At 32.9% G+C, this 60,560-nt stretch overlaps 5 protein-coding genes across 13 annotated transcripts; 1 reads left to right on the top strand and 4 right to left on the bottom strand.

The window, feature by feature from the left end:
- Positions 1-3,674: 3,674 nt before the first annotated feature.
- On the bottom strand, positions 3,675-10,024 carry LOC6646065. The gene is made up of 4 exons (XM_002068714.4): positions 9,903-10,024; positions 5,792-5,984; positions 5,556-5,723; positions 3,675-3,999 (listed from the first exon to the last, which is right to left on the bottom strand). The coding sequence occupies exons 2-4, from the start codon at positions 5,847-5,849 to the stop codon at positions 3,773-3,775; spliced, it is 453 nt and encodes a 150-aa protein (XP_002068750.1). The 5' UTR covers positions 5,850-5,984; positions 9,903-10,024; the 3' UTR covers positions 3,675-3,772.
- Positions 10,025-11,102: 1,078 nt separating this feature from the next.
- LOC6646066 lies at positions 11,103-11,859 on the bottom strand. Its single transcript, XM_002068715.3, has 2 exons — positions 11,585-11,859; positions 11,103-11,521 (listed from the first exon to the last, which is right to left on the bottom strand). Exons 1-2 carry the CDS (start codon positions 11,844-11,846, stop codon positions 11,277-11,279), a joined length of 507 nt encoding a protein of 168 aa, XP_002068751.1. The 5' UTR covers positions 11,847-11,859; the 3' UTR covers positions 11,103-11,276.
- Positions 11,860-12,195: 336 nt separating this feature from the next.
- LOC6646067 (pre-mRNA-splicing regulator female-lethal(2)D) lies at positions 12,196-17,172 on the top strand. 2 transcript variants are annotated; one of them, XM_023177982.2, is made up of 4 exons: positions 12,196-12,903; positions 14,998-15,122; positions 15,186-15,519; positions 15,597-17,172. In XM_023177982.2, exons 1-4 carry the CDS (start codon positions 12,597-12,599, stop codon positions 16,529-16,531), a joined length of 1,701 nt encoding a protein of 566 aa, XP_023033750.1. In that variant the 5' UTR covers positions 12,196-12,596; the 3' UTR covers positions 16,532-17,172. The 2 variants fall into 2 exon arrangements, with proteins under 2 accessions (XP_023033750.1, XP_023033751.1); XM_023177983.2 differs by lacking the exon at positions 12,196-12,903 and adding an exon at positions 14,486-14,650.
- A 1,304-nt stretch (positions 17,173-18,476) lies between these two features.
- On the bottom strand, positions 18,477-37,408 carry LOC6646109 (voltage-dependent calcium channel subunit alpha-2/delta-3). Of its 8 annotated transcripts, none has more exons than XM_023177977.2 (24): positions 36,862-37,408; positions 36,708-36,789; positions 35,349-35,453; positions 35,011-35,287; positions 32,658-33,052; positions 31,959-32,408; positions 31,677-31,817; positions 29,996-30,079; positions 27,628-27,681; positions 25,340-25,420; positions 25,197-25,271; positions 25,035-25,142; positions 24,902-24,973; positions 24,563-24,765; positions 24,355-24,497; positions 24,089-24,145; positions 22,522-22,615; positions 21,981-22,028; positions 21,727-21,837; positions 21,546-21,664; positions 21,344-21,483; positions 21,065-21,289; positions 20,487-20,996; positions 18,477-19,270 (listed from the first exon to the last, which is right to left on the bottom strand). In XM_023177977.2, the coding sequence occupies exons 1-24, from the start codon at positions 36,978-36,980 to the stop codon at positions 19,178-19,180; spliced, it is 3,786 nt and encodes a 1,261-aa protein (XP_023033745.1). In that variant the 5' UTR covers positions 36,981-37,408; the 3' UTR covers positions 18,477-19,177. The 8 variants fall into 8 exon arrangements, with proteins under 8 accessions (XP_023033745.1, XP_023033744.1, XP_023033746.1 ...); XM_023177976.2 differs by lacking the exon at positions 27,628-27,681 and adding an exon at positions 29,456-29,512 and having other exon boundaries at positions 36,862-37,407; XM_023177978.2 differs by lacking the exons at positions 21,981-22,028; positions 27,628-27,681 and adding an exon at positions 29,456-29,512 and having other exon boundaries at positions 36,862-37,405.
- A 258-nt stretch (positions 37,409-37,666) lies between these two features.
- LOC6646110 (pro-resilin) lies at positions 37,667-51,552 on the bottom strand. The gene is made up of 4 exons (XM_002068718.4): positions 51,496-51,552; positions 39,528-39,644; positions 38,079-38,171; positions 37,667-38,014 (listed from the first exon to the last, which is right to left on the bottom strand). Exons 1-4 carry the CDS (start codon positions 51,550-51,552, stop codon positions 37,724-37,726), a joined length of 558 nt encoding a protein of 185 aa, XP_002068754.2. The 3' UTR covers positions 37,667-37,723.
- Between the last annotated feature and the right edge of the window lie 9,008 nt (positions 51,553-60,560).

Raw genomic sequence — 60,560 nt, 5'->3', positions numbered from 1 at the left:
AAGTATAAATTCTTCTATAAAATATCTAATTTTAAACATGCTCCAAATTATAGTATGTTACAAAATCAAGCCGAATCAGATGACATTCACATTTATAAAATACTAAGCAGAGGCGATTTATTTCTGTATATAAAATTTATATTCATATATACATATGTACATATAATGCATATAAGCACATGCATTTCTCCACGATACGCCGACTCCTACAGAACAAGTAGAACCATGCCCTGCACCCCGACCAACTATGATGCAGCAAGACGAGAATCAATACCAGAAACTGCTGAATGAATCTCATTAAAAGTCACGTTGACAACTCACATATGCCATAACCCTAGGAAGTACATTGTGACCCATATTAATCCACACTATCCACTTGTTCCATTAATGACTTCCTATACCTAGAGTAAGCACTTTAACGCTTGACCCAATATAAACTTTCTATCACATAGCATAAGCACTTTTCTATTCACCTTTGTAACCAATCCATTTCTGCCGACTTCACCGGAAGAGTGATATACACCTAGACCTCGCTTTGCGTCGTTTCGTTTTGCATTTTTTCGAAGTTGCGTCGCTGCTTTATTAGTACTAATTTTCACTGTGCGTCGTTATATTCTCGTTGTTGCGTTGTTTTGAGTTCGAGTGTTTAACTTTTTTTTTCTTAATCAGCTATTGTGGCAACGCCAATATCAACTTTTACCAACATTGGCTTTGAATTGTTGGCAGTTTTACGTTTTTCAACATTGACATCTAGCTTACCTATGTACTTCTGTTGATAATTGCGTCATGCTATCAAAACTCGGGGTTTAGTAGAAATGTTCGTAGAACAGTGTTTAACCTCCAAACAAATTTCAAAAGCGATGGGCTTGATTGACGAAGCAATGGAGAATTTTCATAAAAAACGATCAACGACAATGACAGAAGTTTTAAGGTATCCCAGGCGGTAGCTGCAAACATCAACTGCTACCAAGAAATTTATTTAAATTTACAAAAAAAAAGCTATTCACCAAACTCTGGACAAACTTTTGGTGAACGAAGCCACTAAAAACTCATAAAGATAAATAATTGAATAGGTTATTTTGATTTAATGGAAACAGTTTTTTTTTTTTATGAATGAATGCAATAACATTTTTGTTTTTAAATGTTTACTTTGTTAAATTTTTCTTTCTAAAAAGTAGTATTTTCATGGCCCGGGAACCTATGTATCTTTGATCTTTCCATTGTTGCCTATAGAAAATCTTAATTCACTTTGCGTCGTTTCAGTTTGCGTCGTGTTTTTTTGGAACGTATCCCCAACGCAAAGCGAGGTCTAGGTGTACTCTCAACATCGGCCACAGTACGATCAATAGACGTTGATCAGCCCTCATGAGGTATATTTAAGGCCCTGATCTCTGGAGTAGGCTTTAGTCTTAGTTTTCGGAACCAGAAGTACATGCAAGTGATTAATAAATAAATTATAACTTTAAATCGAAGTTTCTGTGTAATTAGTTTCAACTAGTGGTTATTAGGTAAACTAGTGGTTAAAGAACTACTCTTGTGTGTCATCTCCCATGCGTATCCGAAGGATCATGGTAACCACACCCTGTCATGGAGACACGTATGATAGACTCGTAGCTCGCTTCCGACTAGGGACCAGACTCGCATCCATGGACCAGGCTCGTACTTAAGAGTCGTAACTTATATATATATAACTATATACTTATTATGTTCTGTTTATTCGATGTTTCTGAAATTTGGTAATTTGTTGATTTAGATTGAAAAACTATCTTACTGCCTCGACATCCTTGCTATAACTGAATTTTTCTTCAATTCGAAATGCTATTCTCTCACTTTATTATTTATTTTATTTGATTTTTCGTTTGTTTTGTTTAGTTTTATTTATTGATTTTTCATCTACAAGCGGAGCTTTACAGACTTAAATGCTAAAAATTAACAAGTTCACATAATTTTTTCGTTTTGGTTTTTTGGTTTTGCTTTTTGGGTTTTATGTTGTTCAATAAATTTTATTTGTTATATTTTTATTTCGTTTTTTTTCTCATTTTTTTGCTTCGGTTTCAAATTTTCTTTATTTTTTGTTTTTCTTGTTTTTGCATACATATAATAAATATTGTTTCATTAGCTGTTTTTTCATATGTTTCAACTTGAGATGAACTGAAATAGAAATAACTTTTCAATGAAAATTTTAAACAAGAGATACAAATTCACATATGATATATACATATATAAATATATATATATATATATATACCATATATACGACTCAGCCAGCGCAGACGAAGCAGTTTTTCTTAAGTTTTCCTTTTCATTTTTCAAGTGTTTTGTAGGTGAAACATTTTCTTTTTTGGTTTTTTTAGTTTTAGGTTAGATTATTTTTTGTTTTCTTCTTTTTTTTGTGGTATGTGAGTGGATTTTTTGGGTTTGTTTCAGTAACATTTGTTTTTTTGTTTTTTATATATATCTTTTGGTATATGTATGTTTTGTTTCTGTTTTATATAAGTATATTTATTTATTTGTAGATTTTACTTTAGAATCTCATTTGGTTTTTGTTCTTTTTTTTTTGTATTTTGTTAATGCCAAAGCTCAATGATATGGATTCACGCTGGGCAAATTTTCGGCGTGATTTTTCATGTGTTTGTGTGTGTGTTGTGATTGGTTTATCCAGGATTTTTCCAATTTCAGGTGATTTTTTGTTGTTTTGTATGTATCAATTATTTTTATTTGTTTATTATCATTTTCCTCATTTATTTATTTTTTATTATTATTATATTGTTAATTTCTTTATTTTATCAACGGCTAGTGTTTTGTTACTTACTTTTTCTTTAAATAAAAATTAGTTAAGTTTATCTACACATTTTCAAAATTATTTTCGTCTCATTTCATTTTATTTGAATTGAGCTCTCTTTTTTATAATTCTTAATAATATTGTTTTTCTTTTTTTAATTTTTAACTAAATAAATATCATTGTATCATTTGAATGTATATACTCGAATATTGTATATATATATAATTAATTTTCCATATGTGTTGGCTAGTGTTTCATTTTTTGTGGTGACTGTACTTGAAAGCTGAAGTGATGTCTTCGTTTTTGTTTCAGGGTGCCAAATTTGTATATATATATTTTTTTTTCTTTATTAGTTTTCTTGACTTTTTGGTGTATTTCTTTCAGTTTTTCATTTTTGTTTTATTTAGGAAGAATTAATATTTTTATGAAGCTTAAAATGGACAAAATATGATTTCAATTTGTTTAATTTTTTGTTTTGTTTTTGTTACAATTTTTATTTTTAATATTTTTTTATTGAGTTCAAATGGGTTTTTCATCTGTAAATAGTTTTCATTTCTTTTTACTTTCTGTACTTTATTCCTTTGCTCTATGAATTGTTTTTTTTTTTAATTTATTTATTAAATTTTAATATCTTTTTTCTTTTTTTTGTTATTATTGAATCCTAATTATTGCAAATACTAGGCTCTATAGATGTATTCATTCCATAGGTAATAACTTTTCATTTCTGTTTAAAAAAATAAAAAGAAAAAAAATAGAAAAACATTTTCAAAAAAAAATCATTTGGGGTCTTGTGGTATTTTGTTTTTAGGCGGAGACATTTACTGGCAGTTTATCATTTTTGTTTTTCTATTTTTCCAAAACTAAAAAAAAAAAAATAATCATACAAAATTTGTTATGTATTTTTAAAAAATACTGCCCCCAAGATAAAATAGGAAAACCAAAAGGAAATTAAACGTCACGAACAAAAGTGAACTTCAATTTAACGCAAATTTATGAGCTTATGCTGTGCCTTGTCAGTAGCATTAACAGCAGCGTAAGTCCGGAAATTAGGACATATTGCGATGACATCATGGAGTTGGCTCCGTTGCACAATTCACCAGTGCAGGCACAATAAATGGCGGCCACGTCGTGGGTGCCCGAACGCTTTATACACTCGCCATCGGTGCGTTCATCAGGTATATAACCGCAGCCGCGAACAATTCGGGTTTTGCCATAGACTAAAAGGAGTAAAAAAAGAGAGAGAGAGACAAAAAGAGGTAGTTTAGAAAGAGAGGGTATTTAGTGCTTAGCGAACCGTATTTAGAGTGCACTTGTTGACCAACACTGGGATATAGTGTGACCGTATATTGCAGTAGCTTTAAATTTGCAGACAATTGCAATTGTGGTCAAGAAAGCTTTAATTAGTGAACAAAGTTCTAATATATTCTTGTTAAAAAAGATAAAATGAATCGATTTAGATATAGTTAAACAAACTCTAGTCACTTACACCAAAAAAAAAAGATATCTAATAAAAAGGCTAAAGGCTTAATTTAACATTATGATTTTTTTTACTTTGGTCTATTTGAATAACATAGGAAATTGTATTTATTTTACAACTTGTCTAACTATAAAAGACGAATTGAAATAATCTTTAATAATATTGAGTCCTATTTGCGACAATAAACTATGCGCCAAAACGCAACTTTACAGGAGAGCGTTTTTATAAACCAAAAAATTTTCAATTCGTTAAGTAGATTTTATTTTATAATATTATATTTTTCTCCATAAATATATAAAATAAAAATTGAATATTTTAGGTGCAGATGCGGGTGGTGTTTATAAACATATTGGCATAAAAAAGTTATTGTTGCAAATAGAGCTCTATATAAAAAAAATGTCCATCACAAGAAATTATATACAGTGAAAATATATCCGACGACATATCTCTGAAAAACTTATTTTGAATAACAAAAGAATAAAGTTACTATCGATCAAAAGTTCATAAGAATCTTAGACGTTAACAAAAGAGCAACCATATACAGTGGCGAGCAAATTTGGTCAAAATTGTAAAGGAATGGCTCGAAAATCAAAGTTTTCTGAAGCTGCAGTGGCCGACTCAAAGCCCAGATCTAAATCCGATCGAAAATCATGGGCTTTGCTAAAGACGCAACTTTGGCGCTACGATAATCCGCCGACGACAATGCACGAGCTTTGGAGTCGAGTCCAAGCGGAATGGAGCACTCTATCGCACGGATTGATAAACAAATTGGTGGAAAGTATGCCCAGGCGCATTAAAAGTGTGATTACAGCCAAACCTTTGGACTGAATATTGAAAAAATTCCTTACTCTGGATACTTGCTCATTTTAAAGTTTTTTATGGATAATTCGAGGAGGGGATAATTCTTTGTTTTTCGTTTTATATTTTATTAGTGGTTTTTTGTTAAAAATGTGGAATCGATTAATGCATTTTTGTGGGTTTTACAGCCACCCAAAGTCACAGTATCAAAAATTATATCCACATGTGCTCGCCACTGTAGGTAAACCTATTTAGTTGAAACGCAGTGTAAACATAGTGTATGTAAGAACTTGAAGAAGAGTTTATATATGAATTACTGTTCAAAATGTTTAAATGAATAATGGTTTTATCAAGTAATATATTCAAGAATATATTATTTTTTTTTAAACAGTCCACACAATTATTTCACTAGCTTTTCTGATCCCAAATTTGATGGTACAACTTGAGAATCCCAATTTTTAAAAGATTAAACGTTTTTTTAGATCACTTTGAACTCACTTTTCTGCACAGTTTTGCGGCACAACATGGGCTGATATTTATCCTTAAGATGCTCCAGTGGTTCCTGTTTACTGCAATTCACTTCACCAATGGAATAGGGCTCGAATGGATCGCCACAACGTGGATCGTACTCACTATTGCAGTCATAGCACATCAGGGCAGTGGATACTATGAATAGAGAATGCAACTCACATTGAAAGTAATATATTTTGGGATTGAAAGTGAGTTAAACTCACCTTGTATGCAGCATAGAATGCCTAGCAATAGTAATGATTTTTCCACAAATGGTGACATTTTTTGTATTTGCAATTACTTTGTCTCTTTCTCTATGGAAAATTAAACTTAGTTCGTCGTTTAGGAAAAACTTATGTTTTTATAACGTTTACACTTTTGGTTTTATGCTTTGTTTGTTAAATTATCATGTTAAACCTAAAAAAGAGAAAATTGTTTTGCAAATTTATTAATATTTCTTTTGAAAAGTGAAAATTTTGTTGGCCGTATTCGATGTAAATAGAACTATGCGGAAAATGACAAAACGTAAAGTGGGCCGCAACAAGAAAAAAAAAAGAAGGAAGAGAAAAATAGACGAAAAAAAATAACACGGAAAAGATGCAAAATGCAGCAGCGACGGCGCAGTGAGGGAAGAGCTCATTCTCTTCTTTTGCCCCATACTCTCTTTTGGCCAGAAACTCTTGCAACACTCTCTTACATATATATAGATTGCTTTCTCTGGTTGGATGAGCTTTTCTTTCTTTTTTTTTTTTTTTTGATGCAGCAACTGTCCCTTTAATTGGATTGCAATGATTGCACCCAGTTGTCACCTCACTCAATAAGCACCCAAGCATGTAGGATCTAACTGGCCCTCTTTCGCTTAATGGCCATCTCAATCTCATTTTAACTAACTTGTCCATAACTGGCATAAATTCAGTCAGTCAATTGCTTGAAATTGATTTTCCCAGTGTGGCTAATGCCATAGGTAAGGGTAGGTATCCTGAGGCCCTTCCACCCACCAATTGGTAGCTAGGTAACGAGCCTCCTTGTTGCTGCTTATGGCATTTGCTTTTAATAGTTTTGTCAGGCTAAGCACTTTGATTCTGATTAGTAAGCAGCACAGGGAGGGTGGGCGGAGGGGGTGAAGGTGGGCTACCAAGTCGTGGCTTATTTTACAGAGCTTTTATTACTGTTAATCTAATAGGCAGCAAAAGCTTGACTTTAATACGATACCAATTATAGATTCAAGTAGAAAAAATATATTTTATAAGTATATTTTATAAAGTCAGTTTTTAAATAAGATTTGGAATTGGGTCAGTACTTAAAAACTTGACCAGAAAATGTACACCAAAACCATTAAAAGTCAAACCGTATTAAACTTAGAAAAGCCCTTTAAAAGATTTAAAATATTTCGTAAAGATTTGCCTAAATCTATATTACATAATAGACTGTTAACTGAGAAGTTTGAATTGGGAAACCTTTAAGTGAAACTGTGTTTAATCATACTGTGAAACTTTGTTATAATGAACCACAAGTTTTTTCGTTATATCGATTGATTGGCCATAGCAATTAAAAAGTACCCAATTTTTTTTTATTTTTTAAGTGTCTTAAAGAATAATACCTTATAAAGATTGATTTTTTCATTAAAAATAGTTTTCCTATATCTAGATCTTGCTGTATTTTACACATAAGACGATAATACTTGATAAGGCATAAAAATGCAGTGGTTGAGTCAGTAGCAAATTCATGGGAAGTGAAACTCCCCCACCTAAAAGTGACTGGTCTTTAGCGGATTTCACATCCCAAAAGTTATATCTATATATATTTGCCTTTGGATTACACACTATAAGAAAATGTTTTGCCATGAAAGTTTTGCCTAAGAATACATTAAAATGTATAATAGTATTAAATTTGAAAACAAACTATTAGAAAAATCCAGATTTTCTGCATATCCTAATACTAGTAGTTCTATGTAGTTCGTAAATACAAAATTTTAAAGTTTGTAACTTCTATACAAAAATATTTAGTATTGAAGTTGAAGTGTAAAATTCAGAAGAGTTTCATATTAAGAACCTTTTGGTTAAAGATAGGAATCTTCAATGCGATTTAAGAGAGACTGGATCCTAATCTTTAGACTAATAGATTTACATAAAATTTCTCGTTTGGTGTAAATACTCTTACGATGAATATATTTATCTAAAATAATCTATTAACTTTTAAAATTTTCGATAGAGTGGTCAATTCTGCTATAGGATAGACCAATTTTAGTTAAGCTCAGTCTTTCTCCTCCTTTGTAATAGCGGAGAAATTAACTTTTAAAAGAAAACAAAACCACTCAAGTAGTTTATATTTGAAAAATTTGCAGTTGTTAAGTATTTGAACTGCGCCTCAATTACTTTGCCTACTGTGTGATCAATGTAAAACTAATTGACCACATTTAGTACATAATGAGAGCAACGCACCCCATGGGACAGATAAGGGGGGACCCGCAAATTATAGACGTAATCAACAGAAAAGTGCAATGCACTGGAAGCCCCAGAAAAGCAAAACCCCTACCATCTTCCTCCTCTCTCTCTCTCTCTCTCTATCTATAGCTGTCTATCTTTTTCATAGTCCACACCTCTAGCCACTTTTAAGTAAGCCCACTGCCAACTTCTTACAGTATATATGGACATCGATATGATCTAAGCAAATATTACGCATACGACTAGTTTTACAACAGTCAAGAAAATTTGGGTTTTTGGCACACACACAGCAATGAGACACACACACACACACACTTGTATGTGGTGAAAAGGAAGTGGAAATGGAAGTAGAAGCAGAAAAGTGGCCAATCAATATGGTAGTCAACCAGTCAGCCAGCCATCCAACCATCCATCTATCCATAGGACCCTCTTATGTGGTTGTCATGCGACAGAAGAGAAAGAACAAGCAAGTCAATCAAAAAAAATAGAAACCAACAACAACAAAAAGTTGTTCATTTCCCCCATTTACTCCCTTTCTTGACATGCTACTGACATTTAATGTTGTTATAAATATTTGCTATATGGAAAATTCAATAACTGACCTAGTTCACCTACAAACATACACACATACATAGGAATATATGTACATACATATGTGTATACCCTGTTCAGTGTTGGACTTTCGTTGGCATTTCCTGTGGGGAAATGGGTTTTTTTTTTTGTTGTAGTTGCCTTTTGAGCCCTTTCAAGCCGTCAGCTGCTTATGTAATAGTCAGACAATTAGCAAAAAAAAAAAAAAAAGAAAAGAAAAAAAAACAGAAAAATGACGAGCAAAGAGTCGGAAAATCAAGGGAAAACCAAAAAGGTTTGTTTTTTTCTTTTCATATCGATTTAGCCATTAAAAAAATAAAAAGAGACGAGAGAAATGCAGGTGGAAAAATGTTGGCAAGCAGTTCAAGGGGGATAAGGGAAGTCTCCCCTCCCATTTTTCTTATGTAGTTAATGGCTTTGGGAGTTTGTGGATTGTATAATAATTTATCGTTTATAGTCTGAACTTTGCACTCCATTAGTTACAACACTTTTTTGGTTAATTAACAATTTCTTAAGAGCACTTTTTAAAAGGTTTTTCATTGTTTCCATTTATTCTGTATTTTATTTTTTATTTTTACTTTTGTTTTGAAGTCACAAAAAGTTCTTCACTTGTTCACTTAAAATTATATAATAGTTTTTTCTTCAACCAGCAAGGAATTTTCTCTTCGTTACACAAATTTTCTTCTTTACAAATTAAACTTTTCAACCAATAGAATTTAACGTAAAAGGCTAACAAAATTAAATCTTTTAATTTTTTTATATAAGTTGAATTTTGTATTCCCTTTCTAAATTGCTATCTCTCTCTCTCTCTTTCTGGCTTTCTTTCCTTTCTTTGGACGTACGAATTTCAGGCTGCAATGACACCAAAAATGGAAATGAAAGCGAAAATGCCTGGCCAGATGGAAGGCATGACAAAAAAAAGGGCTCAGTGGGTGGGCCATTGAATGGGGTAGTTGGCTCAGTGGATTGGGTGGTTGGGTGGGTGGGTTTTGGAGTGAGTGCAATTTATGTTTTCGTTTTGAGCGCAAATTCTCTCACAAGGACGTAGCACCAAATGAGACGTGAGGAACCAGAACGAATGTTGAAGGAGGGTGAATAGAGTGAAATTCACCCTTCAGAGCTCAGAGAGACAGAGAAATAAAGAGAGACAGGCAGAGAGAGTGCAAAAAAATAGTTAAATCGATAGCAAAACGCGGGATTATCTAATCTAGCCTCAAAATTCCAAGCAATTCTCCTGGTCCTTTATTTTATAATTTTCTAAATAGTTTCAACGTTTTTCAACTTCACTTCTTGCGACTACCTTTTATTATTTTGCGATTTCCTATATTGTTCAGTTTTACTTTTTAGAATTTTATATATATGTATTTCTTAATATTTATTTGCGTTAAAGCGCGTCCACACAACGTTACAACCCCAAACACGTTCGAGTTCTGTCTGAGCTGAAGCAAAAATTTCATCAAGTTATTTCTTCCGATTCCCTGAGATTTTTTTTATTTTTTTTTTTGCAGCGGCCGGCTCTGGTCTGGGAGAGCAGAGTTTGCGCAGTAATAAATCAGGCCGGGAGTACAATTTAAGCCACAATTTTCATACACTTCTAATTATTATTCCATTAAGACAGCTTTTCAAAACAGGTTTTTTCTAGTAATGTAGTAATACTTATGTTATCTATTGAATCAGAAAATGTAATGCTATTAAGATGTTCAAAAGATGCACAACAAAGGATCGTTAAAATAATGATTTTGAATCGAAAATATAGAGTATTTATTGGAATTATTCACTTATTGACATCAGCTTTATTTTATGTTCCAAAAAGACATAAATGTAAGTGTTAATCATATAAAGATGAAAATAAATTCGTAAATTCGTTCCAAAAATTGAAAATTAATGGTTTTTTTTTTATATATTAATAAAAAATATGTTGCTTCTAGGTGGGGAAATTCGCCTAATTTCTACTTTACAGATTTACTCTACAAGTATTACAAACAAAACGAATTGTTTTTTGTTTTCTATTGTTAAATTTTTGCTATTAATTGGATGAACCATATTGTTCCATGTGACATTTTTATCTGACCAAGTGGCGCAGTCGCAAATTGCACGCAATATTGCATGAACAACTATAATTAAGACAAACTGACACTAATATAGAGCTCAATATTTACTAATGACGAGTTAAACAAGATAATTAAATGAAATGCTTTTGATTTGTGTGGGATTCGTTGTTATTTATATGAAGGATGCTTGTTTAAGCAAAGAATATATAATAGAAAGATCTACTTAGTAATATAAATTACACCACTCATAAGATGAAACACAAAAATTACATTTGGTGATTAAAAAGATTACAATATTTTTTTAAATGGACTAATTTTTGAATCAGAAATAAACTTGTTTTCCTTAGGATTGATTGATCCATGAAAGAATAAATTTAAAGTGACTTCAAAATTAGTTTAAAAAAGTGAGAAACTAAAGAATTGCATCATTATCTATATAAAAAAACTAATAATATTTACAAGTTTTTATTATAAGAGTAGTGTAAATATACAAAACCTTATCTGGAGCCACATGAACCACAAAACAGATTTTACTACAGGCCCCCTTCGCAGGTACTTATAAAACTAAATGATTAAATTATTTAACAAAGAAAATACTATTTCTATCTTAACATATAAGCAAATCACTTTCCAAGAGCCTGCATAATATTTGTCCAAAATTTTTGAACTTCTGGATTTTGGAGTAGGGCGCGCTTTTTAACGCTTAAAACCATGTTCAATATATCAGCATTCTTATGACGATCTCTGTTAGTATTACTTCGTCCTGCTGCTTCTGGTGAACCGCCGCCTGCTCCTCCAGCTCCCAGCTCTAGATCCGCCTCATCCAGCATGGGTTCCAATTCAGCAGCTGGACTGGCAATTTGTGCAGCTAATCATGGCAAGTAATACGCATTAGATGTCATATTTCTAGTCCTTTATTAACCATATTTACCCTTTTTGCCTTTGCCTGTCGTTGACGTTGTGCTGGTCACCACTGCTTCTGTTTTAATCTTGTCCACTCGCTTTTGGTAGGGCTTTCGTGGTTTTGGCTCCTTTTCCTTCTCTTTGCTTTTGGCCCGTTTGGTCTCTGGAACGATCGGTGGCGTGGCGTTGTCCGGATCATGCTGAAGTCGTCGCTTAACATGGAGATTCAAGCGCTCCTTTATATTGGGCGATTCCAATTTGATTTGAAGATTTTCAGGTAAATCACTCATGGCTTGTTTACAAAATATTTATATCCCAGTCAGAGATGGGAGTTCCATCGATAGCGCTATCATTAGCGTGATAGTGAGAGATTTTAGTGCTGAAAAGTGAAAAACGGCTTGATAAGAAATATGATTGACCTGAGCACACTCGGCCCTAATAGCATACTGTGCATAAGTAAACGTTTTTTATGAGCCAAAGTCATATACAAATAAAGGTTTTGTTTAGTTCAGGCCGACTTAGAGTTAGATGAGATTATGTGTAAAACATTAAAAAAACATCACTGTCAGAAAGTCATGCCTATATGACATTACTTCTTCGTGTAATCACCCAACATGTGGCAACGCTGCATTTTGTCTATCGACATTCGCGAGTTGGTACTGAAGCGCCATATTGGTTTCTCCGCAGAGTGAAAAGTTGAAAAAAAGTTGGTAAAAAATTGTTAAAAATTGTCAAAAAAGTGGTAATAAATAAACAATTAAGTAATTAATCAATAATACAAGAGTTTGCAATACAAAAGAGATCGTGAATATTGTGCGCCAAGTTCCCCCCACACTCGAGAAAAGTATTTGTGTGGTGAGAGAAAAAAAAAGAAGCAAGAGGAAGAAGCAAACAGCGTTGTCGTCGTCGTCGCTATTCTGCCTCCGCCTCTGTTTCAGCCGCTGTCGCCGCCGACGCCGCAGTCGTCGTCGTTTGTTTCGTGTGTGAGCGTGTAAATGTAATAAGGACCAACAAGAATACAACAACTACAACAAGACGTTATGAGTGTCGCTGCAATGACTTTGGACGATCAGAGACCCTTGATGCACAGTTACGATAAAATGCCAACAGCAACAACAAAATATGAACAAAATTTAAGTGGTGGAGGTGTTACAGGAGTTGGGGGAGGCGGTGGCGTTGGGGTAACTGGAACTGGTACTGGTTCTGGTCCAGCGTCGCCAACTCCTTCGGCTTTTGAGGAGCAGCAACAGCAACAACAACAGCAGCAACAACAACAACAGCAGCAGCAGCAGCAACAACAACAACAACAACAGCAAGAACAACAACAACGCCAACGTCTGCTAGAAGGTATTACAAAAACAAACACTGACAAAAACAAAAAACCGAACAACAAATTACTTTGGTCCCCCCCACTCTCCTGAGATGAAGTGTATATTTATTTGTGTATAAATTGTATAAAACAAGAAAAAAGAAAACTAAAGTTGTTTAATTTAGTTTATAATATATACATATTTGCATATATTTTTTTTTCGTTTATCTACATTCTCTCAATATTCCATAAGATATTTTACCCCTCTCACCACTCACCCTCAACACAGTTTGGATTTTTTTGGTGCAAAAACAAAAAGACTACAAAAATGTTTCTGAAAAACACTCGAAAAAAACAATGAAGCGAACACTCCATGAAAGACTTTCAAAGAAATAATCAAAAAAAAAAAAATAATTTAGCATTTAGTCGTCAATTTTTTCCAGTGCGGCGGTAAAAAAAAGTGTTTTCAGTGCGAGTGGTGCAAAAAGAACAATACAACGCAAAAAAAGAAGAAAAATAAAAGAAAATGCGAAATTAATAAGAAAGAAAAAATGCAAATGTTTAAATCTCGCAGTGTGTGTGTACAGTTATTATTATTTTTTTTTCGGTCCAACTTTTTTGTTGTTTGCCTACGTGCCCAAAAGAGATGAGCAGCCAATTGTCCCTCTCGCTCGCTCGCTCTCTCTCTATCACACATGCACACGATACAATCGTACAAAGTTACCTACACCTACGCATAGCAACTACCCTTGTCTCTGTCGCTCTCTCCATTTGAATTGAGCTATCGATATCGATATATTTTGCCCCTCTCACTCTCTCGTTCTCTCACAGCGTCGACGTAAATAAAGAAAATAAATAAATAATAATAAATATATAAATCAATGAAATTAAAAGAAAAAAAGTGCTAAAAAGTATATACATATATTATTTTTCTGTTTAAATTTCCGATTTTATTGTGTTATCGACGAGTGTAAAATGAACTTGGTCATAAGTGAACTTTTCAGAAAATATATAAAATATTAATAAATATAAAATTATATAAAGCATAAGATTTGTGTGCTTCTCTTCTGTACGTGTATGTGTGCGCTTTGTAGAAATTACATCAATTTATTTTTTATTATTATTTATTATTTGTGCTTGTGTGAGTGTGTGTGTGTATTTAGGCCACACACATGCACGCGCACACCCACGCACAAGCTGCACTCGAAATTTACGGCATATAAATGTGTGTTTCTGTGTGAAAGTCAATGAACTTTTTGAGAGTGTTCGAAAAAAAAAATCAAAAGCAACCAATGCAAAAAAGGCAACAAAAAATATAATCAAATGAAAAGCTTATCAAAAGCTTTTTTGCTTTTACTCGAGATGTTGTTCTTACCCTTTCCCCCCCTTCCCAACAACAACAACAAGAGAAAAGCAAAATGAAATCAAAATAAATGTGCGAGAGTTTTTTACAAGTGTTTTTCAAAAATATTTTTCAGTTTTATACATATATATATATATCTTTATATATATGTATTGCAAGCAAAAGAAAGCAAAAATATTCCAAAGTGTTTCAATCAATTCAATAAAGTGAAAATAAAATTATAAAAAATATGAAGATGCAAAAATTATTGTGTTATATGCATATAAAATAAGCAAAATCAAGCAATCGAATTCCAATCAGAGTTTTGTTCAGCCAGAGAAGAGCCTGTCTACTACTACTACTACTACCTACTATCTACTACTACTACTACTACAACAACAACAACCATGTCACGAACTTACACGAATGATTGCAACGCATTGGTATGATTTCGTATTAAGTTCCAATTACAAACCAATAAAAAAACAAAAAAAAAAAAACAAGAAAATTTACAATTCTTAAATAAAAAAAAAAAAAAAATATATTGCAAAAACTAGCAATTTTTCTTGTATACCTTAAGAACATGTAAATTATTGTAAAAAAAATAGAAAAAAAAATATGATCTTTTTTTTTTGTATTGAGATATTCTGCCAAAGCTCTTGTTGCTGCTTTTTGTCGATACGATGGTTTTTTTCTCACTGTCCTAAATGTTAAATATATTACAAAACTTTACTAACACTAACCCCCTCTCTGTCTCTTCTACCCCTTGACCCTGGTTTCCCAAATGCAGATGAAATTGAATCCCTTAAGTTGGACCAAACTCGTTTGGGCCAACAGTGTGCCGATGCTCAGCGACGGGAGAAAATTCTCATGCGACGTCTGGCCAACAAAGAACAAGAGTTTCAGGATTATGTGGTAAGTATTGGTATAAGTCTAGATTAGCTTTCACTTATATGAATTTCCATTTATCCTAAACAGAGTCAAATTGCCGAATACAAAGCTCAACAGGCACCAACTGCCTTGGCCCTGCGAACTGCATTGCTTGATCCTGCCGTCAATTTACTATTCGAACGTCTCAAAAAGGAATTGAAGGCCACCAAGGCCAAATTGGAGGAAACACAGAATGAACTATCGGCTTGGAAATTCACACCGGACTCAAATACGGGCAAACGTTTAATGGCCAAATGTCGTTTGCTTTATCAAGAGAATGAGGAGCTGGGTAAAATGACCTCAAATGGTCGTTTAGCCAAACTGGAAACGGAATTGGCCATGCAAAAGAGCTTCAGTGAGGAGGTCAAGAAATCACAATCGGGTGCGTTAAGAAAAACGAACGAATTATTTTGTGATCATTAATGTAACTTGTTCTTTAATCCTTTTTCTGTTTTGTAGAATTGGATGACTTCCTGCAAGAGTTGGATGAGGATGTTGAAGGCATGCAAAGTACCATATTATTTTTACAACAAGAACTGAAAACCACACGCGATCGCATTCAAACCTTGGAGAAGGAGAATTTACAACTTAAGCAAGCCAATACAAAGGACGAACAGCAAAATGTGGTAACAACGCCGCCGGCAGCTACAAATGGTACCGCTAAATCTAAACTGGAGACAATAAGTGAGGAAATGACAACTACAACAACAACAACAACAACGTCGGCAGCAACAACAACAATACTCTCCAATCCAAATCCTCCGCCCACTAATCCTGACTATTTCAATGGTGCCTGTAATAACAACGAACAGATTGCTGAACACATAATCCAAGATAATGATAGTAATAGCAATAGCAACAGTAATAGCAATGGCAATGGCAACGGCAACGCTGCAAGATTGGCACGCAAAAGGAACTATGAAGAGCCGCCAATTGGCAATGCAAATCCACATTCAGTTGCTCTCAGTTATAGTGTCGAGGAGACGACAACGACGACGGCGACAATTACTGCCATGAGGGAAGTAAGTGCACCGAGAACATTGCCACCGAAAAAGTCCAAACTGCGAGGTCTAACCACAAGACGAAGCTCACAAATTGAGGATGAGCTGCAACAGCAGCAGCAGCAGCTCCACCAGGCCATGACTCTAATATTGGACAATGCAGCTGTGAAAGTAGGAATTCCCACTGAAGATCCAAATGCCGCAACTATCACGCCAATGACAACAACAACAACAACAGCCACATCCGAACCGGTTGCTGCAACAACTTTAGTTGATGCAGCTGCCACATCATCTGTAATACCACCAACAGGTGCAGCTGCACGAATTCTAACCCGACGACGTTCAGTACGCATGGAACAAAATGGAGCGGGGGTTGTTGATTATTCAACCTAAAACGGAGAAGAGAAAAGAAATAAAAAACAAACGTTGATAAAAACTGGAAAACTTTTTTAAAAAAAGTCTTTGCTAACACAAAAAAATTTGATTTTGACGGTTTTCTTTCTAAGCCAATTCATTTGTTGAGATTTTTCTTTGAAAATACCGAAAAGAGACTTTATATTTGATTTAATTTTCATTTTCTATACATATATATATATATGTTTTATATATATATATATATATCTTATATGTTTTTTTTTGTCTTGTAAAATACGTTTACCATTTGATTAGCAAGCGAAAATGCTTGCACACACTTACATATATATACGCTAAAATGTAAAAGTCACCGATATATATACACATATATATAACAATATTTACAAATCAAAAAAAAAAAACACAAAAAAAAACAAACAATATTTTAATTGAACTTAGCTGAAGAAAAACAGTTCTTAAAAACAAATATCATTATATAGCTAAATTAGTTTTAAAATTAATTAATGAATTAAGCCATTTTTTTGTAATGCAAAAAAAAAAAAAACAAAAACTAAACATTTACAAAACAAAAAACGAAAAAGAAAACCAGAAAAAGTTGTGTAAAATAATCTAAATTATGTTAAAATAAACATTGTTAAGCATCAACAGTAAAATTGAAATTTACTAAAGTTGTTTTTATTCACAATCTATGGAACAAAAGAAACAAAGGATCGCTTTTCTTTTGAAATGTATTTCAATATTAAAATTAAGGTTTAAAATTTCAGAGTATCTCGATTGGCCCATTTAAATGGAAATTCCTTGGGAAACCCTTAAACTTTTCATTCAAACGATTCACAACCTAATTTTTTTAATGTATTGATTTTCTTTATTATCTTTTTCTTCTTTTAGCACATTAGACAAATGGTTTATTTTTTTGTTTTGTTTTGTTTTTCATTTAAGATTAATATTATAAATGTTAGTATTATGTGTGTGTGTTTTTTATTTATTTTAATCAAAAATTTGTTGCTTTAGCGCTGTGGAAAATGTTTTTTTTTTTGTTTTCTGTTAGCAGACATAATATGAAAACTAAATGATATAAAAATAACAAAAAAACATAATGAGAATTGTTCTAAATATTATTAATTTTCTTTGGATTATTAGAACAAGAACAACCTGTGAGAGGATTTTTGTTTTTGTTTATTGAAATGATTTAACATATTGTTCTATATGTTGATTTTGTTTTGTTTTTGCATTGATTAAAATTTTGCTAAGAGGTGAGGTGAAAAAAAATCTGTGTTAATAAATAGTAAATTTATAACAAATTCTAGGCAGTTTGAATGGCACAAGTTAACATTAACCCTTATAAGTACTATCAATATGGATTGAAGTATTGAATTGAGAGATGATTGGATTAGATGTCAATAGAGAAAGCCTGATAACAAGAAAGTTGAGGAAAGAGAAAGGGCGGGAGAGATGGAGAGTTAGAATCGGGCCAGAAAAGCTTTCAGTGGCTATGTTTGTTTTTGTTTTTGCATGAATTTCAACTAGAATTATTTAGTACTTGTTTTTTTTTTTGTTTTGTTTCGGTTCTTCGTTATAGGTTTTTAAATCTGCGGCTCAGTTCTGTGGCTCATATCAAGTTAATGTAATAAAAAGTTTCATATATGTATATAAGTGTATAGGTACTTGTGGGTTATGCTAGGTATCAATCAATCAGCATTAAGTTTTCTTTTTTATATTATAATTTCTTGATCTGTTTTGGTTTTGTTTGTCTCTAGATTTTGTTTTGGTTTTTTGTAACGAGTTTTGTTATAAAAGTAATTTATCTTTAAGTTGTGTTTTGTTTTTTTCTTGGGCTAAGCTAAGCATATAATACAAAAGCTACTTAATAATATTGCCTGGTTGTTGTTGTTGTTTTTGGTATTTTTTTTTTTTTTTTTTGGTTTTGCAAATGTTTTTTTTTTTCATATATAGGTTACTTGATCCGTATTTGTTTTTATCTTATTAAACATAAACTTAATAATTTTTACAAATGTGGCCATACTTAAATTAAGATTTTATACACATGCACTCACACACACTCATCACACACACAATCAAATCATACACACTTGGGCAGTAGTCGGCATTTTATTTTTTAATTTACTTATATATTTTAAACAGTGTGTGCTTTTAAAAAATTTGCTAGTAGCCTAAAATATATTTTAAGGCCCTGATTTGAATTTAGTAGTTAATAAACAGATGTTATATACGTTATAATAATTTATATATATATTTATGTATATGGTTGCTTGGAAGGTCTACTTTTTTTTTCGTCATTAATAGTAAGAGCACACACTGTTTGTATACATATATAATATACTATATAATTATATATTATTTAATCATTCAACACTCGAAACATTGTCCTCGTTTTTTTTAGCTACTTAGAAACTAATTTGGAAAAGATTCTCATTTTGGGTATTTGGTTTTATATTTGTTTTGTGGAAAATATTAAACTGCGCTCAAGCATTATTGAGATGTAAAAAACTGTATTCATGTTTTACTTTGAGGTTTGCTTTTTCTTTTTTAACTCTTTACTTTCCCTTTTCTACTAAATATAGTATAATATAATACATAAATAAAAAAAATAACATATAGCCTAGTTATTCTTTTTTTGTTTTGTTTGTTAAATTAAGCTAAACGTTAGAGCCAGCGACTTAATATATGACAAAGTAATATCAAAGTGAGATTCGCATAGATCGAGCAAGATCTGCCACACAGTTTAATGCCGCTTTCCTGTGAAACAAAAGAATGGAATATATATTTAGTATATAGTATAGTGTCAGATAGTCTTATCCCTGAAGTTCTTATGGCCTTTGTGGCGAGGACCACTACAAGAATCCTTCAATCAAATCTCCTTAAATAAGTTCCGTATTCGAAATATTTTGATAATGCATTTTCTATACAATTTCTCACTTAAAGTAGGTTTATTTTAATAAGATTTTAAAGTATTTCTACTGAGATATGGCTGCTATATGTATATCTTAGTGTTGCAATCCGACTTTATTGTTAAATTGTTGAACCTAATCTCAATTAGGTAATAAAAAGCTTTAAGACCGATTTTTATTCCACCAGCTCTCTAATTGAGAGTGTGAGGTTCATTTGGATCGAAAGATGGAAATTCGGACATGGCTAAATCAACTCGGCGTGTCATAATGTTCAAGCATTTATATACTTTATAGAATCGGAAAAATTTCCTTTTCTGCTTTACAAACATTTGAGCAATTTTATAATACCCTCTTCTACATGGATATAAAAGTAAATTGTGATAGAAGTTTCTTTCGTAAGTTTTGAAATGTAAAATTTTAGGCAGTCCTCGGTAGATGAGTTGTCTAAGTGGTCCAGTCATTTAGTCAACTGAACAACGAGGATCCGTGTTCGAGTCCCAGGCTAGTGTTGTTGTATGGATGTAGTTTTCGTCTAATAATAAGCCGAAGGCCTTAGTTGCCAGTGCTTGTAACATATAGTTAGGTTAGGTTCCACTCCTTTTTGTCAACTTGTATATTCATAAAGTGGATCACTATAACATGGAGTAAATCCGATTTTAAGTTAATATTAGAAGAAGTTTTTGTAAAAACTTTTAATTGTAGGCCAGGAACAAATGTTGCCCATATTGGTTTCGCTTATTTTTAAGTAAATACTTTGTGAAAACTTTGCTTGGTTTGACTGGGTACCAAGAGGGAAATCGTTTCGACATAGGTACATATATGTATCTACATATATCCATATATAAGTATATATTCCGCTAAGTACAAATTATCATTTTTCACAGATAATTATTAGCATTATAGCTTTATAGCATTACAAAACTATTATGGGTAATAAAAATCATGTCAATTTGGTATTAGGTTTGCCAGGGAGTTTTAGCTTAAAACTTTTCAACACTTTTACTGTTAGATCTAAAACTTTGCTAACCTGTAGCCAAATAATAATTTTTGTTGGTTCTACTTACATTCGCATGCCGACTGATGCAGCTCTGTGGACGTACTCGATTAAATTCTCGGGCATGCTTATAGCATGCCAGCGATTCATTTACCGCAAAATGATAGTTAATCTTTTGGGGATTAACTGTTAGCACCAGGTTGGGATCCCTGGGGCATAGCTGATCGATGACCAGCAGTATGAGATTACTAAATGGTATCGGCAGGACCACAAATGGCCGCTCACATGCATGCGCTGTCATATTGTAGACAACATTATCCTTCTCATTGTACAATGTGTACAACTCCCTCTGCATATCGCACGACTTGAGACGCGTCCGATGCAGTGTTAAGTAACGCAACCAAGCTGTATTCTTCACTTGGCTATTATCATCATGCTCTGGCTCCGGTTCGGTGCCATTCATATCAAGATACATTTCACTATAGGCCGACACTCCGGGTGTCCAATGCACTAGTTGCACAATATACCACAGCGCTGTATGCAGCAGCCATTTGCCCAAACGCATCACATGGTAAAGAGGCTGCCAAAATCAAAAAGAAAGAGTATTAACCATAAGATCAATGAAAAGTTTTATAAGATTTAACTTACAGAGAGCAGTGTATTGGATGCATTGTTATCGTTCTTGGAGTCAAAACACACTGCCTGATAGTCATAGACAATCACTCGCTTATAGACCTTCTCCTCCACCAGACGCTTCATGATGGCTCCATTCACTTCACCAAAGAAGCGACCAGTTTCATGTTGTCGCGATGAGATGATCACATAGCCATTATTGTCCAGTATATAGCAGTCTTTGTCATCCACAGCACAGGCCTACAAGATAAGAAATTGGAGAAACTGCATATTATCGTAGATGATTTTACTTACATTTCCTGTGATATTATGGAAGAGTTTATAAAGTGCCGAATGCTGAAACTGGAAGCCTACAACAGCGGCTGGAGCCGATTTGCCGCCTTCGTTATGAAATATGGCATGACTGGCAGTGACTAAAATTTCCGAGTTGCTTTCTGAAAATAAAAGATAAGAACTTTAGTTTGCACTTAAAATGGCTTAGTTAGATCATATTTACCGCCAGCATCAAAGGGTACAGAGTAGACAAAACTTTCCTCCCTTATAAAATGCTGATCTACAGCACGTTTATACCATATCTCATCAATGGCACGCTTATTATGCTGGCTAAATGTTTCTCTATAAAACAAAAGAGTATGCAAATTAAATCATTTTGAGTTTAGCTTACAAAAAAAACTTACCCAACTCCCGGTTCTTCGGGCATATTTGAATGAAACTCATGCCATCTGGTCAGTCCACTGTGTGTGGCCAAAAAGGCAACAGTCACACCGAAACGCTGCTTGAATTCATTTCTACATATATGAATATATATAGGGCAAAATAAATACAAATTTATCAGTTTATTTTCTTAGATAGTAGTTTATATAGTAGTTTCTATAGATATATATAATGATAGTTCATGATAGATAGAGAGATTGAGAGAGAAAGAGTTTACCTTGGCAGCAAACCCATTAGAACGGCTATTGGGCTTGATGCGCTTGTGCTAGATATAAGTATTTTGTATTTGTTGTTGTTGTTGTTGTAGTTGTTACATATATATCACAAAAATATATATATATAAATATACACATATATATGGGAAGGCATTATGTTTTGTGATTAAAAGTTTGATTTTGGTTTATTTTTGTTTGTTTTGTGGGGAAAAGTTACAAAGATTTTGCAGTTTATATTGTTGTTGTTGTTGTTTATTTTGGGGGGTGCAAAAAAGACATTACGATATATTACGATATATCAGATAAAAAACATTGCAAATAAATGTGAGAAAAAGAAAGGCGTACATAGAAATGATAATATTGAGATTAATATGTGCTGTTACGACTGACTTTCCTAATTATTTTTTAAAGTCAGCAAATTTGGCCATACATTTACTATATAATAGATACTACATAGATGTATTGTATTGGCGTTGACTGTACTTTTGAGTTGATTTTGGTGCTAAAAAAAACATTTTTCTCTCAGCTTTGTAGTGAACTTACCCTTTATCGTCCTTCGAATTGAAACTTGTATTCTTGGAAAACCATTCCGTGACACGGGCATCGAAAACTAAGGCTTGCATTAACTGGCGATCGCCTGGAACATAAATTCAAATCGAATTAGTTTATGAAAGAAATCAAACTATATTTTACATTTTAAAACTACATTTAGTTGTACTTAAGGTGAAATAATTATTTATACATAAGCTGGACTACTCATTTAGATAAATTATAGACAAAACACAGGAGGCCAGGAACAGGATCATAGTATCTTTATATAGGTATTTTAATATGTCGTCATACCTTACTTAAAAATTTTTATATTGCCAAGGGTTTACGCTTGATTTGGTTAAATATGATTTACCTCGGACACTGGATAATATAAGTAAGTGTACTTGGGAAATCGAAAATCGTGTTTAAAATTCTAGTATCCAAAAAGCTAAAAACTGCCTTGGGGTAGGTTCATAACCCTATTATTACCCCCTGGATCCACCACAAAACTCCTGTCTATTCGTGTAATAGAAGTTATTGCAGAACTTTGATATTAGACTTTTACGAAATTTTATTTTACTCCTTTACATATGTTTCAAATGGCATAAAAACTTTTGAAAAAATTTCAAAAATATTGTTAATAAAGGTTTTAAAACAAACATTATGTAATTTATACAAATTTCATCCATCAGATCCATTCCAGCAGGAATCTTATGAAGTGTTTCAAAAATTCGGTAACATTTAGACAGACAATTTAGTTTGATTCATAAAACTGGGTTAGTTTTTAATCGGAATGAATCAGAATCTCTATAAAGCTAAATCAACACTATTTGAATAAAGACAGTTTGCTTTCAAAAGTAATGCATACTTTTAGGATTTATCTTTTAAGAATTATGCGAACAGTTGGAAAACTGAGAGGATACGATAAGACGAAACGAAGACAAGCCAAAGGCAAACAATTTTATTGTTGAGTGAGTGATATATATATAAAACATATATATTAATTAATGGACCATCATGAAAATTCAGGAATTTTAAGCACATAAACTTGATAATAAACTAGTTTATGTAATTATTTTCTGAAAAGTTAGAGACCTTTGAGAAAAATGAGAAAAAGTAAGCCTATTTAATTTAGATATTGAAACACACTTATAATTATTTAATAGAAACAGCCTTACTTAAGAAATAAAAATAAAAAATCATTGTGAAACATGCAGAAAACTTGTTGGGTTCATTTTTTTTACAGTGCAAATTCCTCAGCTAATACAAAAAATGGGCAAAATAGAATTTAATTAAATATTTTTTGTCTTATATTTAATTAAATTTGTGTTTTTAAATTTGCCTTTAAATAAGAGAAATAAAACCTAAGTAGTTTTCCATTTTCAACTACATTTAACAGGCATATCCAATTAAGATTTTTAGTCTTTTAAGATTTAGATTTTGTTTTTTTTTTTTTTTTATTTTTAATTTTAAGTGCAAGTGCAATAAATTTGAGAAACGATTAAATTTGGTGCTATTTGTGGTGGATGAGTTGTTTTTGTATTCTGTTTTTTTTTTCTTTCGATCTTTTGTTACTCACAATAATAGCTTTCTTTATCATTGATTGATGGATAGCGGCCAGTTGATGAGTTGTTAGCTGTGAATTTGCATGAGATTCGGTTTTTGTTTTTGATTTTTTTGGTTTTTTTTTGTCGGTTTTCAAACACAAAATGCATAACAAAGTTTTCGAAAAAGCAGTAGAGATTGATAGAAAAATAGAACTCAAAGCGTAAATTTCGTTGATGGAGAATCTAATGGGAATGGGTCGGAATGGGGTGTAAAGGGGGACGAGGGGGGTATACTTACAAAACATGGCCGCCGCATGCTCTGGGGGCATAGCGCTTCGACTCGCTGGCCAATGCCAGCCAGGCTCAGACATACGCTCCAGAAAAAACATTAATTCTGTTTCGGGCGTTCTGAATGTCCTGTTGCTGTGCTTGCAAAATAGCCTACAATAAGAAGATAATACTTTGATTAATTCAAATAATTGGAGAGTATTGGATAATCAACTGACCAATCGGGATGGATTTTCCAACGTTTGCCATCGAAGAAGCTGCGTATATTTGTGCCCTTGATATTAATACGATGAATTTCCTGTTCGGCTCGTATATCCATGCGACTAACACCATATTGCTCTGGATATGAAATGACCAAAGTGAATGGAGTGTTCTTTATGGCTGTCCAATAATATTGACGCTTAATGCGAGCCACACGTTTCTAAAGGAGAAATAATTTAAGTAAGTTAACCTCACGAAGTTTATCACGTCAGAAATGTATTTACACACTTCCAATAGATAAAGAATATATACAAATCCATCAGTTCAAAAATTTGGTTTCTGATAAAGCAACTTACCATTTCATCGAAATGATTTTTCACCAACATCCATTTGCTGCCAGTCGATTGATTTATTATGGAATCTCGTATCTGCATATATTAAAATGCTCATTAATTATCATTTTAATATATTAATTAAAACAATGCTTACCGTCATTAGCACTGGATTAAAATCTCTAGGGGGTCGATCATCATCCAATAGCTCGACTTCAATCATATCAACGCTATTGTAAGCTGGTTTTAGTATATAACCTTGAAACTATATAAAAAACTTTAATGCAAATACGTCTAATTTTTAAATATTTATACTTACAATTGGACGAAAATCTGGATGGAATAGTACATAACCATTATTGGTTACTATAAACGCATAGCCATTTACGCCAAGCTAAAGAAAAATGATATGATTAGAATTAAAATTAAGGAACTTTCGTGTTATGTCCCATTTACACTTACCATAAATGGCGATAGCAATTTTTTAATCTCATTAATGGGCACATCGGTACCAGCCACGCCCAATATATTGGCAATTCTTGTCTGTGTATGTTACGAAAGGTTTGGTTTTTTGGTTTGTTTAATTTTTTTTTTTTTTTTTTTGCGAAAAGTTTTTAACAAAAAGATAATGCAAAGAAGTTATTTGATCAAATATCGTATTAAGACATTAAGTTTTTGGGGGAAAAAGGACATTATCAAAATGTTTTACAAGTACAGAGAATTTTTATGTTTATCTTGTTATATGTTTTGTTATGTTTTTTAATTTTTGCAAATACTGAAAAATGAATGCTAGTTAATAAAACAGAAATTTTTGTTTTTTTTTTCAGCTTACACTTCAAAAAGGCATTTCACAAAGACAAAATTAATAAACCAAAAGAAAAAATTGAATAAGAATTGGAAACAATGTTTATATGCAAATATATGAAGAAGCAGCTTATTTTTGTTATTTTTTTTACTTTCAATTTCAGTTGTTCTACAAAAATTTTAATTGATGTTTGAAATTACAATTACAAAAGAATTTAAAAAAAATTTTAGTTTTGCAAATTTTTTCTTTGATTTTTGTTTGTTTTTTTTTTATTAAGTTTTTATTTCAAATTGCGGCTAATTTACATGGCTAGCAGAAGAGTAGTACTAAGAGCGTATGTATATGCGAGAAATGATGTACAGAATGTATGTAAGTATGTACGAATGTATGTACGAGTATGTATGTATGTATTAGTATGCGGCTTGTACGAAATATGTATATAGAGATTTGAGAAAAAAAAAAACAAAACTTAGGAATAAAGAAAAAAAAAAGATTCAGAAAGGACTGGGATAATATCGGCACTGCCGAAGTTTTAATAGCCTTGCAAGCTTTATGTTTGATCCATCAACTGTGGAAATTCTGCTATATAGTGTAAATCGTTGAAATGCAAGTTTAAAAAAGTCAAAAAGATTCGTATGTGTTCAGTAGTACTGATTCAGTACCTATATAATCACATTTTGAAATGATTGTGAAATTCATACGGAACTTAGGTTATACAGTAAATTATGTTTCTCGATAACTTTAGATAATATATTTAGTAAATTTCTTCAAATTTTGTATACAGAGTATTGACATGTAAGACAATATAGATATAAGATAGTCTTCAGAAATCTTTAGACATCTTTTTCTTAAGTTAGACGACCATTTTGTAAAGAAAACTTGAGACAACTTCTCCTTCAACAAAGTAGCCATAAGATCTAGTACATACTTAGAAATCCTGATAATGAACTGGAAAACAAGTGTTCTTTGCAATCAGATATACAGTTAGACATGCTCATATCAATTGAGAACTATATAACCTGATCGAAAATGTATATAATTCACATTAGATAGACAAATTTATATAGCAAGGTTATTGAAATAATGTACAGCTTTTTATAGGTATTAGAAGAAATCAACTAAAAAAGTGTTGTGTAAAAAGCTGTTTACAAAGTCAAAGTGTATAGTGGGCTTTTTTTGGAGTTTGTGGAGTGTGGTAAGAAATGGGTGGGTGTGAATAGGGCTTTTGTTTTTTGACACAAAATGTGGTACAGTTGTGTGTGTGTGATGTTTGTTTGCGTTGTTTTCTTTGTGTGTTTGTGTGTGTTTTTTAAATTTTTGCTTCACAGTTTTTATACCCTTCACACTATTATTTGTGTATTATATATAGTTCTACATATATTATATATATATAGAGATTGAGACAGAGAGAGCGTGAGAAAGAGAGAGAGAGCGAAACATTTGATCATTTGCAGCTAAAGAAAACAAATTTTTTTATTGACGAAAGGCAGTTAGTAGAATTTGTTTTGCAGGTGACCTAAAATAATTTGACAGACGTTATTAAGTGCCCTTTTAAACAACAGCATTTCTTAGCGAAGCTCTTTTACACAGATACAGAATATATATTAATATATATATAGAGACAGAGAGAGAGTGAGAGAGAGAGAGACAAGGGATCAACACGAAAATCAAATTATAAAGAATAAAAATTTGGTGAAGCACAAAACCAAGAAAAATGGTTAATGGGCGTTTTTTTTTTAGAGAGAGGTGCCAAAAATGGTAAAAATAAAAAGAAAAGAATAATAATATATATTTTTTTTTTTTGCAAAAACATGCCATACAAAAATTGGAAGAAAATTTTACTTTTTTTTGTTGTTATTGATGTTTTTTTTGTTTTTTTTTTGTTTAGTTTTAGATTTGCTTGCAGTTGTTGTTTGAATTGAATTTTAGAAACAATTTTACTCACAACTTGAAGATTTATTTTCGCAGCCGGATTTATATCGGTCGTTAGATTAATGAGCTGTGAATTGGTATTTTTTTATATAAAATCAATCAATTAACTAGTTTGGAATTAAACTCAAAAAACACAAACTTAAATAAGGTTAACGTCGATTCACTACTGTGTCGAAAAACACATAATCCAGGATATGTAAAAAAAAAAATGTTTCAAAATGTTTCAGTATGTTTTGGGTCTTGAAGTATTCCAAAGTATTTTAAGAATGATTGTCCTTGTTTTAGGTTATATCTTCTGTCTTTGTTTTCCTTCTTGACTTAACTGAGAAGAGACTTAGGGAGTTTGTAGTCTTAAAGATATCTTAGTTTAACAATTTTTCTGGTTAAAAATCTTATTTTGTTGTTGTTTTCGTTGGAAAAACTATTGTAAATTTAAGGATACGGTTTTTGAATATTCTGAAAGTTAATATGAAAGATTTTGAGACAGATTCTGAATCATTTTTGGACACAGTAGAGTAGAGAGAAAGAAATAAAAGGTGAAAGTGATAGCTAGTTGAAGAAGTACAATAGGGCTAAGAGCTAGATAAAGATAGATAGAGGGAGCAAGAGAGAGAGAGAGAGAGTTCCATTGTCCTGTGGGGGTCTGCTCTTTTTTCTTCTACTACTTTGTTCTTCTTCATCATATGAAGGGTATAAAAACAAGATTAAATAAACGATGGCCTTCCATTTTGTATTTGTGGATTGTTTCTAGTGTGATTTTGGTTTTGAGGAATATGTTGATTAGTTGGTTGTATTTTTGTTGTTGTTGTTGTGGATTGTCCAGTGTGCTCTATAGGGCCTCCAGCACTAGCCTAAGTTTTGGTTTTTGGTTTTTTTTGGGGGGTTTCCAATTACTAAAACATCAATTGGATATACGATTATAGTAATGCTAACACACTTGGGGTTAAATAGTTAGTTAGTTTTTGATTTTTGGAAGGGATGAGGGAATTAAGAGGTTTACATACTTTTTGTTTCTATACGAACGCGATTTTTAACCAATTTTGTTTGTTAATATATATAAATTGGTTTTTGGTTTGGTTGTTTGAAACAAATGTTTATAAAATTCTACTACGGAAAATGCTACAGTAATTGAAAACTCTAGGCATAGCTATATATATATGATATATATAATATATAAGATATTATTATATTTGTATAACGTTTTTATATTATAAGAAAGTTAATATAATAATGTAATCTATATATCGTTTAAAATACGTTACCAATCGAATTGAATTTGTATACAAAAATTTGTGATTTTTTTTTTTGTTTTTAATAAATCGATTGAGCCTAGTTATAAGAACACACGAGAAACATGATCCTAGATCATGTACGTATATAGCTAAAAATTTTGATTTACGATTATAGTACTTATTTAACTCTAGAAATATATATGTATGTATATATAAATAGAGTAGTATTGGTTAAATATGGTTGAATTCAATTTTTTAAGGTATGCATGTATGTAGCGCAAAGTATAACAAATTGTTTACTTTTAGTAAGTAATTATATATAAGTAGTAGTAGTTAGGTAGTTGGTATATATATATAAATATATATATATATATATATAAGATATATAGATAGATTTCAAATACGAATATATGCAATTAATTGGCGTATGTATGTAGGTATATAAAAACTTTCATTTAAGAGCAGTAAAATTACTTGGTACGCAAAAAATATCTTTTTTTTTTTTTGGTTTTCTCAAATTAAGTACTTAATACAATTTTTTTTGGGTTTTTCGAATTTTAATTTTTTACTGATTTTTTTTTGTTAGAATTTGGCATTATTGGTTTGTACCTCACGTGTTTGCAATTCCCAGAGTGCTTCATTTATTAAAACTTCTTCGGTGATATTCTGTGGTATAGTTGTGTATAGTTTTGATAGTAGTAGTTGTTGTTGTTGTAATAAGTAGTAGTAGTAATAGGTAGGTAGTAGGTGGTAAATTGTGTGTTATATAATATAACGCATAAAATATTAATATATAGTAGAGGTAGTATATAGTGAGTTTTTTTTTGTTATATAGATAGAGATTTGATTTGGTTTTTTTTTTTTTTTTAGATTTATCTTTTTCTGAGGATTGATCTTAATTTTTTGGATTGGCAGGAGAAGGTCGGGAGGGGAGAGATATAGAGATAGAGACAGAGCATAATGAGCGCGATATGGCAAACGTTGCGACGTGTCGATCCGTCGTAATATTCTCTTGATTTCATATTTTGAGCTAAAAATTTGTTCTGTGCTTTTTTCTTTCTTTGATTTTCAGTTTATAAGATGATGAGAGCGTGTTTTCTATATATGTAGGTACATAGATCACGCAATTATCCTATAACTCTTACTTACCGCATTCTCACGTCGATCGTAAATGGGCATCGATACGGTGGTCATGAATTGATAGACATTTGAATCAACAGGCTGGTTCCAAGACTGTTAAAGTAAAATAAATATATTAAATTAATCGAAAATAAACTTTAGTTTAAGAAGACTTTCAGAAAATTTTGGTTTTGGTTGGTTTGGTTTGAAAAAGATATACATGGTTAGATCATAAACTTAGCAAATCAGCTTAGAGGTAATTACAATAAGAAATCTCCCTACACAGATTTCAGAACTGGAATTTGATTATTTTAAGTAATTACTTCTGTTAATTCTAATAATTAACAAAGATCTTCTTTTTTTATTTTTCTTAGAATAATAACACAGGCCGACATGATTTTCGGTGACGTTAACCTGAGAAGTGTTTTTAACTAATTCGGATACGCTGATTCTGACTGCATACTCAGTTTTTGTTCAGCACATTTAGATTTTGTGAAATTAGGGCATCTAGGGTTGGAAAATAGGCACCCAAAAGTATACTATATAAAGTTAAATATTGAATTTCTTGTTTAAGAAAAATAACTGTTGTTTGCCAACATTACTAATAAACAATTTGTGTGATGCATACAATTACAATAATTCTTTGAAATTAACAGGTTGCAAATTCTTCTAATCCCTATAGCATACTTTTGGTTCGAGTTTTACTCATTTTGGTGTGTATGATATTATGCATGATAACAAAGAAACGCCTTTTTGATTTTGTGTAAATTGCGTTTAAATCATACCTAATATATTAATAGGTTAAAATAATAACGTTTAGAGTATAATAATTTGCTTATATTATTGAAGAAAATATTAAAAATGAGGCCATTTTGAATAATTCCAACGCATTTTTTTTCGAAATCCTGACGTGATGGGCAAAAACTAAAACTGTGATCAGCATCCCCAAATTACTATAAAAGACCTATTGAACTTAGAACACTTTTTCATGACCTCGAAAATGTCAGCCTGTGTATTTTATCAGTTCCACCTTATTTGATACTTGAATAGTTTTTAATTCATATAATTTTCGTGTAATTACAATCTGACTTTAACTGGGAGCATACGGTTTTGACAGAAGAAGAGCGAAAATGGATTTTTGTTAAAAATCTCAAAAATATAACCAGTTTGACAAAACATAAATGGACTAATCGAGCTGGCTAAATGCAAGGTTTGATTTCTAAATGGAAAACTATAAAAATGTTTGAATCCTAGCAATTTCAATTAACTATGATTCCAACGGAAACTTGAAGTTTTCTTTAAAAGACACTTGCATGTCTGAAGCATTAAATACATATAAAATGTGCCAAAAATTTATCCCTCAAATAATTCAGAAATTATTAATTACTAAATAGGTGAAAGGTGCATAAAAATTATTGTAGGGCTGCGCCTAATAATTCTAAATTTATAATACATGATTGAATACTTTAAAACCTGGTAAAAATAAGATTGAAATCTATCTTAAGGCCTAGTAGCTATAGCTAGAAAGTAATTTACAATCACTGTCCAATCAGTTTATAAATAAATAAATAAGATTAAAATTAAGCTGTGGCTAACAGAACCAAATCTTGGTATTTAAGAGGAATTAGCTCATTTGACTTTGCTTTGACTTTTAAATTCAAGAATTAGAGAGAATAGAATAGAATTATAATAATCTATTTAGTTTACTTACCTCCTTGGTCCTTCGATAGGCACGTCTGGCCATCTCTTTGGGATGGAGCATACGATCCTGAACCTGCCAATATTCCAATACATCGGCCTTCTGCTCTTCACATTGTTTGATATCCCACAAATAGTCAGAGAGCTTGGTATCCTAGATCATAGCAAAGTTTGGTGTTTTTTTTTTCGATTGTTTGTAGTTGTTGTTTGTTTGTTTGTTTCATTGTTTGTTTTGATTTGGAAATCATGTACATACTAGAGAGTATTAGATAAACCTATTAAACTAAAAACTAACCTCAATATCCGCATAAACCTGCGTCCATATAACCGGATGATCATGCCTACCCAATACCAAGGGTCTAGCCATAACCGGTATATAATTCAATACCATCTCACGCACCTCAGCCGTATCACTAAGATGTACATAATAGCCCTGATTTTCGCATGCCATCCACCGTATATCATCCCAATTTGCCACCTCTTTGCCAATTAGATAGGTGAAAACACGAACCGGCTTATATGGCGGATCCCGCCAATTATGCAATTCGAAGACAGCCCGATTATTCTCGGGCGCCCCATCACCAATGATCATAATCGCCTGATTACATTGTGCGCCGCGTGACGATGACTTTGTCTCTTCCAATATCTCGAATGCTCTTGTCAATGCAGCGGTATAATTGGCAATTAATTTGGGTTTAAACGATTCAATCCCTTCTTTCAGTTCACGTATGTTGCCCAGATTGGCCTGGATGAATTTCGATTTTAGTTTGATTTTTAAACGTATTCGTTTGTTTGTTTTTGTTTTTTGGAGAGGAGGAAGGGAATTGATTCATGTTTGAAGCCGCATTCGATGGGTGTTTTTTTTTGATTTTATAAGAAGTTTTTGTTTTTGACAAGTGGGTTGGTGGGATAGGGGGGGATAGAAAAAATAAAATTATATGTCAAAAATTTGAAATAAAATTTAAATAGAGTTATAGAGAAAAAATGTATATACTTGAATCAGTGTATCCTCGAAACATCCAACAACTGAGTTTACTTCCTTATCAAAGGTGAAGATGTTCACAAAGTCATTTGTACCTAATGTATCGAGTATCGTATTGACAACATGCTTTGCGATATCTAGCCTCTGTCCCAACATTGAACCAGATCCATCCATTAGGATAACAATATCCTTTGGACTTGTCGCCGCCTCCATGTACCAAGAGCGTAAACGGCAATCATATAGATCAACCGGTACGTCCTTTTTCCATTTCGATGCAGGGAATTGACGCATAAAGCCAGTAGAACTGCCAAAAAATTGCCACGATAATGTTGGATCGTTTTTGTAATTATCACGAAATATTTGATCCAAATTCTCCGACCATTGAATAGCTTTTATAACATCCGATGCTGTGTTGTGATGTGTGTGTTTGGTGTGTATTTTGGTGTTTGGTGTGCGTGATGAGTGTTTTTTTTTCACAATAATGAATTCGGTTTTCGATTTATGTCAAAGAAAAAGGGGAAAAATTTATATAGAAATATATAGATTAGTTGACTTTTTGTTTTTTTTCTTTTTTTTTTTTTCTTAGTGACGGGAAATGGCTTGGTTTGGTTTTCAAAACTTAAACTATTAATGAAATTTGTACGATTTTTGTTATGTTTTTAATTTCAAGACATAGCACAAGGCGGTGCAGGCGGTGGTTTAATGGTTTTTCATTTAAGTTTACTTTGTTTGGTTTTTTTTTGGTTGGGTTTCATTTTTGGTGTGCTCTGTGTGTTTACTCTTGTTACTGTTGTTGTTGTTATTGTTGTGTTTAAGTGGCTTAGTTGGGTGTTGTACGGTTTTTGGCAAAGCATTCCGCGTGTCGGCATTTTAATATAAAACATTCACAGCGCCTACGCATGCGCAACAGCAACGTACACAATGCAACATCGACGGCAGCTCTTAAATTGTTCATTTAGGTACAGTTGTGCTCAGAGATAGGATACTAAGGCCTAACATAACTTGCTATTTTTTAACCTTTACCGATCTTGCGGAACTTTTAGAATAACTTTTGAATTGATGAACTAAAAATCTGTATTGTTTAAGTGCCAAGAAAGATACTGTTGAATACTCAGGTCAAGAAATATAAACCGACCCCCATGCCTATTTGAAAGAACAAAGATCATAATTTCAACTATTGTTTATAGCTATTAGGTTAAAACAAATTTGTAAATGCTACATAGCTTCAAAAAGAGGCATAGAAGACATCTATTCTTGCACTTTTAAATAACATTTGGAAAAAAAAATCAGCTGTAACGGATCGTAATCTTTGAAAAACAAGCAAACTTTGATTTCTGGTTCAGGAATTTGTAGGCCTCTGGTACAAAAAAGTAGTTAGTACTGAACTTTTCTAAGGATCATACAATTCTGATTCCGATATTTCAGTGCTCTAAGTAATTTTAACCATTCCGATCAAAAGATGACTTTCTTGACGACTCTACTAGCGTAGTCACTATACAGAGCATCCCTACATAGGCCTAAGGACTGCCGTAGCGCTGCCGTCACACGTTATGCTCGTGAAGCTTTCGGCAATGTGTCTTCGGCTCGTGTTTTTGCTCTTTTTTCAGAATAAAGCAAGAAAAAGATTCTTACTTCATGTAAAAATATAACTGTGGGCATGACGATCGCTTATCTACATTATGATTTCGAAGTTTAGTCGAAATACTATTAAATCCTGGATCACTAAAGTGGTTCTAAGATTTCCTTCTTAAAAAGTTGTAAATTGGATTATCACAGAATAGATCTACTGTGATTTCCTCGACAATTCCCTGTAGTTCTTTCAAATATTTTCGATAGTAGCGTCAGTTAAATGTCGATCCCATCTCTGATCTGCATAAACATTAGGTACAGTTGTGGCCGAGGATAATTGCATTGAATTGCTTGCTGTGTGCTTGCGTTTATTATTATTATTATTATTATTTTTTTTTTTGGCGCGCATTGACTCAAGCGGTTTGGAAATTGAAAAAGAAAAAGTAGGCGCAACATACGACAGATGAAATAAAGAAATACGATTTTCAAAACGATTGAACTAACTAGCATATTAGAATAAAAGTTACGAGACGAGCGTTTTGTTTAAGATCTACTTGTTGGGCTAGACAGAGACGCATAGTGGTTGTGGTAATATTGCAGGTGGTGGTGGTGGTGTTGGTGGTGTGCTTAGAGTGTTTTGTGTCATTGAAAGCTTTTACATAGATATAGACATATACAAATAGACAACAGATATAGACAACAACACGCAGTGTAATAGAGAATTAGAGAGAGAGAGAGAGAGCATAGAGAAGAAAAGACATGGATTATGGCATAGTATGTGAGCATTAGTTCAAACCTCGATCGAACACATTCACCGGCACATGCACCGAACTGACACTGAAGTTAACCGCCGTATTATGGAATTCCGGTCTTGGTGTTAGCTCCAAAACTTTCGGTTGTACATAGATCAATGGTTCACCAATATCCTTATCCATATCGGGTGCCGGAGTGGGTATTGGTGGTATCGGATCATTAGGCTCCAACATTTCTTTTGCATTATAATACGAGAACATTTTGTCGGCCATATCGTTTTGATGCGACAAAGCTGTATTCTCTGCCGTGTCCATAATGCGCTGAAATATCACACACGATTAGGATTGATAAATAAGAGAAGAGTCAATGTTTTCTACTTACACGCACTGCGCTCACTTTCAGATCCATCATCATTTCAATTTCTTTGGCCATTGAATCGACTATGGAGGCTCCATTTCGTGAGACTACCTTGGCTTCTTTGAAACTCTGTGAATCAAAGAATGAAACGTTTTATTAGGAGTAAAACAAAAGTACCTTGACTCTTATTTGTTAATGGTGTCAGTCCAGGATTATTTAAAAACATCGTTCAGTGTTAAATACTTTTGATTTTAAAGGATTTTTCACAAATTTAGGTCTACTTGAATCGAATGACTATGTCATTTAGTTTCGATCGAAACGATCTGCATTAAAACTCGTGAGAAAATAATATGTAATCTAACAATAAGTATTCAGTTTTCTATAGATGCCTGATACAAGTTTTCTAAAATCTAATTAAATTTTCGGTATTATTGCAACTTTTTGAGTTGTGGGCAATTTCGACAGTTTAGCCAACATAAAAATTAGGAAAGACATTTTTTAAGTGAGTGGGTAATGCCTCTTTTACAGCCGGGGAAAGATGACAAGCTTTGATAAGAAAATTTTAGATAAAAGTGGAATTTATTTGCAAGTAAAATTTAACCTAAGTCTCTATATATTTTCTAATTTATCAAAAAAAGGTGAGGAAATAGAGCTATTACAACGCCCAGTTGCCTCTTTAAAAGACCTTATTGTCGTTGCCAGTAGAGTACACTCCTTTTACTTGAATCAGTTGGGAATTACAAGTGTAACCCAAAACAACTGTTACTTTTATCAAATGTTACCGCTGTTTACTTTTCTGTTTTAATTACTAATTGCTGATACGAAAGCATAAATATGAATAGTTTAACCAGGAAGTACTCAAGTACTTAATTTCCATTACCCTTCAAGAAGCGCTCAAAAGTTGTCATAATTGAGAAACCATTGAAATGTTGGCACTTGAAAAAGCAAAGTCAAGAACATTCTTTCGAACACATGTGGCCAGAGTGTGAACAGCGGGGAATATTATGACGTACCAGTGGTAAATAATTTATTGGCCTATATGTATGAATAATATATTTTTAGCTGGGTTTTTTATTTCATTCGAAAATCCAATTGCGTTGCCTAAAAATAAATTAAGGCAGCTGCTGTCTATCCTACGCAGTAGAGAAGGAACTGACCTCATAAAAAGCCGCCAGCAGCCCAGCAGCAGCAGCAGCCAAATACATTTCATATAATTGCCTGGCCAGCCTTTAACCCAAATACGAGTAACCTACCTCCCTCCAAGCCACAAACCGCCCGACCTCAACCGACTTCACCCCCCACACACACACACATACGTATACAAACTTGCTTGTTGGGAGGGTGGGGGGTTGTAAGAAGTGTGGAAAAATCAATAGTACTCACCTCTTGCACCTCCTTGCGACGTGTGATAAAATCACCCAGATGAAACAATTCCATGCCCAATTTGTCTGCCCAAGAATGAACGCTAAAGATGCCAAAATTTCAGTTAATTAGTATTAAAAGGTTTTCATTTCCATTTTCTTGCGTGCTGGCTTACAGATTGTAGTTGATTTTCTCGCCAGGCAGCAAATTGACACCCGGAGCCTGACAGATGAACACACAGAGTAGAAGGCTCAGGCAGAGATGCCACCAGGTCCTTCCATAGGACCAGGCCATAGTTCCTAATTAAATGAACTTTTGGCTGCTGCTGCTGGTCTTGCTGCTGCTGTTGTCGTCGTCTAATGATCGAACGCGACATATATAATTTAGGCTAAAATTAGCTTTTTATTTTTTTTCTTCTACTGCAACCCGTTAGCTAGGCTCTGGCCACCTGCCGAGGCCTTTCACATGCATAATTCTTCACTTTTCAACACGATTTTCAATTTGCAAAACGTTCGGCTCTCAATTATTCAAATGAAACATTTGAAAACACTTTTTCGCGTTCAGTTGGAGCGTGTGGAAAATATTTTTGTGTGTGTAAAAAACTTTTCTCTGTATACTGTCTTGGCCAATCTGACGTTTCGTTGACAGTTCTGTGTCAGCGATGAGTTCATCCTTTGTTCTCCGGCTGTAAGAGTGAGACATTCCAGCATACTCTCGATGTTTTCCTAGCTGGACTCTTCTAGGCTTCATCCACGCCTGCGTTGACATATACGGCATCTGCGCAAAGACATTGTTTACCTCTCTAAAAGCCCTACAGGTGTTTGTTTACCTGACCTGGCAGCTGCGCATTGCCCTTGTTGACACTTTTGTTTTGACAGCTGCCCTCACAGCTGATTGCAACAGCTGAGATATTCTGACAGCTAAGCTTGCCAAAAGAGCTTTTCCCTGCAATTGTCATAAAAGACCGCTAGATGTCGTTCTAAGTTTTTAGCAATAATATTTATTGTTCATAAAATTTACAACTCATAATCTCATTTTTAATATTTATAACCACCGGCACCACCACCACCGCCGCCTCCACGTTGACCGGGCACTGGTCCCTGTGGATACTGAGCCTCTCCCTCATAGCTAACATCCGCGTGGTAGCCCGTCTTCCAGTCGGCCGTATAGCGTACAACTTGAGTGCGTCCATCGGGCAATTGAACGCGATATTCACCGGTTACCACATCGCCATCACTGGACGCCTTGTGGGCATAATCGTTGGCCGTTTCAGCATCCTGAACGGCATATTCAAAGTCAAAAGGCATGCCAGGCATATGGACATGATCCTGAAGGAAAAAAAAACAAGAAAGATTAAATGGTTATCTATTTGGGGTAAACTTTAGAACTTACTTCTCCTGGCTGTCCGGGAATTGGGCGTGTTGGTGGTGCTGGCGGACGTGGACCAGGTCCTCCGGGTGTGGGTCTGCCCGGTTGACTTGGCTTCTGTAGATTGAAAGATACTGTTAGTAATGTTTAAAACCAAAAATAAATTTACTTAATTACTTAAGAATTGCAGCTCGAAAGTATTCGATTGCAAGATGTTTAAACAATAGATTAATTTTTAGTGAAATGATTATATTTTATGTTGAAAGAAATGTTGTAAAATTACTCTAGAGAGAAGAGCTTGTGACATTTGTAAGAAGTTTGTCCAAGTTTGTTAGAATAACTAGCTTCAAAGTCGTTCTTTCTTTTGATTATATGTTATTTTCTTAATTACAACAGTTTGAGGATTGTTATTGCTTTTTTATTTTAAAACTGACTGAGATAATAATAATTATTCTCTGGTCTCTAATCATTTTGGCAAGAACTTTGCTTCTTTGAAGGAAATCTATTATTCTTAACAAAATTACATTCCATTCCAACCCAAGTTAAAATGAATTAAAATAAAGTAGGTTAATCAAAGGACCCGCATATCTTATTTGATAAAGTCTAAAAAAATATAAAATTTATGTTGAGAAACCTTTTCTGTTTTTAAACTTGTCTAAAAACAAGCGAAGCCCCTGTTGAACTATTGCCAATGTCTATTAAATTTAAGGCTCTCATTCAAATACTCTAGTTAGAATATCCTAATTCCCGTTTTTCAAAAAGTACTTTTCTAATTAACTAGAGAATATAAATTGATATTGTACCCATTCTATGTACAGACATTTTTATACAGATAAAACTAATTTCAAAGCTATTTGATGACATGCTCTAAATAAACTCCAAAACTAAAGAAATTTCCTACCATTGTTTGGAGAATTTTATGCAATCCACTCCAAAAAATTGGTGCTAATTCAGATAGCTCTTACTTTGGCTTGAATTTGACACAATGGTTTTTGCCTTTCGAAAATTAAAAAAAAAAAAAAACAAGGCAAAACCTTTTGCCCAACTGACAAATGCAACATAATTTAGGTCGTTGTCTGTCCGTTTGTCTCTCTTTTTTTGGTTTGGCTAGACTGGTCGCTGTGTGGTTTCATCAAAAGGTGATGCCGGCATGACGCGGTTTATTTTGCCTGTTGCCTGACTGACTAGCTGGCTGGCTGGTTGGCTGGCTGGCTGGCCGACAGCCTGCCTCTTGGCTGGTTGAAATCTTTTACAGATTGGCAACCGCACTGGCATTGGCAGCGGCGGCAGCGGCAGCAACAGCGTCAACTTGACTGATGAATGTGGCGACAAGCTTTTTGTTTGGCTGGCTGCTTGGTTGGTTAAGAGGCTTAAAAGTCGAGTGAAGGGCCAACTCGCGCAACTCTCCAACTCGATGAGTAAAAATGATGACCATAATTAGTTGATGACTTAAATTCAATTTTTGCGACTCACAAATGGTTTATTCGGCTCCGGGTAATCATAGCCGTTCTTTGTGGGCGGCAAATACGCATTCGACCCGGGGGCAATTTGGGCGTAAACATAGGCAAAGATGGCAGCAAGTGATAAACTCTGAAAAGAAAACATAAAAAAAAGAGTTGTTAAATGTTTTTCAGTGCACTAAAAACTAAAAGGTTAAATTAACCAAACTAAACTATAAAAAAAAAAATAAAGTGAACGGTTGCAAATAGAAATATGTTTAGTTTAGAAGCCAGATAAGATCGCATTTGACATTCAGCTTTTGCTCTGGGGCAGGTGCAAGAGAAGATGCAATTGGCATTGCCTGTTGGCAATTTGCTTCACAACTTAGAATGTGCCCAAGAGGCGTTTTGGAAAAGGGCAAAGCACCAGAAATGGCGAAGGTAAACTCAAAGCTGACACAAAAGTGTTCATATTTAGACATGGCTAATTGACAGACAGAAGTCCACAATATTTAACATTCAACAGCCCCAAGATGGATGCCAACTGCCAACTGGTCAACATCGTTTTTAGCCACATCTCTCTCACATATAACGCCGTCAGCTTCTGTCTGTCAGTTGTCTGTCGTTGTTTCAATTTGCATTGTGGCAAACAGTAAACGGCAAATGCAACTTCATCTGACAGATTGCGGAAATGTTTAATTATAGAATATAATTTTTTCTGTTTTTCAGTTTTTTTTCTTCTTTTTTTTCGTTGTTGTATGTTTTGTATGCTGATCTATTGATCATCGTTAACTCATCGCCACTGATGCCTTACATTGTTTGTTGATGAGTTTCTCAGCACACACGCACACACACACACACATGATTCTCATATACATATGTCTACAAACATATATTTAAATACTATAATTAACTTTAGATGAGAATTTTGTTTAATAGTCAAGGAGAGCTGCATTTTTAGTGATAGTTGCGTTTTTTTTCCAGTTATTGCCTTTTGTTGTGTGGAATAGTTCAAAATTATAATCGAATTTTTTTTTAATGGTTGCCTTGATAATTTAAGGGTATGATCTTTTGATGATGCTTTCTTCTCAACAAATATTTTTAGTTTCGGTTGCTTAAAATCTATTAGTAAGATAGTTGATGAAATATCTCTAATTTTAAGTCAATGACAACGTAATAGAGTAGCTTGTTTAATAAGATTGGTAAGTAAAGGCATATTCACATAATTTGCTTTATATTTGAATTTAGGCTCTCTAGTTCCCTAAAGTATGCTACAAACTCTGTAAACAAAAGTCCATTGCTTGATGCTTAATATTTTTATTTAATACCAAACCAAACCTAATTTGTTAACTCCCATCTTATAAAGAGTATCTAAAAGTCGATGCTAACCATTTTTTTAAGGGAATTTTTTTGTTTGCTTTTGCTGTTATTTAATTAAAATTAATTAAATCAAACAAATTTCCACAATTACCTTAACAAACAGGGTGGTCCTAACCTTCGAGATTGCAAATAAAATCACCGTTAAATGCATTCAACTTGTCAGTAACAGTAATTTTGCATGTAAAACAAATGCAATTACCGTTAGCATTGCGAACGGCCAAACGAGCAAAAAGCCCAAAATCTGTTTCTCTTTTTTTGTCGGTGTTTTTTTTCCATTGAATCGAAAGAAATAAAATAACAGCAAATGATTTTCGTGTAAATTAAATAAAAAAGAGCCGAAAACTGAAAATAAATTGCCTTAGCTTGCCGACAGATTGAGATAAAGTTGCAAGTTGAAAGATTGAGACAGGGCAGTTAAAAAACAGAAATAGATGGAGATATAGATGCAAATGCAGATGCTAAGACGACGACTGCAACTGCGACAGCGACAAAAGACAGATAAAAAGACAGTGGGGCTCATTTGTTTCAAAATAGGTTAAAATTTGCAAACTGAAGAATTTTATTTACAGTACTAACAACTATGCAAAGATTTAGTTTGATCTCTCTTAAGACTTTACCTTCATTAGACAAAATCTGTATAGGGGAGAGTGGGGCTAATCGGCGAATTTTTTTTTAATCCTTTGTATATCCTGATCGGAAGCTCGTATCTAAGTCTAAGTTTATTATCCAAATATAGCTTACCAAAATGCGATCTTAGGACAGTTATCACTTTTTGGATCGTGCTATTTAATTCAAAGTTAGTGATGCTAAGTAAACAATAAATTGGCACTAACCTTTTAAAAAAAAATGCTAAAATGATTGAGTTTTCAATATTTCTTTTAACAAGTACCAAAATCAATCTTTAAAATATATTATATTCCTGTTGAAAATGAATGAATGGGCCAATATGTAATTCTAACTAAAGATATTCCAGGGTTCGTGTCTCGACTAAATTTCCCTTTATGACCTTGCTGAGTGTGTGTGTCTTGGTTAATTTTCAAATTTTGTGGTCTTGTTCTCATTCGTAATTGTTTTTTCGATTTTTTCGTCTAATTCGCTTTTGTAATTCTTATTGAAGGCCCTTAAATGTGACCTTGTGGTTTTTGTGGTAACTTATTGTTCATTTCTTACTCATAAACCAAAAACATTAGAATTTTCCTCAAGTTCATATGGGCTCATACATATTTATGCTGTGAGTCGACTCACATGTACATATGTTGCTTGCATTGAGGCAATATTAATCGCTTGCATAATCTAATAAACAACGATGTATTATATAATTGTTCGATTACTATTAAGCTGTACACATTCTGTTTAATTAATTTGATTAAATCAACACAAGCATTGTTGTAAATACTTGCATTTATTTATTAATCATGGCAAACAAAAGAGATACAAAAAAAGGAAACACAAAAATGTTAAACATTTTTTTTTATATATTTAATGTTTCAGTTTTTATGTTTTTCACATTCATTTGGTTATTTTTTTTTTGCTATTTGCAGAACTATTTTTGTGCCTGTGGCACGCCCACTTTGCCACAGTCAACAACATCAAGTTGAAGGTCGTTAAACGGGCAGAAAAAAAACATTTAAAACAAAAAAAAAGTTAAAGTTAAAGTGGGGGGAAAAAAACAATTGAGAATTGTTGAAATTAATTACACTTGAAGAGCGCCGCAATAGCAGGCAGACAGGTAGACAGACAGGTGATAATAATGATAATGATTTAACTTTACACTACTTTGGGCACTCAATGTACCATAAAGTAAAGATTTTTCAAGTAGATTATTTTAAGCCTATTTTTGTGTTTGTTGAACTTAAAATCTTTTTACTTATGAATTGTAATTCAAGTCATTAGATCCTAAGAATGATTTATTGTTTAATTGCCAAGTTCAGATACTTCCTTTAGATAGATAGTTAGCTAAATTGCTAGTTATTACATAGATAGAAACCATTTTTAGATAGTAAGATAGAGTTAAATAGATACATCCAATGGATGTAAAGATTGCCGGGAAGTTGAATGCATATTTGGGTAGATAGATAAATAGATGAATACTTCTTATAAAATGCAACTGATTAACAGTTTTTTTTGTTTATTTAGTTAATTAGTTGTATAGAAAAATAAATTGAATTGATCATCATATAACTTTGACAATGCAAAGATATGATTTCAAAGGTTTTCGTTTAGGTCAATTCAAACCAAGCTTAAAATAAATATAGGAATAGTAATAATAGATTTAATCATTTAAATTTTAATGAAAAAATCAATTAATAAGCTCAAAATTGTTTTAACTATTTAGTAATTAATAGTTGTTGAACGCGTAGTACAGATGTTGTTTTATTTGGATTTAGTTTTTTATTGTACATTTTTATTATCTGCAATTTTTCGAAAATGCTAATTAAGTCAATGTTTTTATAGTTTTATTTTTTTTATAGCACATTCAATTTGCACTTCTCTGATGATTATGCTGGCCTGAGGATTTTGGATTTTGTCTAAGATTTTGCCCCCATCTCATTCCCACTCTGTACCCACATAAAACGACAATCACGATCCAGTTTAAGATCGCTGGCAGGCTAAGTTATGCCATCGAAAGGGGAACTTGCAAGAATTTATGACAATTGCATTTTGAATGGCTTGCCAAGTTAAATGGCAAAGTGCAGATTAAAGATTTATGGTGTGATTCAATATAAAATAGTATTATTTAATCAATATATAATTGGTCACATTTAACAAACTTATACTCTAGACATTTCCCCCTAGATGTTGGGTATTAAGTCATCAGTAGAGTGGATGAGGTGGATGGTGGTAGTGGGCATGACATGGAAGCGGCACCTAAGACAGCATTCTCCAACGCCCACATGGAGTAGGAGATGAAGATGGAGATGAAGCCGGAGATTTCTATGGCGATGATGACTCTTAACGAGGTTTGGCTACCTACTTAATTTATGGAATTTGTATTGAGTTTTTTTGTTGTCTTTTTTGTTGTGTTGTAGTTGCAGCTGTTTCCCAGCAGCAAATTACCAAAGTTGGTCTACAAAATATAAAAAGTCCCCTACATAGATGTTAGATTAACATGCAACATGCAACTTGCAACACCAACATACACAAATACATATACTAGCACACATAGCAAAGTTGAATGCAAGTGTTTCAGTAGAACAACAAACATTTGTCTGACCTTTTCATCGTTGCATCGTTGTTGTTGCCATTGCTCTGGCTCTGGCTGTGGCTGTTGTTGGTTTTTCCTCACTTTGGGGCATTGAAATGCAAATTTGGCAAAAATAAAAGTTAATGGGGCATGTGAATGGCAGCAAAAAAGAGTAGAAAGAGAGAGAGAGAGAGCGCGAGAGCAAAATAAACCGCAATGCTTTGGGAAATGACTTTTATTGTTGCACTCAGTTTGTTGTTTAAGTCTTTTGTTACCACATCTACCCGCATATATGTATATGTACATATATATCTATGTATATATGTCACGTGCCTATAGGCAAAAATCAATCCAAGCAAGGACAATGCCAGAGATCAATAGGCTAAATCGTTCATTTAAGTCACGATCTAAACAATTGTTTGCCCATAAAAATATAAAAATAAACTAACTAAAATACTCCAAGTTAAAGTCAAGTTCTATATATGTAGTTAGGATACATCTTTTAGCCGTTCTCCACACCACATTAACCCTATTTAACCTGCATAGAAAATGCTATATGCAACGCCACATAAAACTGCTCATAAATTTTTGTTTGCCGCCAACTGACAGCAACTGGCATAAAGATATTAACCTTTTCGGGCAAATAAGCCAAAAAATTAACTAAATTATATGTTACCAAAATCATTTGGCCTGGCCATCAAGACTATACTTAGTTTTTTTTTCGACTTCAAGTAGTTGCAATATAAAAATTTGTAAATTTGCTGTTTAAAGTGATATAAAAAAAAAAACAAATTGGTTGGGTGGGTGCTGCAATGATGAATTTATATAAAAATTTATAAAATTGGGAGACAAAAAATATATGTGTCATTAGCTAAAACAGCAGGAACTAGCTTTATGGCTTATCTTAACTATCCTTATCTATGCCGATTTATTTCGCATATTTTTAAGATAAACTCATTAATAAGTTGATACAACATTTTCGTAGCAATTTTTTAGGAAAAATTTACTCCTAAAATCTGTTTCTATATTTAAATATATGAAATTTATTCACGTCTTTTATTATGAAAAGGTCGCCTAGTAAATGCAGAAGTAAGATAAAACCAAATTAATATGAATACAGAGATAGTTTGATAATTGTACTAATTGTGTTTTAATTAGACATTTACTTTATTTTTTATATATTCACAATACAAACCATAACCGTAAGTGATCCAAAGGTCAACCAAATTGTTATATGTAATTTATTAAACCATAATTTCTATATTTATTTTGTCGACTTCATAGCAAATCTGAATTACTTTAATAGATAGAGAAAGAAAGATATAACAAATCGTTTTAAATCTCTAAAAAACATTTAAGGGCTATTTGGGGATATCATTTAATCCTATTGAGACCAACGAAATGAAATTTAAATGATATTAGTTTTACTTTTAATTACTTAAAGTTTTTTAAACATGTTTAGATATGCATAAAACTGCTCAGAGAGCCTATGCTCTTTGTTTAAAAATTAGCAAAGTTTTATATAAACTTAAAACTGCCAAAACTAGTTAATTCCTAAAATTGTTAAAACCAAAGAAAATACCATTGAACTAATTTTCATACCAGATGCTACCCCCAAAATTAAAACCATAAAAAATAAAAGTACTAGAAAAAGAAATTTGCCTACAAAGCAAACAAAAAATAGAAAAGAAATGCCAAAGCAAAAAGGAATGCCAGATGTTTTTGTAATCAGCTAAAAATTTCGATTTAATTAGATTACCACACACAGAGCAGCAGTGACTGAGGTAAAGAGGTTGGGGGAAGGAGAAGCGACCATCTTCTACTGCTGCTGCACTTGCTCAAGCGTCATTAAATTTTGTTGGATTCTTTTTATTTTTTTTTTTGGTGTAATTTTTTGTTTGCAATTGCAACAAAGACAATAAAAACCGCATATAACAATTGCAAAAATGTTTTGTGCCTCAAACCACAAAGATTGCATTGCACATGTGATTTTTTTCTTTTTTTGTTTGGACTTGCTACTTTTGGTAGATTGCAGATTGAGAATGAGTTGGATGATGGTTTTGACCCCCAAGCTCAATTACCTCTGTGCAAAAGGCATCATCAAAATGAAATCTGGCAAATCATTTCAATTAAAATCGAATTTGTAATGCAACAAGAATCGAAAATTATGGAAAAATGATAGGCATGTCACGGCACGAGTGGAAACGAATATCAAATGCTCTTTTAGAGAGATTAGAAAAGTTTTGAGTGCCAGATAATCGATTTCTCCTCGAGGCTGCAAACTGAAAGCCAAAGTAAATTGGTTTCATCTCTCTTGCTGCATTCTCTCTGCTGGGGTAGATACCCTAATATTGTTGCCTCGCATTGCATTTTGGGCGCACGATTGGGCAATCCGTTCACACTTGAATCGTCAGAGTTATAGAGAGTGGGGGACGAGGTATGGGGCAAAAGGCCGAACATCGTAATCAGGCATCTCTAATCAAAAAAGCCCGGCATGCGATTCAACCGATGCAGCGGTTCGATTCTGGTTGGATTCGTTCTGTGAAAATTACATAAATTTAGCATTTGCAATTGCCGTAGAAGCAGGCAAACGGAAGTCATGCAGCAGTCATCCAGCCAGGCAGCCAGTCATCCATCCATCCAGTCACCCAGTCACCCATCGAGGCAACATTGTCTGACGAATCATCAGTCAAATATCAAAGTGTGCATATTTTATGTTTGTCATTTGAAATTCAAAAATTCAAAAGCGTGCCGAACTGCATTTTACCATATTTTTGGATGATTCTTCTTATACCCTTTTTGCTAAACACAAAAAAAAAGGTCACATTCAGTTAGCTCAATGATTACCTGGTGAACTAATCTTGAGGTGTATATGAGGGAGCCTTACAGTTCAGAGCTCATATGCGGAAAGTGCAATGGAAATCGTGTTTTATTATTACCAGAGTCATGTTTGATTTTGTTCATTAAGTTTTTTTCCAACTTTGAAAACTATTATAGGAGTCACAAGAAACTACTTTCTATATATCAGCCTATTGAATCATAGGTATACTGCCTAAAGTTGTAAATGGGATTCAAAGAATGTTTGAATGTTTATGTCTGATGTGAAAATCGAATTGATAATTCTAAATGTTCTGATTAGTTTTTTAGGGTTTGATGTGAAACAAGTAAAAATATCTCAGCTAACTCAAATAAAATGTAACGATTCTTCTGATAACTGAGAGTTTATTCTAACGGGACTAAAACGTCTTTGAAAAGAAAGAGTATTGAAAACTTCAGCATACAGATATCTCTTTTTGGAGTTTTGTGGCATTTTTTTTTCGCGTGCGAAAATGAGCAGCTGAAATCATTAATATGCGATGGGGTTTTGCTTGGTTTGTCCTGACTGTAAAATTAACATGTAAAACATGCTCAGTGTCTGTGAGGCCGAGTTTTTGTCTTCGACTGTGTGTCTCTCTCTTTGTGTCTCCCAAGTGGGAGGCAAGTGGCCGGCGGAGTTTTTTGACTTTTTGTTTTGCATGTTCCCTTGGGCAGGCGTAGTCTGCTTTTCGGGGCGTGTCTAGTATACTAGCTGCCCTTTTCAACTTCCCTCTAGCCTACATCCTGTAACCGTCCAACAGAGAGAGTCGAAAAAAAAGAAGTCAAAAAGTTACAAGCGGCAAATTACACGCGTCTGGCTCACCTCCTCCTTTTTGGCTCGTACTCCTCTTTAGATGGATTCTTCATTGCTGTCTGGTTGCTACCTTTTGGCAGTTATCTGCTTGGTAAACCAGACCACCAGCAACCAACAACAACAACAGAAAGAGGAACAAATCTATATATATATAGATAGAGAGAGCCAGACATTCAGAAGTGGAGTCAAAGTCTGCATAGTGTCGCACCAACAAAAGCAACAATTTAGCACGCCTTTTTTTTTGGGTTTTTTTTTTATATTTTATCTTTGAACCAACAACAAGGACGTTATAGGTTAAGTCTGTTTTATTTGTAGTCTGCTTTAGGGCGTCATTCCCTTTGAATGAGATTCAAGCTTTAAGCATTTAACTTAAAAAGGAAGTGAAAGTTCCATCTTTCTTTTTATTTGATTTTTATAAAATCCAAAACTTGATATCAACTATAATTTAGCTAACCTAAGCCTACATAAATCAGTTTAGCTAGATTTAGTAACAAATCCATATGAGTTTTATGTCCTACGAGAGGGTATGTTGATTTTGGAAAAGAGTTTGTAACTAATACCCTAAGACAAAAGTAAGGCAAGGCTACAACTCCATGAGCGAAATCTGCAAGTGTCTTTATACTTCGTTGCCCTTCAGTAAACTTTTTGAGGGTTTGTTTGCTTTGTTTTTTTTTTTATCTAGCTAGGCCAACCAACAAGTTAATCTTGTTATATGACAAGATTTCGTTTCCATGTTGAATACATCATACAAAAAAAAAACCAAAAAAATTTGTGTAACAAAGTCAAAGCCACTAAAAATAATGTTGGCCATGTAGAGGGAGGCAGGCAGGAAAGGAAAAACTCTTCATAAACATAAGAGAGTTTCGAGTGCCTAGGCAAATACACAAAGTTGCTTCGATTTGTATATCTTTTTGGCTTCTTTTTTGTCTTTTGGTACTTTAGTTTATGTTTCTTCTGTTTTTGGCAACACTTGTCGATAACGATTGCATAACTTGACTATCTGAAGTGGCGAAGGGGAAAGAAAGTCAAACGCAAATCGAACAAATTGCAAATAATCAGAGACACTTAAGTGTGTGTGCGTAATATATGTGACACACACACGCACTCGCTTACACACACTTATGAGCTTGGCAACATCTGCTAGTTCAGAGTGCCTGAATGAAGAAGGGAGGGGAGAGGAGAGCAGTTGGTGGGGACGCAGTAAAAATACGCCCAAATAAGTAGCAATAATATTTGATTATTTCAACAAATGCCCATACTGTAAGTGGTGGAAGAGGAACTTAGGAGGGGTTTGGGGGCAGGCCTGCCAGCTTAGCTAAGCAGAATCCTACATTTAGCGCGTGTTGGCAATTTTTTTTCTCGGCCCCACCATAGCCTGCTTTTAGGCGCTCCTAAGTGAGGTAAATTGGTTTTCGGTTAGTATATTAGGTAGTTGTAGGCCCAAGATCCCTCTGGCCATGATGAAACCTTTTTCTATTCCGGAAAACAAATGTGCAAATTGCCAAAGATTTATATAAACAGCAGCATTACGTATGGAATAAATTTTGGACTTGAATGCTTGAAAAAGTTGCCACAAATAACGAGATGGCTTAAACAAAGACCTTGTCTGGTAGTAAAGTGAAATTAGCCAAAAACAATTGCCAAAAAAAGAGAATGAATTTCATTTTATATATTTTTCAATCTAAACTAGATTAGGTTAGTCTACCTTGGTAATTTCTATTAAATTACAGTCGTTTAAGAAATTGGTGGATGAGAAAATTGTATTCATTCCTTAGGCAAATATACTTATTGGGTTTGTTTGTTTTGGTTTTTTTTAGACTTTTATTCTATAAATTAAAAAAAAATCTTCTTAGGCGAAAATATATTTATTGTGTTTCTCTGTTTTAGTTTTTCTAGGATATGAATTTCTATGAATTTTAACAACTGTTTCTGGAGGTTTACTTTTTACTTTGCAGTTTACTGTAAGTATTTTAAATTGCAAGAAAAATTAAACTTGTTATATTGACTTATCGACATTTTAGTGAAATTCGAACTAAGAACTTCAAATGCTCAACAAAATAAAACAATCTGCAAAAAATTTGTTAAATTTATGATAAAATTTCTTTAAGACGAATTAATAAAAATTTACTAAATTTTCTTGAAGACAATACGAAAATATTTTAAAAGCCTTGAAAAATTATCACTCGAATTTAAGTTATACTCATTCGGATTTAAGTTATACTCAAATATTCAAGAAAAAAATAGGATAATTCTCCTCTTGCATTTGAAGGAACCTTTTTTTCTCCCAATGAATTTTTAACAGATGTTCCAAAACTAAAACTATCCTACAGAATTTTTGAGGAAATTGCAGTAAACTACCAATAAGTGAACAAAATATTTAATCTTAAATACCTTTTATTCATATTATTTTTGTTCCTTTAAATTTTCAATACGAACATTTTTAATGTTCTCTTTAAAATGGTTAAATAATATTTTATTTGTTTTAAATTAAGTTTGACAAATTGTTTAACAATTGGCAATATTAGCACTTTATAAAATTGACTTGATCAATACTTACAAGTAAGACGAATGATTTGAAGGACATCATTTTGTTGGTTGTTGTCGTTGTTGCTGTCTTTGAACGAATAAAATGGCAATAATTCGATGCCAATTTTGGCAGTGATTTCGTTTTTGTTTATTCTAAATGATGAGAAATTGAATTATGATAAATTGATTATTGATTGAACACTTCTGTTGTTTGATTTTTTATGTTTTTTTTTTGTTGATTGCACACACTTGAGAAAATCCGTTTAAACAATGTCCTTTTGGCCACACTCACTTTCAATAGCCTTTAGCTAGCCACAGCGGGATGAGTGGGGGTTTTTGGTTTGGGGTTTTGGGATAAAGGGTTTCGAGAATTGAAATTACTTGGAAAATATTACTAATAGATAGATTACTCTATTGCCAACCGCACGAAGTACACGAACGTTTTGAATTAGGTTAGACAATGGAGATGCGCTTGCTTTTTATAATCGAACCGCCACTCGGTTCGCCAGATAGTAGTCTCTCGTCGCAGCGTCTCTGCTGGCTTCGCGTTGCCAACTAGCAACAACAATAACAACAACAACAACTGCACCTCAAAATACAACAACAGAAAGGTAACGAAAAAGTTGTTTCAACAATTGAGATTGGAGGCAAGTTTGGTTGGCTGGTGTTGATGTACATACATTCTCGTTGCTATGGTTGAACTTCTAGATCATCTTCCTCTCATGGTGACTCTCAAACTCACCTGCTCTCTGCCAGAATGACTCAACAATTGAGGTAAAAGAGCAAAAAGCAACAAGTTGAGAGTAGGAGAGATATAAATATCTCAAGAGAGAGAGACAGAGAGAGGTCGATAAAGTGTTGAAGTGAAAAATGTGGCAACAATAGTTAGTTGATCATCATCATTATCATCTTCATCATCATCACGATAATCATGATGAACAAGTGGGGAACAAAAAATGAAACTAAATAATAATGAACATTTGGCGGATGTATAACAAGTTAAGTTAAACGCCCCAAAATGACTTCATTAAAGATTTGATATTTAAGTTTTCATTTTTATTTTGGCCAGCCGGTGGTAAAGGGGTATGGATGAGGAGGGGAGGAGAAGTGGCCACAGATGGTTCTCTTCCCTCCTTTAGGCACTGCAGTTGTGGCAAAAACAAAATGTCACTGGGAATGTCAGATTTTTTCTGCTTGCCCTTTGAGAAAGCCAACAAGAACGACTTTTCGAGAGAGCAGAACGTGATGCGGCTGCCACTGGTGAAACTCCTCCAGCTCCAGCTCCAGCTTCAGTTTCATCTTGAAGTGAAAATTGCTAACGTGTTTCCCCCTTTGGATCACCTCTTCACTCCCTCTTTCTCTCTCTCTGTCTCTCCCTTCTTTTCTGCAGTGTCAAAATTCAATCTATGACGTGAGGCTCATGCTAAAAATCATAACTTATATATCTATTGGCTTTTGGCTTCAGATACTCTCGAACGTGTGCAACGTGTCTTGAGGCAAACAACCATCGAAGCCATCAACAACAAAACCCATCCCCAATTCTCCAAACCTACTCGAACATTTCAAGCCTCAACCTCTTCCTTCCGTCATGCGAAAAAATTAACAATTAACCTTGAGAGAGTTGAAGAAGAAAACCGAAAAAAAAAAAAATATTTAACATTTATTAAACATTTAATAACAATTAAAAGCAATCTATTTTCGATCACTGATTTCAAAGGTTGTTATAATTTTATTAAACACTTGTGAGGTGATGATGTATATAAAGAAATCATATAAATATGTATATAAATTCTTTTTTACTTCATAATAATTAAACGAATATTTAATGCTCTCTTCCTCATTTGTTGTGGAAATTGTTCTGTGTGGTACATAGGAAATAATTTGCACATAAAATCCTTTTATAGAGTCTTATTACCCGGAAGGTGCTTGGCCTAGGAAACTTGTCTGAAAAATTTGCGAAATTCTTAAACAGAAAATATAATTATATTTTTTATATTAATGATTTATTTTGCCAATGCGAAAAATTATATATATAATGCGATTGATTTTAATATATTAATTCTTATATGATGAATGAATTTACTTGTCTTGAAAATCTGAAATCTAGACCGAGATTTCTAGGGTATTGACGCTCGATATTTATAAATAATTACTGAACAGATCTTATGAAAAGAATGTTCAACTTATTTTAAAGTCAAATTCAAGTCATTCTTTTATTATTTTATATTAGCAAAATTAATTCATGTTTTTAGGTGTATCTTATTGCAAAATATATACAGAAAATTCAAGAAAGAAAAGATGGAACATACATATATACATACATCTAAAGCTATTAAGAAAGCCTTCTTAACTAACTTTAAGTTTTAAGTTTCTCTACTTAACTAACTTAAGTTTCTAAGGTCGCCAGGAAGTAAAATTAAGAGAGACTTTACAAATGAAAATGGACAAACTGCAATATCCAAGAATCAATATCCTTATATTAATATTCAAAATGCCAGATTTTCTCCGATCGCCAATTTCCTTCTACCAAAACTATGAGCTTTATCCGTCACCACTTCAATCTTATGGAATTAATTGCATTGAATCTTCAAGACAAAATTAGAACCTTAAAATATTGATATTAAATGATAACAATACTGTCAATCATTTGCTTAAAGATTGGATTGAAATAGTCTTAAATGAAAATCCACTAAATACTAGGAAAATACTACATTACAATGTATATTACTTTCGTAACCTAATATATATATATCGCTTTAAAAATAAGTAAAAAAATAATGTATTTAGATATTTTTCCCTTGATAATATTTCTTCATTCAATGTTTATGGCATAAGAAGTTGAGCCAAAATCAAAAGATTCAAATTAATGGTTCTATACATAGATTGGTCTTGGAAACAGCCATGGATAACTTTCCAAAGAAATCATACCAACTTATTCTTATTCTGTTAAAAAGTAATCTCAAAATATTCGTAGAGAAATTAGGACAAAATCTTGCGTTGGTAGTCCCAAAACACTTGTAATAAGACCCATATTTAAATGAACCATATAAATATATAATACCTTTTGTGGATTAAAGTTTATTCCCATTTCATTCGTTATTCAAATTCGTTTCAAGCGTGATCACTTAAACGAAATACCCAAAGAAAAAAACACACACACATATTCAAAAAAAACTCCTCAACTTTTGTTGGTAAAAATATATATTTCTATATACACATATATATATATATATTTTTTTTTTTTATATATTTTTTGGCTTTTGCTTTGATTTCCGTGACACTTGACTGTGTACATACAATAAAACGTAGGTAAAACTTACTGTCAAACTGTCTTAACAACATAATACCCGTTAACAATGCCGGCCTGCCTCACTGCCACCTCCCTCCACCTACTAGCAGCCACGTTAACCACCTTGCTTTACCCCCTCTTCCCTCTCTGAGCCATTGGCAACCACAAAAAACCTCTTGGAAATTTCTTTGAGCAGCAGCAGCAGTAAATGAAGGCACTCCAAAGGCATTTTGAAGTGCATTTTGTGGTAGCTGCGATTACGAAAAATGATTGTTTAAAATGTAATTAGAGCAATATGATGGGATACCGTATATATGTATGTGTATGTATTTGATTTCATTATGTAAGTCGGAGGCAGCAAGTGCAAGTAATGATGAAAATTTCTTTTGATTGACGACAAACTTGACATCAATTTTTATTTTGTTGTTGTTTTGTTTCTTTTGAATCTTGGGCAACTTTTGTTACGAAAAGTAACTTTTGTTGCAGTTTTTCAATCAAAACTCGAATCATTTGTAAAGCGTGAGCTAAAAATAATTTATAAGAAATAAAAATAAAAAACAATTTTTCTTTTAGAAAAGTGGCCAAAAATCAAGTGGCAGAAGCAGCTGCTGCCTTTGCTTGGTTGACATTTTCATAGTTTAAGTTTTGTTTTTTTCGCTTATTGAATTGTTTCAAAGCGTTGGAAAAAACTCAGAATTAACATTTAACAGAATTGACTCGATTTTTTTTTTGTATATATATTTTTATTCGATTTTCCGCGAATTTGTTTTGCGCATTTCGTGCAACATTCTGTGGACCCACAAAAACAACAAAAAATCACCTGTAGAATCCAAAGAGGCGCACCTAAAAATGAGTGAATTAGAATAGCCAACTATGTAATTGCCGCATTTTATTGCCTTTTGGCCATATTTGCCATTGTTTTTGTTTTGTTGCCAGTCGTCGGCATTGTTTTTGTGCTTTTTTGGTTTTTGCTTTTTTCAGTGGTGTGAGAATGAGTAGTAGCTAGCGATTGGCCCAAACATCGCGTCTTGGTCCAGACGTGCCAAATGATTTGCATATTTTTGTTAGGTGTGTGGGATCTTAGCCTTTTTTTTTGGTTTTGTTTTTTTTCGATGTTACCAACGATTAGCGTGCGAGGAGGCCAAATGTCGACAAGGCATTGATGGTATTTATTGCCTTAATCATTTATTCTCGATCGATTTGAAAGGGAAAGTTTCAAGCACGCATTTGGCTTATTTTGAAGACTTCCCTGAAAATCTTTGATATTGATGATTTAGAGGAAATATTTATCTTTATTAGTAAATGAAATAGTTTTAGTCTTAACCTTATCTGTTTGGGTCAGTCTAGTTCTGTTTGCTTTATTATTTATTATGTTTTCATGTTTAAGATATCATGTTATGTTTCCAATAATTATCCAATTATTTTGAAAAGTTCATCTGTCACTAGTTCATTTGCCAAAATACATGACATTTCGTTCAATCATTTACCAATTATAGTGGCGACTATTAGCTAGTAGCTACCGAAAAAGTGAGGCTAAATATCAAATTTTTATGAAACTTTTAAACAACGTTTGGAATAGTTAAATCAACATTAACATTAGATGGACGATTATTTTAATGTCTAAAAAGCATAACCTAAAGTCCAAAAATCTTTAAATTTAAGCCTATAATATACTTTGAGATGATTGTAAAATAAATTTTCTCAATACTTTAAGGCATTTTAAAAGAAAAAATACAATTTGCAGATGTTTTGAATATGAAAAAGTAGTAGAAGTTTATTTATTTGAATTAAAGACTTTTGACATGTTTTAATATTGCTTGCTTTTTTTTGAAGTAATTTGATTTGTGATGTGTGAAAATTTTAATATCATTTCTTTAAAAGTACAGCAAAAGTTAGAAATTTGTTTATTGTGCTAACTATAAGACAACATAATATAATAATATAATATTAATAAAAGATAGAGTTTATTCTGTTACCTTTCCTAGTCTCTAGTACTAAGGAAAGTTATTATTCTTGAATGAAGCATCTGTAAATTGAGTTTTCTAGGCATCAAATAACTTTAAAATACAAAATATTTTAAAACTAAATTTTAGATCTTATAAATGGATGCTTTATTTAATTTATAAAGCGTTTTTAACATATAAAGTTCTCTTATTTACTTTCAGCTATGTTTTTTTCTACCCACTGTTATTTTTAGTATTTTTTTTAAAAACTGTTAGACTGCTTAAGATCTGTTACCGATCGGTTAATTTAGTACTTAGTATTAAGCAAAAACAAAACTTTTGCCTGAATAATGAAACTTAATGAATTTTTCATAATTGCTTTTGGTTATAGCAAACTAAGCAAATTTATTTAGTTTTTAAAAAACTTTTTAATTTTAATCTTTGTGTTGAGAAGTTGGATGTCTCATTATTTCTTTTTGATTTGATCTCTCTTCCATTCTATACTCTATGTTGATTGCTCTCATTATTTTCTTTGGAGTGAAGTTTTGCATTTCGCCCCCGCACCGTGCACCCTGTCCCCCGTTACCCGCTGTCACTTGCCACACTTGCCACCATTTTTCTTAATGGAAATTTTTATATGCGCTTGGCTTTTAGTTTTTTTATTGTTTTTTTGTTGCTGCTGCTTTTCTTTTGGACAAATTAAGCGAATTTTTTTTGTGTTGTGTCTTCTTCTTCTTTCTTTACACCTTCCAACAAGTTTTGCATCCCTTTGCATTGTCATCATCTTGAGTCGCTGCACTTCCGTTCATTGCACCCAAGAAAAGAGAAAAAAAGGCGAAGAAAAGTTGTGGAAAAACTTTGCACCTAACATAAATCACATTTCAGCGTACAGTCCCGCCCCACACACACACACAGAGTCGGTCACGCCCATTGCCTCTCAGATTTCCAGATTGTGTCTGCTGGTATGGAGGGCAGTGAGGTTGCATTTGCATATTCCAATTTCACATTTAATCAATTTAAAGCAGACTGAATATATCCCCCTTTATCGCCATCGCCTCTCCATCCCCTCTCTATCCATCTCCCTTGTTGTCTGGCTCTATTTTCATCTTATTTTTTTTGTTGTTTTCCCATCATTTATCCTTGTTAATTTTTATTTAGCTAGCGTCTAAAAAGAAATCACAGCAAGATGCCTCCCCACTAGCTCCTCCTTGGCAAAGTAGAATTCTTTCTATTTCTCCCTCCTTCTCTGCGTTTAGTCCTGAACGATTGAGCCATAACCTACGTTGACTTGTTGTTTACGTGTTGTTTACGTGAAGGATAGATGGAAAACCTAGTGAAGTCATCTCCACCTGCAGTGCATTCAGTGCCCTGAGTGACAAGTGAAAGCGTTGCATTAGAAGAGCTAACAATTTGCAATGTGAATGGAAAGAAAGACCCTCCAAATGAGACACGAAATGGCCAAGGAACTTTTAAAATGAACAGACCAAGGAAACGATTAACTCAAATGACATTTAATACAAAGATAAGTTTAATTAAAGAACTAGTTCAGTTGGAAAAATTGGAAAACGACTTAAAACAAAACAAACTTGAGTACTTAACTTAATGTTAGCGATTTTTAGATAAAGATTTGTAAACTATTTTAGTTTGTTTTGTTTAAATTTTAATGTACTTCAAATAAAATTGTTAAAATATATGAAAATTAGAAATGTTTCAAAAATTTGACGCTGAAGTTCTTAGTTTTTCAAAATCCATTGCCATTTTTAAACATATGCCTGAAGAAAAGGTATTCTTTACTCATCTATTTAATGATCTTAATATTTTATTATTAAAAGTGTCTGATTATGCAAAGCTTTCTCAAATGTCTCAAAGTAATTCCATTTTTATCTCACCTTCACAGCTAAATATTATTTTCTAAATATTTCGCATTTTTTGAAACTTATTTGGAACGACAATTAAAGTGATCTAACTCAAATTTATTGTTACTATTTACTATAGCTTTTTATGTAGTTTGAATCTTATAAAAAGGAGTCTCTTATAAAGATGTAATTTTTACTTACTTATTAAGTTTCCAACTAAGTCTCCAATAGGCATTTTATTATTCTTAATACCTATTTAATTGTTTGTTTATTTCTTTCTTAACTATCATCAGTGGGCTAAGTCAGAAAGTCAGTTTAATGGGGGGGTTTGGCAGCACTTAACATAAATTAGCTCCGTCGACCGTGCAGATACATAAATATCTAAAGATTAGAACTTATAATTGCATCTGACAATTCGCTCCCACATTACCATGATCATTTTGGGTATGAAAATCAGACAAAAAAGACGAAAAAAAATAAAGAAACCGACCCAAGCCTGTGTTCGTTCATTTATCAAAAACAGCTAACGTCAACCTTTAGCCAAGTTTCCAAACCATTTGCCACGCCCCACAGACTCCGCATTTTGGCGCTTATCAATTGTGGAATATTATGAGACTTTGGCTGGGAAGGGGAGTCGGGGTAGGTAAAGCGAACCACCAAGTTGGCTCCATAACTTGCCAAGCAAAACTGGCAAAAAGGAAAATCCAAAGCATTTAACTTGCAATGACAGGCATCGGGAGCGGCACGGCACAGAGTCCCGTTCTACAATTTTTTTTTCTTCCATCTTCTTCTAATGGTCAAAAAAACTTATCGTCAAACTTAAATGGGATTTTATTATCGTGAGCCAAAAAACTTCTTTTCATATGCCAGGCAAGATGGTTGCAAACTAAAAATAAAATGTAAGAAGCATTTTTTTTTTGTGCCTGGGCTTGGCCCAAAGTCTTTTTAGTTAGATTTACCCAACATTTTTTAGTTTTTCACAGCTAATGCGCTGATTTAGATTTATATTTTATAGAAAAATTTCATAATTATAAAGCAAGCGATTCTCATGAATTGTATGAATTTTGAGAAGTTTCGTTTTCGGTTTCTAGGCCAGCCTTCATAAATCTTTTTGTAGCATGGACTTGTCAGAAATTTTAATTAACCTACCGCCAGAATTGCTTAATTATAAAATAACAATTGCACAAAAACCAAAAAAAAAAAAACAACGCAAACAAAAATGAGAGAATGAAAAACGCATAAGAAGTGCATCAACAACTCACGGGGTTGGCAATTAATGTCAATCATGCCACCAACTCTCGACGCGGATAGTCACCAAAATTGGTTAACCCAATGAAGATGCAGCAATGATCATCATCATGATCATCATGAGGAGCATGTGTGGAACTGGCGGTTTCTCCTTATTTTATTTTGAAAGGTATTTGCTTCTAGAATTTCAAAGGCAAATCATTTTTTCGTTGGTTTTTGTACCTACCTTTTTAATGTCAAAACAATTAAACTGTCGAAAATTAAAAAAGATCATGTTCCTAATAAATATTTTGTGCACATTATGTATACAGTGTTTATAATAAGATTGCTGACAAGTTTCTTAACTTTTATTAAGACCATGGACAGGCCATGGGACTATACACCCTCTGAAATCTCAATTTCTAAAACAATTTTCGACCTTTTTGCCTCTTTCAACCTGCATTTCAGGAAGTCTTCGAGCTGGTTAAAAAACTTGATATTTTTAATCGAGCATATATTCAATATTCTCTTGATCTGTTCATGACCTGTCTCTTGATCTGTTCATGACTTTAATATATGTAGCATTTCTTTTAATATAGCATTTCTTAATAAAGATTTAAAAAAGATTCTCAAATGTCTTAAATGTGTTTAAACATATGATTCTTTTTTTTTATGTTAATATTTTATATGTGTTGTCTCAGCTTCAGACAGATGTTTTAATATTGTAGTTTGGAATTTGTTTAAATTTTCAGAAAAAAGATAAATACACTATTTTAAGTAGATCTTTATTAAAGCTAAAGCTTGAATCTAAAAACCTAATAAATAATAATAACACATATTTTATATGTGTTGTCTCAGCTTAAGACAGATGTTTTGGAATATTGTAGTTTGGAATTTGTTTAAATTTTCAGAAAAAAGATAAATACACTATTTTAAGTAGATCTTTATTAAAGCTAAAGCTTGAATCTAAAAACCTAATAAATAATAATAGTAGTTAAATAACTACTAGAAAAAAATTAGAAAAATTTCTAGAGTAACTTGGACTAAAGCTTATAAAACTTAGTGAAAGCTAAAAAAACAAAAAAAAAATCTGTAAAAAAAGTTCCAAAACTGTATCAGTTAACGGCCGAAAATAAGCTGATTTGATAATTATTGAAATTCAGAAAAATGTCACAAAAAATTTGTTCTTAGTTTGAAGAAGATCAACTGGTTCTCTTAGAAAACGTTTGTCTCATTCATTTGACGTTTTACCTTACCTTTTGATTGTCAATTCAAGTACTCAGAGATTAGTAATGGGCATTAAGGAACATCTTGCAAATTGTAAGCAAATTATTGTCGACTTCCGTGGACTTTGTAGGTCTCACTGTTAGCTACTACCCCATGCTAGTTAAATTAGTTAATGAGCTCTGCATGAAGAGTCATGAAAAACCGCAAAACCTAAAAAAGAAATAACTTTAGTAGCAATAATAAAAAATGCAAAAACCAAAAAAAAAAGCAAAAAACAATACACAAAACAGAAAACAACAAACTACATCAAAAATACCATTGCAAAGCAACTTTAAGGTGCGGATGACTTTGACTGCACTCGGAAAAGTGGCAAACAAATTGGCTCGAAGAGACACAAAGACACAGAGATTGAAATAAGCAAAAGAATGAAAAAGATTTGTGTTTCTACAATTGTTAGCAACATTGAACTTTAAATGGTAGCAGAGGTAAAACAAAACACATGTGTATTTGGTTTCGGTTTGTAACTTGATTCGATAGTCAATCGAAATCTGCGTATATGAATGACTATCTGCGATGACATCCATTGGAAGTCAAGTACATCACGGTGAAGATGATGACGATGATGATGATGAAGATCAGGTGAATGATAATGATGATGGCTTGGATGATGGGGCGATTTTCCAAGTTAGAGCCAAGCCAAATTAATTAAAGTACAAGCCATACAAATGTCGAGTAGCAGTTTTGACCTTCACTTATACGATGATA

Source organism: Drosophila willistoni (genome assembly GCF_018902025.1).
Source record: "Drosophila willistoni isolate 14030-0811.24 chromosome 2L unlocalized genomic scaffold, UCI_dwil_1.1 Seg72.1, whole genome shotgun sequence".
NCBI classification, from domain to species: domain Eukaryota; kingdom Metazoa; phylum Arthropoda; class Insecta; order Diptera; family Drosophilidae; genus Drosophila; species Drosophila willistoni.
Note: the sequence above shows the minus strand (reverse complement) of the source record. Positions and strands in the feature narration are given on the sequence as shown.

Coding starts and splice junctions, on each gene's coding strand:
- LOC6646110 (XM_002068718.4), bottom strand. CDS start 51,552: ATGAAACTGAAGCTGGAGCTGGAGCTGGAGGAGTTTCACCAGTGGCAG. Junction 38,172..39,527: donor CGGAGCCGAATAAACCATTT/GTGAGTCGCAAA, acceptor TTCAATCTACAG/AAGCCAAGTCAACCGGGCAG. Junction 38,015..38,078: donor TTCCCGGACAGCCAGGAGAA/GTAAGTTCTAAA, acceptor TTTTTCCTTCAG/GATCATGTCCATATGCCTGG.
- LOC6646109 (XM_023177976.2), bottom strand. CDS start 36,980: ATGGCCTGGTCCTATGGAAGGACCTGGTGGCATCTCTGCCTGAGCCTT. Junction 24,498..24,562: donor TGGAAAATCCATCCCGATTG/GTCAGTTGATTA, acceptor TTCTTATTGTAG/GCTATTTTGCAAGCACAGCA. Junction 22,029..22,521: donor AATTCGAAGGACGATAAAGG/GTAAGTTCACTA, acceptor ACTTATATCTAG/CACAAGCGCATCAAGCCCAA.
- LOC6646067 (XM_023177982.2), top strand. CDS start 12,597: ATGAGTGTCGCTGCAATGACTTTGGACGATCAGAGACCCTTGATGCAC. Junction 12,904..14,997: donor ACGCCAACGTCTGCTAGAAG/GTATTACAAAAA, acceptor TCCCAAATGCAG/ATGAAATTGAATCCCTTAAG. Junction 15,520..15,596: donor GGTCAAGAAATCACAATCGG/GTGCGTTAAGAA, acceptor TCTGTTTTGTAG/AATTGGATGACTTCCTGCAA.
- LOC6646066 (XM_002068715.3), bottom strand. CDS start 11,846: ATGAGTGATTTACCTGAAAATCTTCAAATCAAATTGGAATCGCCCAAT. Junction 11,522..11,584: donor GACAGGCAAAGGCAAAAAGG/GTAAATATGGTT, acceptor TGCCATGATTAG/CTGCACAAATTGCCAGTCCA.
- LOC6646065 (XM_002068714.4), bottom strand. CDS start 5,849: ATGTCACCATTTGTGGAAAAATCATTACTATTGCTAGGCATTCTATGC. Junction 5,724..5,791: donor CATTCTATGCTGCATACAAG/GTGAGTTTAACT, acceptor CTCTATTCATAG/TATCCACTGCCCTGATGTGC. Junction 4,000..5,555: donor CCGCAAAACTGTGCAGAAAA/GTGAGTTCAAAG, acceptor TACTCCTTTTAG/TCTATGGCAAAACCCGAATT.